Source organism: Chelon labrosus, assembly GCF_963514085.1.
Source record: "Chelon labrosus genome assembly, chromosome: 15".
NCBI lineage: Eukaryota > Metazoa > Chordata > Actinopteri > Mugiliformes > Mugilidae > Chelon > Chelon labrosus.
The window spans coordinates 19,273,616-19,333,001 of record NC_140348.1 but is presented as its reverse complement, the minus strand read 5'-3'; the positions used below and the strand labels follow the sequence as shown (position 1 = coordinate 19,333,001).

Genomic DNA, 59,386 nt, shown 5'->3' with positions numbered 1-59,386 from the left:
TAAATACTACATGATTTGGAAATAGAAATTAAAAGAAAACTCTCTGTTTCCACAGACTAATTCCACTTCCCCCTGATAGCAGACACTCTCAGGATGTCACCCAGGATATATCAGGCCATTCTGATTTGGAATTTCAGAATAAAGGCCCCTTAAATTCTCTAATATTTTTCAACTTTTTACATGATGTTAAATAGAAATTAAAAGAAAACTCTCTGTTTCCACAGACTCATTCCACTTCCTCCTGATAGCAGACACCCTCAGGATGTCACCCAGGATATATCAGGCCATTCTGATTTGGAATTTCAAAATAAAGGCCTCTTAAATTGTTTTATATTTTACATATTTGCCAGACCATTTCAGATTGCAATAAAAACAAAACTATCTGTTTCCACAGACTAATTCCACTTCCCCCTGATAGTAGACACCCTCAGGATGTCACCCAGGAAATATCAGGCCATTCTGATTTGGAATTTCAAAATAAAGGCCTCTTAAATTGTTTTATAATTTACACATTTGCCATACCATTTCAGATTGCAATAAAAACAAAACTATCTGTTTCCACAGACTAATTCCACTTCCTCCTGATAGCAGACACCCTCAGAATGTCACCCAGGAAATATCAGGCCATTCTGATTTGGAATATCAAAATAATGGCCTCTTAAATTGTTTTACATTTTACATATTTGCCAGACCATTTCAGATTGCAATAAAAACAAAACTATCTGTTTCCGCAGACTCATTCTACTTCCTCCTGATAGTAGACACCCCCAGGATGTCACCCAGGAAATATCAGGCCATTCTGATTTGGAATTTCAAAATAAAGGCCTCTTAAATTGTTTTATATTTTACATATTTGCCAGACCATTTCAGATTGCAATAAAAACAAAACTATCTGTTTCCACAGACTAATTCCACTTCCCCCCGATAGTAGACACCCCCAGGATGTCACCCAGGAAATATCAGGCCATTCTGATTTGGAATTTCAAAATAAAGGCCTCTTAAATTGTTTTACATTTTACATATTTGCCAGACCATTTCAGATTGCAATAAAAACAAAACTATCTGTTTCCATAGACTAATTCCACTTCCCCCTGATAGTAGACACCCCCAGGATGTCACCCAGGAAATATCAGGCCATTCTGATTTGGAATTTCAAAATAAAGGCCTCTTAAATTGTTTTATATTTTACATATTTGCCAGACCATTTCAGATTGCAATAAAAACAAAACTGTCTGTTTCCACAGACTAATTCCACATCCCCCTGATAGTAGACACCCTCAGGATGTCACCCAGGAAATATCAGGCCATTCTGATTTGGAATATCAAAATAAAGGCCTCTTAAATTGTGTTATATTTTACATATTTGCTGGATGATTTCAGATTGCAATAAAAACAAAATTATCTGTTTCCATAGACTAATTCCACTTCCCCCTGATAGTAGAGACCCTCAGAATGTCACCCAGGATATATCAGGCCATTCTGATTTGGAATTTCAAAATAAAGGGCTCTTATATTGTTTTATATTTTACATGTTTGCTGGACGATTTCAGATTGAAATAAAAACAAAACTGTCTGTTTCCACAGACTAATTCCATTTCCCCCTGATAGTAGACACCCTCAGGATATCACCCAGGAAATATCAGGCCATTCTGATTTGGAATTTCAAAATAAAGGCCTCTTAAATTGTTTTATATTTTACATATTTGCCAGACCATTTCAGATTGCAATAAAAACAAAACTATCTGTTTCCACAGACTAATTCCACTTCCTCCTGATAGTAGACACCCTCAGGATGTCACCCAGGAAATATCAGGCCATTCTGATTTGGAATATCAAAATAAAGGCCCTTTAAATTCTCTAATATTTTTCAACTTTTTACATAATTTTAAATAGAAATAAAAACAAAACTGCCTGTTTCCACAGACTAATTCCACCTCCCCCTGATAGCAGACACCCTCAGGATGTCACCCAGGAAATATCAGGCCATTCTGATTTGGAATTTCAAAATAAAGGCCTCTTAAATTGTTTTATATTTTACATATTTGCCAGACCGTTTCAGATTGCAATAAAAACAAAACTGTCTGTTTCCACAGACTAATTCCACATCCCCCTGATAGTAGACACCCCCAGGATGTCACCCAGGAAATATCAAGCCATTCTGATTTGGAATTTCAAAATAAAGGCCCTTAAATTCTTTAGTGTTTTGCTACTTTTTACATGATGTTAAATAGAAATTATAAGAAAACTCTCTGTTTCCACAGACTAATTCCACTCCCCTCTGATAGTAGACACCCCCAGGATGTCACCCAGGAAATATCAAGCCATTCTGATTTGGAATTTCAAAATAAAGGCCCCTTAAATTCTCTAATATTTTAGATATTTGCCAAACCATTTCAGATTGAAATAAAAACAAAACTGTCTGTTTCCACAGACTCATTCCACTTCCCCCTGATATTGGACACCCTCAGGATGTCATCCAGGAAATATCAGGTCATTTTGATTTGGAATTTCTCAATAAAGGCCCTTTAAACTTCTTTACATTTTAAATATTTGCCAAACCATTTCAGATTGCAGTAAAAATAAAACTGCCTGTTTCCACAGACTAATTACCTTCAAACACACTTCAAACTGATAGTATCCCACCTCAGGATGTCAAATAGGAAATGTCAGGTCACCCTGGTGTAGGAACATCCTTGTGTACTCCTTTTAATAATTTTGGACATGAAAGCTTCAGGTTTGCAGGAAAACTTTTTATTATTATTATTTTAAAAAGAACAAAAGCTAAATTATTCCTAAAACAGTCTTAAGACAAAAGAAATACCATCCAAACAGAAGGCCAGGATCACAAATTCACAGCAATAATGATCAATTAGTATGCAATTAAACACATACAGCAATCAATGCATACTGTAAAATCTTGTAAGTGTGTTAGCTCTACAGGTGAATGTTGAAGGTTGGATGGATGAAGGAATAGTTAAAAAATGTCACAATCAGGCATAGCAGGACATTTAAGCATGCTGAGCCATGGAGGATCTGCAAGGGCATAAACATAGCAGGATATCAACAGAATTTATGGATTTATAGAATTACGTTTATAGATTTTGGTTGGTAAGTACACGTTACAACATAGTGTCGCCTAGGGGTCTTTAAGGAAGTAGGAGGCAGAATCAGAAGGCTTGGTTGAAGGTCCGGTTGGTGGACATTTTATTTACAGTGCTTCCAGGAAATGTGCAAAAACCACAAAAAATAAAGAAAGAAACGAAACTAAGTATGAACATAAGTAACTGAGGCTCAATCAGCTCATCGGAACTCCCAAATAACTGCACAAGCCCTGGTAGCTGCTGTGCTCACTCCCTTCTCCTTCTGGCCTCCCAAATACCACTCACTATATCCCTGCCTGTCTCTCAGTAGGGTACCTTAGGACCTTACCATCCTCCACTACAGGGGTCAACAATTCAACTCTTCAACATAACAGACACACATAATCATTACCACCTGTACCTCATATTTCTCACTAAGCTTTAATATCCCGCCCCATGCCATATCTCCCATATCTCTATTGTTCAGAGACCTACATATAATATACTTCATTACATCTACCCCCTTCAACATGGTAGCACCCATGCCATCAGTGTACATCCAGTGTATAAAAGACTGGGAATTGTGGGGCGGCCCCCTTTCACACACAATGGGTTCCTGCACAGGTAAGGAGGTAAGTAACTTAGACAAAGGAAATAGTTTTAACTTAATAACTCAGGAAAGCTGCTCAAAGAAACATGAATAAAAGTAACTGAAGTATCAAGACCTCGTGCGTGGTACCGGTGCCCAAAACATCGCACCCTAAAGACCTCAGCAGCTACAGACCAGTCGCTCTAACATCCAACCTGATGAAGACACTGGAGAGACTGATGCTGGGACATCTCCGCTCTGAGGTGGGCCCCTCCAAGGACCCACTACAGTTTGCCTACCGTCCTAATGTTGGAGTGGAGGACGCCGTTATCTTCCTGCTACACTGAGCTCTCTCTCACCTGGAAGAGCCCGGCAGCACTGTGAGAATAAACTTTTTTGATTTCTCCAGTGCGTTCAACACCATCCAGCCGGTGATTCTGAGGGACAAACTGGAGAGGATGGGTGTGGACCACCAGCTGTCTACATGGATCCTGGACTACCTCATAGACCAACCACAGTTTGTGAGAAACAGGAACTGTGTGTCTGACCTGCTCACCAGCAGCACGGGTGCCCCCCAGGGAACTGTTCTGGCCCCCTTTCTTTTCACCCTCTACACAGCAGACTTCAGACACAACACAGACAGCTGTGTACTGCAGAAGTTCTCCGATGACTCTGCGATTGTTGGCCTCATCAGAGATGACGACGATGCAGAGTATAGAGGACTGACGGGGAACTTGGAATGGTGTCAAGGGTTAGGGGTTAACCCTGACCCTACACCAGGGTGACCTGACATTTCCTATTTGACATCCTGAGGTGGGATACTATCAGTTTGAAGTGTGTTTGAAGGTAATTAGTCTGTGGAAACAGGCAGTTTTATTTTTACTGCAATCTGAAATGGTTTGGCAAATATTTAAAATGTAAAGAAGTTTAAAGGGCCTTTATTGAGAAATTCCAAATCAAAATGACCTGATATTTCCTGGATGACATCCTGAGGGTGTCCAATATCAGGGGGAAGTGGAATGAGTCTGTGGAAACAGACAGTTTTGTTTTTATTTCAATCTGAAATGGTTTGGCAAATATCTAAAATATTAGAGAATTTAAGGGGCCTTTATTTTGAAATTCCAAATCAGAATGGCTTGATATTTCCTGGGTGACATCCTGGGGGTGTCTACTATCAGAGGGGAGTGGAATTAGTCTGTGGAAACAGAGAGTTTTCTTATAATTTCTATTTAACATCATGTAAAAAGTAGCAAAACACTAAAGAATTTAAGGGCCTTTATTTTGAAATTCCAAATCAGAATGGCCTGATATTTCCTGGGTGACATCCTGGGGGTGTCTACTATCAGGGGGATGTGGAATTAGTCTGTGGAAACAGACAGTTTTGTTTTTATTGCAATCTGAAACGGTCTGGCAAATATGTAAAATATAAAACAATTTAAGAGGCCTTTATTTTGAAATTCCAAATCAGAATGGCCTGATATTTCCTGGGTGACATCCTGGGGGTGTCTACTATCAGGGGGAAGTGGAATTAGTCTATGGAAACAGATAGTTTTGTTTTTATTGCAATCTGAAATCATCCAGCAAATATGTAAAATATAACACAATTTAAGAGGCCTTTATTTTGAAATTCCAAATCAGAATGGCCTGATATTTCCTGGGTGACATTCTGAGGGTCTCTACTATCAGGGGGAAGTGGAATTAGTCTATGGAAACAGATAATTTTGTTTTTATTGCAATCTGAAATCATCCAGCAAATATGTAAAATATAACACAATTTAAGAGGCCTTTATTTTGATATTCCAAATCAGAATGGCCTGATATTTCCTGGGTGACATCCTGAGGGTGTCTACTATCAGGGGGAAGTGGAATTAGTCTATGGAAACAGGCAGTTTTGTTTTTATTGCAATCTGAAATCATCCAGCAAATATGTAAAATATAACACAATTTAAGAGGCCTTTATTTTGAAATTCCAAATCAGAATGGCCTGATATTTCCTGGGTGACATTCTGAGGGTCTCTGCTATCAGGGGGATGTGGAATTAGTCTGTGGAAACAGGCAGTTTTGTTTTTATTGCAATCTGAAATCATCCAGCAAATATGTAAAATATAACACAATTTAAGAGGCCTTTATTTTGATAATCCACATCAGGATGGCCTGATATTTCCTGGGTGATATCCTGAGGGTGTCTGCTATCAGGGGGAGGTGGAATTAGTCTGTGGAAACAGGCAGTTTTGTTTTTTATTTATATTTAAAATTATGTAAAAAGTTGAAAAATATTAGAGAATTTAAAGGGCCTTTATTTTGATATTCCAAATCAGAATGGCCTGATATTTCCTGGGTGACATCCTGAGGGTGCCTGCTATCAGGAGGAAGTGGAATTAGTCTGTGGAAACAGATAGTTTTGTTTTTATTGCAATCTGAAATGGTATGGCAAATGTGTAAATTATAAAACAATTTAAGAGGCCATTATTTTGAAATTCCAAATCAGAATGGCCTGATATTTCCTGGGTGACATTCTGAGGGTGTCTACTATCAGGGGGAAGTGGAATGAGTCTGTGGAAACAGGCAGTTTTGTTTTTATTTCAATCTGAAATGGTCTGGCAAATATCTAACATATAAAGAAGTTTAATGGGCCTTTATTTTGAAATTCCAAATCAGAATGGCCTGATATTTCCTGGGTGACATCCCGAGGGTGTCTGCTATCAGGGGAAGGTGGATTTATTCTGTGGAAACAGGCAGTTTTGTTTTTATTGCAAACAGAAATGATTTGGCAAATATCTAACATATAAAGAAGTTTAATGGGCCTTTATTTTGAAATTCCAAATCAGAATGGCCTGATATTTCCTGGGTGACATCCTGAGGGTGTCTGCTATCAGGGGGAAGTGGAATTAGTCTGTGGAAACAGAGAGTTTTGTTTTTATTGCAATCTGAAATGGTCTGGCAAATATGTAAAATATAAAACAATTTAAGGGGCCTTTATTCTGAAATTCCAAATCAGAATGGCCTGATACTTCCTGGGTGACATTCTGAGGGTGTCTACTATCAGGAGGAAGTGGAATTAGTCTGTGTAAACAGAGGGTTTTCTTTTAATTTCTATTTCAAAATCATGTAGTATTTAAGGGGCTTTTATTTTGAAATTCCAAACCAGAATGGCGTGATATTTCCTGGGTGACATCCTGAGAGTGTCTGCTATCAGGTTGAAGAGGAATTAGTCTGTGGAAACAGGTAGTTTTCTTTAAATGTTATATTTCATTTAAATATTATAAATTAATTTGACACATACCCATATTTACATTGTTAGTTACCTTTTTATTGTAATTCATTATAACATTGTTGCAAATAATAATTCGTCATAAGTTGTTATTTCTTTATATTTTTAATTAGATTTAAATTAGTTCACCATTTACTGATTGACAGCTTGCAATGATGAATGATCCTTTTATTTTGACGGGCTGTTTTTGCACGCGTTTACCGTACCGCTTCTAATAAGGACAAAGCGCAAAACAACGTGGGGGCTGGCTTGACCGTGTTCGCCGAAGTGGAGGCTGGCTTTACCGCAGTACACAGGGGCAGTGTATTAGTTTTGTTATATAACTTTCATGTAGACAAAACCACATGATCCAATATTTCCTATACTACTGTGCATACAGTATCTTCACATCTCATTATTCTTACAGAGGGGGGATGACTTCAAAGACATGCTGATTTTTGCAAAAGATGAAGCTGTTCTTGAAGAATTCGTGAGAAAGTCTTCTGTTATTGACTGGACCAAGTTGATTTGTATTGGTAATAGCAACAAGCACTTTCATCCTTTTCATTGCGGTTGAATAATGAATGTGGAAGTCAGCAACTTCACTTCCTTCACTAGGACACTATACTTCTGTTTAATTCATTTACTAATCTTCTATACATCAAAGAAAAGACATTGTGAGGATGTTACACAACGCCTGCTATTCTGCTGAATCAGTTTATTACCATTTCCACTTATGACTTTAAAGTGTGAATGTGTCTTGAATTTTATTGTCGTTCATTTGGTTCAAAGTCCTCAAATTGTTATTGCATATCATTTAGTGATACTGAACGAAGACTCTTCCTTCACTAAATGATGTGCAATAACAATTTGAGGTCCTAGTTTTGTGGACAAAGATCAGAACCACAACACCGTAATGTAGAACTGAAGAGAAACAGAATTACCAACTTTTAATGTTAATCAATCTTACACATACATCATTTGCACAAAATGAGGTTAGAACTTTTGATTGCTTTTGTTCAAGGAATCAGCCTTCCCCACATGGAGATACTCAAAGCACTGGCATCAGAAAAAAATGCATCAACTAAAAAACGAGCAGTTTGTCACATGATGACACTGGAAGACATATCTCAGCTTCCTTCTGTAGACAGGTATAGTGATATGTTAATCACAGCATTTGACAAATAATTATTGCATATGTCATTAACGAATATTTCATCTGTTCTGCCTCAGCTCAGGAATCTCACTGAGCTCCCTGGATGAATCGCACGTTGCCTTGGTGAATCAGACGTGGAAGTTTGGAAAGAACGAGGAGGCGGTAAGGATGATCCAGAACATGGTTACAAACTTCCCCTCCTGCTGCGTGCTGGGTGCTGACGGACGGCCAGTGTCCTGGATCCTGACCTATGCGTCTTGTGCCATGGGGATGTTGTACACTCTACCAGAGCACAGAGGGAAAGGCTACTCTAAAGTCCTGATCAGCTGCATGGCGAAGAGACACCATGCTCAGGGCTATCCAGTGTACTGCTTCATAGAAGAGGAGAATGTGGTCTCCTACAGGCTCTTCGAAAACATGGGCTTCACTGAAGATCCCTCATACAGGGAAACGTGGTTTGAAATACATCAATTTTAAACGTTTACCTGCTAATAATTAAAATGAGCTTATTCAACTGAAAATGTAAGTCATGAATGGCTGCATGAAGCCAGTGCTTTTTGGCCACCTTCTGCATTGGAATATGTTATATTATTTTTATTATCCTTGCAGATCCCTCCACACACATGTCACCTTTTTTCTGAAGTAGCACTTGAGGCATGACTGGATCTGAAATGAAAAAATAAATAAACACATTATGTGAACAATGTGCTTAACACACCCACTTGCCAAACATTCCTGCACTAAATCTAAAGCACTACAGTTTCATGAAGGCTATTCAGCAGTTGCTTGTGTTGTGTTGTACTGACGCATGTTTCTATTATTTTGACAATCCCATTTTATTCAGTGCTTTTGGGTAAATAACAGAAACACTTTAGGGTTTAATTTAATACAATTTAGCAGAAGAATAAAAAAATACATCCTCCAAAATGATCATACTTTGCAAGGAATAAAAAGTTGTTCTGACAGCTTTACCTATGTTCTGTGTATTCTTCCAGGCGTAGCAACCAGGTTTTCCAGTACTCCAGCATCAACTCTGAGTTGAGTTGGTGAGCATGGGCAGGTGAGCCGTCCTTGTAGGCTACAACGATGAGGCCATTTTCAACCTGCAATCAGAAAAGATCCGTGGCTGTCACACTGTGGCCGGCTTATCATAAAGACTGGACATTTTAGTCCAATATCAGTCATGGAATAAAATCAGAAACTAACAAACTTATCACATCATTCATTTGAATAGATCACCTGATATTTGTAGTGTTTGTCGCCATTCAAAGCCCCAGCATAGGCTGCCACTTGAATAGGGTTGTCGTAAGTGTTGCTCAGGAATGGCTTGGGTTTTTCTGAAGTCTTCCAGTCAATAACGCACAGCACACCCCTGCAGACAAAATCAGCCTGTCAAGTCTGGCAGTGGGAAAAAAAAAAGTCTCCAAATCAGGATTTTTATTTATTTATTTACCTGTAGCGAGCCACACAATCTACAATGCCCAGGTACTTCAGGGTTTCATGCTGTACTGTGCTTTCAATAGCTCTCACAGCACTGATATCCTCCAGTATGTGAGAAACGCTCTCTATGTATCCCTGAGCCTCAGGTGGATACTCCGGGGTCTCTGAACAACTCTTCTGCGTTACACCTGACATCAGGATGTCCTCCAGAGACGAATGGAAGAGCTTCCCTTGTCTGAACAAATCTGTTTGAATACAACAACCGTGAGTCATTTTTTCAGTTTATCTCCCTATATATAAATGAGAGTATCATATTATAATCGGAAGATAACATGGATATGTTTGTAGGATGTCACAAATCTTACTTTGGCTGTATTCTTTGAAGCCATCCTCTCCAAGCTCCGCGATCATCTTCCTCTTCCATCTCTCCAGGTAGAAAACTTGCTCCGGGGAAAGTGTCTGCTGAAGAATGCGGGTCACACTCGGAATGAAAGGCCTCGATTGTCCTCTGTTTAATAAAATCCGGGCTGGAGGTCCTGACTCTGGCTCTTCTGTTTCTAGAGTCTCTTTACAGTCTAAGAAAGGGTGCACAGTTTTAGGTTCCCTCTTCTCTGGTCTTGCGGGCGTCTGAGCTTTGACAACAGGTCCGTAAATGTAATCGTCTTCCGCCTGGATGGTTTCAGGGGATTGGGCACTGACCCTGGACGACATGACAGACTTCACAAGAGACGAGTAGCGCTCACTGTCCACTGAGCTGTACGGGCTCTTTCTTTTAGAGGACCTTAGGCACTGACAAGCAGAGAAGTGATTCACAGATAGGGAGGCGCTTTCAGGGACCATGGTGCCTCCAACGGATAAAACACGTTTAAGAATAAACATTGTGGCGATTTAAACACAACAGACTGAAACTATAACTTTGTAGCCACTTAACTAAACATAAGTTCTGACTTTTTTGAAGTTTTAACGTGCATTTAAGAAGTTTTTCTTCGTTTCGGCGCCAGTACTTGCCCCAGCATGTTTCCCCTCTGTTAAACTCGTGCAAAAAACACTGTTGTTTCAGAACGGCGCGCCTTTTTGGTTGCACGCATTTACGTAGCTGGGAATTGAAGTTCCAACGTAAAGTCTCGCGAACGCATTTGAGACAGAGAAAACTACATTACCCACAATGTGCAGAGTATCACTGAAATACATCCGTGTGGTTAACTCGGCGGCACCGTTGTAAGTGGGCGGGACTTTGTTGTTTATTTCTTTTATAGTCTTTCAATTCGTTATTCATCATTTGTCCGCAACTTAAGAAAGTGTAACGCTGGTGTTTAAAAATAAGTTATCGTCAAGTCTGGGGGCATTTCAAAGCTCAGGCACGCGAAGGTTACGTGATTGATTTGGTCAGAAACCAATCGCAGCTTTTGTAAACTCAACGCTGTCCAGTCATGTGCTCTTAAGGCGGGATTTAATCTTTCATCATCGGGATGGGGGCGAAAAAGCGATTTGACAGCTCGTCAGGCAGCTAACCAGCCACCAGAGAGACAGCTTCCTGCATATAGTTTTGTTATTTGGGTTGGCCTCCTTTTCTTCGCCATTCCGTCGATTTCGGACAAAACATGACATCCATAGACGAGAGCAACAAAGAAAAGGTAAGTTAAACGGTTAGTGAATTGCACCAAAAGTCAGCCCTGGAATAGCTAACGTTAAAGGTTGCTTTCTGGCTAAGTTACTCAGTTGTTTTCGGTCTGCATAGCGCTAGCCTCTGGCTAAAGCTAGCCAGCTTTTTTTTTTTTTTTAACGGGATAAAGCTACCAAGAAGCGCTGTGTTAAGCAGCTTACAAAAAAAGTTTTGTTTGGTAATGTTATCTCATTCACTGAACATGTTAAGCCACGCAGCGGTTAAAGCTCAGTGTTCACCGTTACACGTAAAAGTCTCAAGAAAGTCTCGTAGCCGGTTTGTGTCCTGTAGGTTTTTGCAGCATTAAGGATCTGTTGTGCAGCATACTGCTTTGCGGCATCGTTGTCAGCTGTGATACTTCAGCATTTAAAACAGATGTTGGTTAAACTTTGTTGTCATTTTGGTGGATAAAGTTTGTGGTCTCTTTCTCGTTGAGTCTGTAAGTTGTTTCCATCTGAGCACAAATATGAATAAATGTAGGAACTTATGAAACGTGTAGGTGTAGCGCGTTGTTTCTCCAACATGGCAACAAACTATGACTATTCTTTAATAGAGCTGCATCAACATGGGCGTGGACCACATCTTTAAGCCCTAGCTGGACTGGAGCATGTGCCGTTAGTTAGGTCCAAAGCTAACAACCTCCAGGCTTTTTTACAACCAAGTCCTGCTGCTTAATTCAAGGATGAAATGTTTGTGTTTGGTTACCTCCGAATTACAGGGCCGTGGTGCAAGTTAGAGTAAAAGCCGCTGGTTCCTGTCTGACATGTTTTCTGTGTTTTTAAATAAATTCCTTGGTGTTGGATCGGATCGAGGCTGATGGCTTTGGGCTATCAACACTGCAGCAGACTGTTGGTGCATTGTCAAGACAGTTTATGCAGAAGATTCATAGAGGCCTGCTTTACTGACTAAGATTTTTTTTGATATTTTGATATTGATATTAAGAGACTTAAGTCGTAGTGTACACACAATTAATGACTCAGCTCCAAGCAGTATAATGATTACATGCTGATGGAGACCAATAGAGCTAAAATAAAGTTACACATAAAGTTTTTTTTTGCGTAACACCAATATTTTTTCCATATATGAATTCTGATCCACTATTATTAGTGCTACTGGATGCTGCATTCAAAATACAGCATTTACAACTGGGGTCTAACTACATGCAGTTCCACTTTTTTACAGTTTAAATCCACAGTACCCCTTAGTAATGTCAGAGAGGAAACAGAACTTCAAAATCAAACTTAAATTAAATATATCAAATGTAATTTATGGTAAAGTAAAAATTATGGCGAAGACCAGAAACCTGTTGAATAGTTCTCACAAGCAACAGATGTCATGTAAAAATGCATTTCTGCATTATAAGTGACTTATTTTTGTGTGTGCATAAGTCTGTGTAAGCTTTTGTTTTGATAGCCTTGACTTTTTTTTCTCCTCCATAGTTGCGATCTGTATCTGTGGACTTAAACAGTGATGCCGCTCTACTCATTGACATTCCTGATGCACTCTGCGAAAGGGACAAAGTCAAGTTTACGGTCCATACAAAGGTAAATGTGGCAACGTCAACACTGATAGATTTTGACGCATAAACCGAACCCTAACTGTGGAAAATGTTCTCTAATGGTCTGTGCTGATTTGATGATTGTGTGATTGTGTTATTTAAAAAGTACTTTCAAATTATGTCTTTCTAGACCACACTTAGCTCTTTCCAGAAGCCAGACTTCTCTGTTCCCAGGCAGCATGAGGATTTCATCTGGTTACACGATGCTCTGGTTGAGACTGAGGACTATGCCGGCTTAATAGTGAGTTGGACTACGTGTTTGTACATAAACAGAGGCTGACATAACACAGTTTATCTTTGGAGCCTGTATACTCAGTGAAACTGAAGACATACTGATTTTGTTTGTCAGGCATACATTCCCCCCAAAATACATCAGTCCTCCTTTTTGACATAGCATGAATCTTTAATTTGTTTCCTTTTTTTTTTTTATCTTTCATAGATTCCACCAGCACCCCCAAAGCCGGACTTTGAGAGCCCAAGAGAGAAAATGCACAAACTGGGTGAAGGTGAAGCCACTATGACCAAGGAGGAGTACACTAAGATGAAGCAAGAGCTGGAAGCGTGAGTGTTGGTTTCAAACAAAACACCATATTATACTGCACTGGTATCATCATCATGTCATAGCAAAATATTGTGTAATAAAACTTCTGTTTTTTTTATTTCTTGCTTTCCAGAGAGTACCTGGCTGTGTTTAAGAAAACTGTCCAAGTGCACGAGGTCTTCCTGCAGAGATTGTCCTCTCACCCGATGTTAAGCAAAGACAGAAACTTCCACATTTTCTTAGAGTATGACCAGGATGTGAGTTCCTCTTAATGCTGACTCCCTTTCCTGAGTTGTCAGTTGGAGAGAGAGGAAGTAGAGTTTACTGGATACGTGTGACACATGGCTTGCATCCTGCTGTGATCAGCATTTATGCCTATCTGTGTAGTCTTTGTCAGTCAGTGGCAGTAGTGTTTGCTAACAGAAGTTGGTTGAGAGTTTAGCATTTTTTAAACTTTAGGTAGAAGTAAAGCATATGCTACTGTCACACATAATCATACATTGCTCAGTCCATGCTTAGTTCTCTCCACATCATATAATAAGTTTTGCATGTTATATATTTAATACATATCCATTCTTTATTCTGTTATTTAAGCTCACTGTGAGGAGGAAGAATGCAAAAGAAATGTTTGGAGGATTCTTTAAGAACATGGTTAAGACTGCTGACGAGGTCCTTATCTCAGGAATAAAGGTGAGGCTTCTGGCTGCTTATGGGTTATAAAATTCACGACACCGTTACAGCCGCAGTGTCGTTGCCACCTCTTCACTTTACCTCTGCGTGTTTTTTTGTTTCCCACACAGGAAGTTGATGACTTTTTCGAGCAGGAGAAGACGTTCCTCCTCGACTACTACAGCAAGATAAAAGACTCCACCGCCAAGGCAGAGAAAATGACCCGTTCGCACAAAAGTAATGGAGTGATTTGACGTCACGATATTAAATTGGTCTTTGAGTGGTACAAAGTGGTTGGATAAACGTTTGGGTTTTGATTGTTAATTTCTTCTCCTACAGATATTGCAGATGATTACATTCACATCTCTGCCACTCTGAACACTCTCAGTGCTGATGATAACACAGCAAATAAAAAGTGAGTGTAATGCTTAATTTAGGGGTTTTTATGCATACTTGCTGTTGAAAATTGTAAGCAGTCTGTTGTGGTGATAACTGAATAAAAATCTTCGATATATAACGGTAGTGTTTTTCACATTTTTTTTTAATTCTCAGGAACCTGGAGAAGTTGTCAGACCTGTTTGAGAAGCTCAGAGTAAGCAGAACCTCTTCTACCCGACAAACTGAAACACATAACATTGTGGAAGCTTTTACATCTTTTTCTGTGTGTGTGTCTGCAGAAAGTGGAGGGAAGAGTTGCATCTGACCAGGAGCTGAAACTGACAGAGCTGCTAAGATACTACATGAGAGACATCCAGGCTGCTAAGGTGAGACATTTTTATCTTCTGCTGTCGCATAAGAGGCACAAATTTACAAATATGTTACAAAGATTCCCATCTATGACGTTCACACACTGCATCTTAAAATCATTATGTGACCAGAAAAATACTGCTGAAAGTACTCAGTGCTGAACTAGATTTGTACTTTAACACTGGTTAGCACCATATCTTCTGTCACAACCCACAACAGCTGTGATTTGACCATCCTCGTCTCTCCAAACATGGAAAATTCTCCCTTCTGTCGTCTGCATACTATCTACTGAGACAATTTCCGTTGTTTGAAATACATACACAGTTGATTGGCCGCCGACTAGCACTTAAGCGGTGTAATTACACAACGATCTCAGCACGCAGTAATATAAATCAAGCTTTAATCTTCATTATCCTTTATGAGTCAAGATTGGCAAATATATATCGGTCAACTGATATTATAATCTAGTAGTGGCCTTTCACGAAAAAAAATACTTGGGGTGATTTAGAAATGATGGCATCACATAGTTTTTCCGGCACTATGGCTCGTATTTGCATGTACTAACAGCATTCATAACAGAAATGCAGCACAAATGCTCACTTCTCTGTTATACGTTCATTTATCACTCTGGTAAAACTATTAAATGTGTCGGTTAGGACCTTCTGTACAGGCGAGCCCGGGCGTTAGCCGACTACGAGAACTCTAACAAGGCCTTGGACAAGGCTCGACTGAAGAGCAAGGACGTTGCCCAGGCAGAGGAACATCAGCAGCACTGCCTGCAGAAATTTGACAAGCTCTCAGAATCTGGGAAGAAAGGTTTGTGCATTCATGCGTCAGCGATATGGACTCATTCTGCCCTTGTTTCCTTGTGATATTTACCGAGCCGTCTCTTTTATTTTTATTTTTTTCATAACTGCACAATGTAATCCTCTCAGAACTCACCAGTTTCAAGGGCAGACGTGTCGTGGCCTTCAGGAAGAACCTCATAGAGATGGCTGAGCTTGAGATAAAACATGCCAAGGTGAGCAGCGCAACAAAGCCGAGTTTGTGTAGCAGTTTTATTATCTGGTGTGGTAATAGCTATGCTAATGAAAAATGTTACCACGTTCTTATAGCGATATACACAGAGCAGTCACAACTTTAAAACCACTGACAGGTGAAGTGAATAACGTTGACCATCTTGTGTTCAAATGTGTACAATTGCAAAGAGTACACCGATCAGGCATAACATAATGACTACCTCCCTTATATTGTGTAGGCCTCCAAGACAGTTGTGACTCATCAGAGAATGGATGTGGGCCTTCTGTGGTGTCTGGAAACAAAATGTTGTTCCAGTGCATCCCACAGATACTTGATCAGTTTAGGTTTTGTTCCTAAACCGTTTGTGTGTGTGTGTGTGTGTGTGTTCCTGTGTCAAGCTGCAAGAGTGTTAGTGCTATGGGGTGGGGGTGCCTGGTCTGGTCTAGGTGGGTGGTACATCTCTAAGTAACATCCACATGAATGCCAGGTCCAAAAGTTTCCCAGCTGATCATTGTGTTGTCATAAGATGATCAACGTTGTTTACTTTTCCGGTCATAATGTTGTGGCTGATCGGTGTATAATTATGTATTACCCATGTTCATGAGGAAATTGAATTGGAAGTTGATGGTGTAATAAGACTTATTAGCAGTATAGAGGTGAACCCACTGCAGGCATGTGATAGTCTCTGAGTCACAATTCAAGTTCTCATGGCTTCACACAAAATAGACTGTGTTATTCAGGAGTAACCATACAAGTTACTTTTGTCTCCACAGAACAACGTGGCTCTATTGCAGGGATGCGTTGACCTGCTTAAGAGCAACTGATGTGTTTTCAAGTGCTCCTGTCCTCCCATCACCAAGTGACCAGTCATAGCAAATGGAAACCTGGCGTCGCTGGGGGCCTTGCAAGGACATGACTCCAAGCCCTATCTCTGCTTCCACCTGGGTCTGATGCCACTTTGAAACCCTCCTGCGAGAGAAATTGTAAGCACAATGTCTTCATGTTTACAGAGTCCCTGTCCTCTGGTCTGTGGTCCACCCTTTTTCCATTATCTCAATGTGAATGGATCCAGAGAATGCCAGCTTTATGGTCTTCCGTATTTTTACTACACCAATAGATGCAATTTTTCTTGATTTATTTTTCTTTACATTACACAGATACGGTAGTATACTTCTTCTTTTTTTGGATCCTACTTATGCCTCTATTCTGTCTTTAACCTTCTTCCTCATGTACACTTTTAAATAGCTTATTCAAAGGCTTAAATTAACCCCAAGCAGTGTTTTTTTTTTTTGTTTGTTTTTTTTTGCTAGTTTTGTTGGGGTTTTTTGTTTGCTAATGAATCAGTTTTACAGAAGCAAAACGAGTGCCTGGAAAAAACACCCTCATGCTCTGCATTCCTGGGTTCTGAGATTAGTGTACAGATGAACCAACCCTGTATTAAGGAGACTCATGACCGACTTAGAAGACGAGACGGATCATCTTCGAGTGTTCAAAAATAGCTGCGCTTCACCTCAGGAATTGGACACTTGGATTGGTCGCTGCATTCTTGTTTGCAAGAAGTGGCCTCGAATCCCACAGTTATCAAAGATGCACATTAGTTTTGTAAACATGGATGTGTCCTCGATGATTTGAGATGATTTGGCGAGAGGAATGGGTCAAATGGTGGAGTGACTGTTGGAGCATGTAGTCATTTTACAAAACGACAATTAACATTAGTAATGACTGAAAGTGTTATTTTGGTTTTATTTGAAGACACTGACGGCTACATCTATTATTTCCACAGCAGCTTTTTCACCTCAGCCAACTCTGTCCGTTCGCTCTCTCATTCTCTGTGTCTTATTATTCTTTTTATTGCCCCCCCTCCCATTTATTATCAATGGAGTCTTATGATATATTACCCAGATCTTCTAGGCAGTTTGTTTAATTCAAACAGACATTTGGAAAGATGCACTAAGAAGATGAAAAATACTTTACACTCATGACCTGGCTCAGCGCAGTGTTGTAGTTTTTTAAGAAAGAAGTGAATGTATTTCTAATGGATCCCGCGATTTCCCTTACACACGATGCTTTTCTTACGGATCAATAGCATTTTATAAATTTGTAATAATGGCATTAAATAAATTCTACTTTCCCAAGTTTGATCTGTGCCATTCTGTATTTGTGTCGCAGCTCGTTACTTCAGTGAAAAGTTATTTAATTAATTAATTAATTAATTAATAGATTTCAGTTGTAAAAGGGGGAAAAAAAAGGATTTTAAAGACCCAGCCACCATACCACTAGGTGGCAGTATCCAGCTACCCTCTGTACTTAAGAGTTTAGGTATGCGGGTCTTGAATTTAAACACAGCTGTACGCATGTTTGTGTTAAATCCATTGACCACTGTGAATCCCGGAATGAGACCGTGTGGTGCATTAGGTAAGCTTGGAGGAAATGCCAGGGGGCTCATGGGAATTGCCAACCCCAAAATATACACTGCATGTCACACTCTGTGAGTAGCAGTGAACAATATGAGAGAATAACCCAATATTTTTTGCGAACCAGGTGGAAGAACCTTCTGCTTTTGTAGAAAATTCTACAAATTGCTCTTTAGAAAGTTACGGTAAACCAGCACACACAACACTCAAAGGTTACGCCTGAGTGAGATGTGGAGAAGCAAAGTTGTAGACGATACTGTACCTGTCCGTGATGGTTTTGTCAATATTGACCACCCCAGTCAAGCAGTCACAGTGACCCGTAGGGTTTGGTCCGCTCACCGATTGGATAAACCCCAGGCTGCAGCCAATGAGATTGCAACAGGTAATCAGGACAAACAAATGAGTTTGCCAGCTGTGGTCAGAGCAAACAGTGTTGGAAAGCGCAGCATTAGAAGAATTACCAAAGAGCAAGGCCTCTGTTTGGACCAGGATTAAGTAGGACTGAGACATAAACCTGTCCTGCCTCTTTTAAGTTGCCACCAACTCATACAAAGCTTATTTCAGTTCACCGCAGCAACTAATCTGAGTGTACCAGTAGGAAACAGCGAGGTGTCAGACCTAGATTTAGTCTTTTCATGTTCTCTTTGTGTGGTTGTGGCGTTGCGATGATAAAGCGTGTCCCCAGTTCTTGCTCTAATCTCGGAAACAAAACTTCTGAGGTAACTGAGTGAAATTTGCCTTTGTAGACTGATGTGAAGGAACAAGTGTGCATGCTTCAAAGACTTATGATTTCTTTATCTCCCCGTAGGCACACTTAGATAGTTTACCGACTCTTTATGTTGAGATAAGGAATAAGATTTCACACATTTTCACACTTTTAGAAAGATTAACAGCGATTTGCTGTTAATAATTAATTCAACACCATCTTTATGACCCAACTATTTTTTTTTATTATCAGTCCTCAGTTGTTGTTTTTAAAAATCCACAATGAAAAGCTAAAAGGAAAAAAATAGAGAGAGAGAGAGACATCACTTCACATGTTTTGGTTTTCTGCCGTGTCAAGTTGAAGTTTGAAGTGTTCCTGAGCCCGTTCATGCTTTGGTGAGCTGAAACATCACCGTACGCCGACTGAGCCCCTGCAAGCACCTGACTCATGTAGCACAGCTCTGCACTGTATACCTGAAAAGTTATGATGAATGCAGACATAAAGCCTTGGAGCAGGACGTGGAGGCATGACGCATGACAGCCTCCTTAAATAGAAACCGTGTCCTCTGAAGGGAACTCGCTATTTAAAAAAAAAAATAAAAAACATAAAAAGTGCACCTTCAGAGCTTGCTGACGTAACTGGATTGTTGCGAAAGACAACAGGAGGCTTCTTCCTGGTGTCCATAAAGTAATATTTGCACACAGACCTTTAAAGCTTGCGTGCAATAAATGTAAACGCCTACACTGGCAAGTCTCTAAATATTGGCATCTTTCCTACCTCAAGACCCACAACCCACATTTTTCTTCTTTAAGTGTGAACATGTAAAGGATGATGTCTTTTCCACCTACAGTAAGGCCTCCTACAGGAAGGCCACGTCATTAATGCAACACCAGAAACCACAAAGGACCAAGTGGCATGTTTTGGCCAACCCTTCACTAGGTTAGAGCACCCTGCTCTCTGCCCCGAGTCGTTTGTGCAAACAACACTAACACGTCATCTCAATTTATAAATAATCTGAACGCACTACAAAGAAATATGAATTACACTTCACAAGCAGCTCGTGCTACGTTGCGTGAGCAGAAGTTCAGTTATTGTCTGTTACGCTTATGAGAGCTTTAGTGAGGACATCTGGCCGAGGCTTATCTTTCGGTAGCTGTGTGAGAAAAGGGAGTGAAAATGCCACACGTCAGTTAGAGCAGAAATGCAAATCAAACAACACTGGCTGTAGGTTGTGATACTCTTGTGACCAGATAAATACTTGGTTTGCAACTGTAGGTGTTTGCATCCCATGGGGCAACCATATTTTTATACTTTTATTAATAAGTCATGAATTAAATTAGCACACTTAATTAAAATATTTCTTCTGTCGTTGGACAGAAAAGAAAAAGTGCCCTTGCTTGTGTTTACTGTAAAGGAGATTTGTCCCCTTTCATATTTGCAGAAAAGTCACTTAAGTATATTTGGAAGATGTTAATGTACAAAAGAGTTCTTTACAATATTGTTTGCAGAAAGCTGACAAGAACAATCTCAGGGATGACTTCGGATGACTTGAGAAAGAAGTGCCTCCACTTAAACTGTTTTATTAAGCAGCTTGAGGAGAGCTTGTGGAAAGGATGCTTATAAAAACAGCTTTGTCTTCAAATGACTAACCCCGGGGCGTGGGCAGACAAAATGTTCCTTTACTGGTGCAGTGGAGCAACATTGTACTGGCAACCATGATCCCACAGTAATTAATTACTAACTAACCTTTCGTGGCACATGATATTGTGTTAATGCATCATATTAATACAATATCATTTTGGGCGTTGAAACAAAAGAAGGTGTGGTGAATGAGATTTCCAAAGGTGACTGTCAGAATCTGAACGTCACTGTGTGCTAACAATCTTATCCGGCGCCTAACAGGTGTGGCGGCAGACGATAACTTCAGGGAGATGCCCGTGGCATTGCTTGAAATAATAATAAAAAAAAAAACAGACCTTTTTTTTGTAGTGATGCAGATAAAAGATGCTTTTTAGAGCTTGGCTCGTGCAACCAAGTATCGTCCAACCCCAAAACATACAACATTAGAGAGAGATAATGCCATTTCCAAAGTGGCCGCATACAGTCACTTACTAGTCCATTAGGTGCACTACTGAAAACTAATGCACTCCAATATAACAATCCTTCACTAAATCTTAGCTTCATGAAGGCTATGAGACTCAACGTTTGTTTAAAATAACTGATAAAGTCGTTGATGTGTTTGGTGTACCGAGGATTGTACCGAGGATTGCATTGTGTTGTGCAGTCGCATGTTTCTATTATTTTGACAATAAATAAATAACCAGAAGATAAAATAATGCGGTTTCAACATGAATATTACCACAGTCATGAAGGGGGATTTGGTGCAGGACTGTGTTATTAGAATGTATGTGTTTCCTCTGTTGCACATAATGGTTTGCAAAATGAGAAGTAGGATTAAAAATAAGGGGAAATGTGGATAAAAGCACCAAAGAAGAGGCAGTGCAAAACAATCTGATATAATCTAATTATATAATACAGGTAGACCGCGTGGAATAATCTGATTTTGAGGCGGATGAAGAGAAAACTAATGAGGATGGTAAGTTTTGTGCTAACAAAAGTACTCCCTGTATGAGCAACAACGAAATAAAAAGTATTCTCTTTGAAACGTGTAACGTCCCTCGTGAGCACATTTAAACCGATTTAGATCAATATTTTACTTTAATAAAAGTACTTAGCAAGTCTCCGCTTCAAACAAATCCCTTTTGTTTGACTGAAAACCGTCCAGCTGTACGAACCTTTCCGTGCACGAAGAAGACTACAACTCCCGGCGACTCCACTTCCGGCTCGTGCGCCTTTCCAGCCAATCAGGAGGCTCCTGGATTTATGGCAGCTATCTGGGGCACGGGGCCAGCACGTCTAGCCAGCTCGAAGTGCCACGACTTCACAGCAGACCACGGATTCTCCAGCGGAGTGAGGGGGAGAGCACTGGAAAAAAAGCAACTTAGCCAGATAGCTGGATATATAGGAAGCTTCGCAGAAGAGTCACTTCATCTGTAACTCAAAGCTTTTTTTTGCTCTCAATCCATCCTTTTTTTTTTTCTTCCTCCAAGCGAGCAGACGTAGCTTTATCAGCAGCGGGGTAAGTGTGGGATTCTTGGATTTCTGTTTTTTTTTTTTTTTTTTTATTCATTAAGCCAACGGTAGCTAGCTTGGGAAGCTATCCACCGCTAACCCCTGAGGCAACTACTCGCACAGAAAGACACAAGTTAAAGTTAGCAAAAATTTATTTTGACATATTTCCTCGTGAGTCCTGTGATTTGTAGTTTCATTTCAGGCTTTGTAGGGCAGTTTTATAGCGCAGACCGTCACTGAGTGAGCAGGACGTTAGCCAAGTTCATTGATTCATAGTATTAGCAGCAATGCTAACTGGGAAGTTATGATAAAAAAAAACATATAATTTGGAATATTAATAGTATCGAACCACATTATCATATTTTTTGATGAATAACGTCGGACGGTATCTTTAATTTCTCATGAACCTTAAAGCTTCTTTTCACTTGTGGTCGCGGTGTGGTTTTACCGTTATCTTCCTATGAAATAAACTGTATTGAAAGTTATGAGAAACAATGCGTTTATGAAAGAGCCTTGTGTAAAAGGGGTTTAGTTTCAACTAATAAAAATATATTTATTTTCTCTAAAGGTAAAAGCTTTACTTTTTTTTTTTTTTTTTAAACCGTCATGGCCTTATAAAGTTCAGATCTTTGTTTTAGCTGAAGACTACTTTAATGTCCGCCCCAGTGTAGGAATTCCGATGTCCACTAACGGAAAGCATAGATTATAAACTTCGAGGTTATGTCGTTTATAATGGTCACACTCCAGTAAGTTTCCTCCTATAAAGTCGGATCTCTTCTGGAGCTTGAGATGCGCTTTCATCCTCTGAAAGTCTCCCTGAGTTAGGTTTTTTTTTTTCTTTTTTTCTTGAGGTCCTCCTCCTCTTCAGTCTGAGTGGAGATGCACTGACGTGTGACATCTCAGATTAGGAGGCAGGGCAATCTCTTCCCCTGTGCCTCTCTAGCTTTTTAGACCCTGCAATGAACGAGGACTCTGGACTCTTGTTTTGATTACGCTGAAATAGCTCAGCAGTTTCCTCCTGCCATGTCACAGTGTTGTCTTTGAACTACATTTGTTTTTCATTTATGTATTTTCCAATATGCCTCCTGTCTGAAGTATAAAGAAAAATATAACCCAGAGCTGCAAGAATAAATCAAAGACGGTGCTTGAGTGTCCCCTAAGCTGCCGTCTACTTTCATCCAACTTTCCTAGCCTGCAGGCTCAACATACTGGTTTGTGACATAGCTGGAATAGCTTTAAAGAGATAGCTGAAATACCCTTTAAGGGTTGTTTTTTTCAGGGCAGGAAATTAACACTAACCACCAGCCAGCTTCTGTGTACTTTATCCATTTTTGCCCCTAACCGCTTTTGCCTCTATGGTTTGTGTTGCTTTCACTGTCTTAAATGCTAAAGAACTTACCAGAGTAAGAGATATATATATATTTTTTTGTTTCTAAAATATTTTTGTGCATTTGCTTTTCATTTGTAACTGTAAGTTTTGTCGATAGCTAAATATAGATCTTTGTAAAGCAGCTCTGTAATCTAGTGTATCTTGTGTCACGCTTTAGAAGCAGTGCATTAATCCAAAACCAGGAATTTAATGTGAACAGAAACTAACACTTCTTTTGCTCAGTTAGTCTCGGTGCTTGTCAGAAAGCTGAACTTCAAAATCAGGTACTTTGAGAGATTTAATCGTGAGGGTTTATTTTGAGTTATGCAACCACATTTTTCTACCCAAGGGCGAGACTTATGTATAAACTGTATCACAACTGGGTCTGGAGCAGCAGCTGTTTGCTTCTCAGATTGTTGGTCTGCATCATGTGGCCAACCTCAGGATTTTAAGGAGAACAGTGACACCTTGAGGCAACTGAAGGTAAAAGCTGAGATTGTTCTACCTACAGTATGAGCACGTCTGAGTCACTACTCAGTCACATCAGCTGCTGTTGTAATCCAGCTGTGGTCAGTTTTGTTTTGCCCAGCACAGAGAAAAACTGTTAGCATTACAGTTTTGGTCTATTCTGAATAACATCATGTACTTCAGCGTGGTTAGGGGTTTAGAAAAATAAATATTTGAGTCGTTATCTGTGTTGACAAGCACTCCCTTTCTATCTGTAGGTTTACTGAGATTCAACAATGGATATCTACGACCCACAGACCCTTGGAATTATGGTGTTTGGTGGATTCATGGTAATCTCTGCTGTCGGGATTGCCCTTGTCTCCACCTTCTCCATGAAGGAGACCTCTTATGAGGAGGCCCTAGCTAAACAACGCAGGGAGTTGGGTAAGATACAATCTGGCCGCTCTGACAAAAAGAAGAAGGACAAAGTGTCTGAGAAGAAGAGCCGTGGAAAGAAGAAAGAAGAGAAGCCCAACGGAAAGATCCCAGAGCAGGAGAAAACTGAAGAGGCTACTGACGCTGAAGCTGACACAGTTATTGAGCCTGCCGCTGCCCCAGTTGTAGCCGCTGCTCCTGCTCCAGTTCCCGAGCCTGCTCCTGTAGCTCCAGTGGCAGCAGCTCAGCCCAAGACCGCTGCTGAACCGAGCCCCGTTGCCGAGCCCTCACCTGCACCCTCACCTAAAGACAAGAAGAAGAAGAAGGTGGCAAAGGTCGAGCCAGCCTCTTCCCGGCCGGCTCCACTTGTGTCTGCTCCTGCACCCGTCAAGTCCTCTGCTGCTCCTCCAGTAACCCAGGCTCCTGTGCCTGCCCCAACCAAAGCAACCGCCCCATCCCCTACACCTGCCCCAGTCAAGTCTGCCCCTGCGTCCGCTAAGTCTGCCCCTGCATCCGCTAAGTCTGCCCCTGTATCCGCTAAGTCTGCGCCTGCGTCCACGAAGTCTGCCCCTGCGTCCACGAAGTCTGCTCCTGCCCCAGTGTCGGCTAAGTCCGCTCCCGCTGCCACCAAATCTGCCCCTGCTGCTGCTCCTGCATCAGCAAAGTCTGCCCCTGGCGCGTCCAAGTCTGCCCCCGCACCAGCCAAGTCTGCTGCCGCACCAGCCAAGTCTGCACCAGCCCAATCCAAGACTACTCCAGTCTTGGAGGCTGTCACTAAAGATGTCCCAGTCATGGCTGTGCCTCCAGTGGGATCTCAGCAGGCCCCTACTAAAGGACAGGAGCCCAAGAAGAAGGCCTCCAAGAAAAAGGCTGAGTCTGGTAAGCAGGAATGAAACATATACTTACAATTATTATGTACGTTTTAATTTTATTTTTACATTTTTATAGTTTGGAAATGGTTAGTAAAGGCAATGTTCTCCAAAATTTTGAAACCTGCAAATAATCTGGGCATGGGAAGAGAGTAACGCTGTTCGGTTTTAAGAATCCCATCCCCTGTTCTTGGCCACGCCTCTGAAGGGTATCACATACCCTGCAGTTTCAAGTGTGACCACTATGCCAAAACCAGAACACAGCTCTACACTGTAGTTGCTTATCTATCTGCATGTCAGTATTTTTACTGTTGGTTTTTCTAAACTAAAAAAAAAAAAAGATGAAGGGGCCAATTCTTTATTTTTATTAATCCCATTGACAGACACATTTCCTTGGACTGCCAATAAGCATGACATGCAGTTGGTCTGATAAACCACCCTCATCTAAAACTCCTCATATCAAAGATCAGAAGCCATTGTTTAAAATTAAATGGTTGTCTAGGCAGGAACTGCATTAGCCATAACACTGATGTCTGAACTCAGACTTTGAAGGTGGGAATGAAAGCATGTCTGCACAGTTGCGGTACATATACACACACACACACACACAATCACAATCTAAGGCAGGAATAACTTGTCAGTACTGATGAACTTCTAGCTGTGTACCCGTGGAAAGTAGTGCCAATGGCAGCGGTGGGTAATGTCTGGCACTCTGCTCCGGAGGGCATAGAGCACGCCAGCTTGTCCAAACACTGTTGCCCTGTTTTGTTAGCTGACAAAGCCTCTCAGTGCCACTGACAATGAGTAGAAAGGGAGAGGGGGGGGGGGGGGGGCTTTCTCCGTGGCCTGAGGCTTGTCTCCGCCTGGTGCCGCAATGCCCCTTAATTTTGCCATCTGAAACTGCCCGGGGCCCCAGACCCTAAGGGCGAGTCACAACCTTGTCCTTTTCCTGAGGCTGTGTGAGGATTCAGTCATCTCTGTGATGCCCTAAAACTTTCACAACCGCCCGGTTTTGTTTTAAACATGAAATAAATTCGAAACTGTTTTTCTCACTCTGCTGTGTTATTTTATGTTTTGCCTCTTCAGTGGCAGTTGTGGATTCCGCTGATGCTCCGCTGTACCTGCCATATAAGTCTCTGGTGTCCACCATCAGAAGCATGGTGTTCAGCGAGGGAGAGGCTCACAGGCTCATCGAGATTCTGTCTGAGAAAGTTGGCATCATCCAGGACACCTGGCATATGGTATGAGACACTGCAGTCAGTGATGGGGAAAAAGGACATGGGAACATGTAGTTCTCTGTATTCTAAGACTTGAGGAAAGATTCATTCTTTTTTTTTTTTTTTCGGTCTTTGTGTTTATAGGCCACTCAGAAAGGAGACCCAGTTGCAATGCTGAAGAAACAGCTGGAGGAGAGAGAGAAACAGCTGGCGGCAGAACAAGAGGACGCTTCAATTGTGAAGAACCGTCTGAGGGAACTCACCAAGGTTAGATATGCCTCAAAAACTGTGCCAAATATCTGCCACAACACATTCTCCTCTATAGCCGTGGTTGCAGCACTGAGAGGCTCTAACATGCTTTACATGGATGAGAATCTTTGCCGATTTGTTTTCCTTACTATTCGTGAGGCAGAATGTGTGAACAGAGAAAGGAAGCTTTGTTGTTAGCGAAATGAAATGCGTTAATTCTCTGTTAAATGTGTACATTTAACATTCGAGTTGCAGTTTCCATCGTTTGTCCTGAAGGTGGCGCTAGTTGCAAGCAAACCGAAACACAAGAAACGTGAAAGTCAAAAAATTGTAGCATACTTTTGCTTTATAAAATAACTCTTAGGTTGTGCAGTATAGCTTTAGATATCTTGAAAACTAACATGTTGGTGCTCTAAAGTGCAACCTGTCATCAAATTTATTACTTTTCATATGTTCTTGTGCTGAACCAAGTTTAGGAATGAAAGCTGTGACACCCCGGGGGCATTAGATTTAAAGTCTAAAACATCTTCAGATAAAGGACGGCGATACTTCACTCCGAAGTGGCTGTTTGGCAGAAACATTACAATCTGAATTTAATCTCTGACTGTTTGTTTGTTTTTTGTTAGGAGCTGTCTGCTGAGAAGTCCAAGGTGGCCGGCGTGGAGACAAGACTGAGTTCCCAGCTGAGTAAGAGGGAACAAGAAATGATTGCTCTGCAAGCTCGCATGCAGGCCAGCTACCAGGACCACGTGGCCCAGACCCAGAGGCTCAATGCAAAGGTAGCTTCTACAAGTAATCTAAAATTAAAATTAGCCTTGTCCCTAACATTCACTTAGAAGTGAAGATTATCTCTGAAGGCTCTATAAATGCAGTGTTCTTGAGCATCATGTAACGATCAGTCAGAGGTGCAATTGCAAAGTTTATTCATAAGAAAACTTTAAAATTATTCCAGATACTGAGCCTGCAGGACCAGCTGGAAAAAGGCCCCAATGCCCAACTTGCTCGTCTACAGCAGGAGAACTCTATTCTGCGCGATGCTCTCAACCAAGCTACTAGTCAAGCCGAGAGCAAGTGAGTACATCTATATTAATTGAAGTTTACAATCAGTGTGATGTGGAGCATCAGCATATGTTTGTAAGGCCTATATAGTGACTCTTTGTCCCTCCGTCTTACTTTCTCTCTTTCGTTCTGCCCTCAGACAAAATGCAGAGCTGGCCAAGCTGCGTCAGGAATGTGCAAAGTTAACCAAGGAGCTGGGAGAGAAGACAGAAAGTCTGCATGCTGATGAGCACATCAGGAAGGGCCTGGAGGCCAAGGTCTCCGCTACTGAGAAGCAGCTCTCACTACTACAGGTCAGCCTGCCATTTTGGGACATCTCCATTATGTTTTATTTATTTATTTATTTATTTTGTAAACGACATTTGACATGATCAAGTTTCCAAGTGGAGCTAAACTCATTCTAGCCAGACAAAAAACAGTTTCTCGTTCCAGCAGCTGGTTAGTTGCACCGAATGCAAGCCTAGACCTTTCCCACCTTTACCCAGACCCCTCTAATGGTATGGGTAGTTTTAATTGCCTTGTAATCACAGAGCCCAGGGCCACGCTGGAATGCAGCCACACAATAATAGGGCTGCAGGGAAAAAGCTTCTCAGCACCAGCTGGAATGTGTGCGTGTCCAAGCATCTCTCCTCTGCAGCCCGAAGTAATTGGCAGTAAAAATACAGGAACTGTCTGACGCTATTTACGACACGTGACATACAGACAGGAAGCAGTTCTCTCTTCGCTTTGCAGTGTTATGTTGCTGCTCCCATGTGCTATCACACCACACAGATTCCCACTAATGGAATGCTGTCGGTGTGAACTAATTTGGGCTATGTGGAGCAAGTGAGTCATCAGGTCAAGTGCTCAGTCGGTTTAATCATTTATTTACATGCTTCCCGGCAGTAAGATGTTATGCAATGGCTCGGGCCATAAATCAGACTACTGTTGACCAGCTGAGAGAGAGTTTTCTCTCATCGTCATCAACATTTTGCTTATTTTATTAAATATATCATTGAGGCATAGACGAGCAAATCAACTCAAAATCGCCTCAAGTTCAAAGCACTTCCTACAAGACCTTAAAAAGATTTGCTCAACGTGATGATAAAATCTCCATTTTATTTACTCGTCACACCACCTCAAGCCGAAAGGATATCCTGCTTGTCCCATAGGTGGATTATCTTTGAATATTCTGTCATTTTTCTGTGTAATTGTGCAGAAATCTGAGGAAAAGAAGCGCAACACAGCCCAAACGCGCAACCTTTGCCTTCCAAGTTTGATAACTTAACAAGTCTTTGCTGCCCCCTGCTGTTCTCACATATTTTGATTCATTTCTTTCTCAGGCCAGCCATGCAGAGAGCGAGCAGGCGCTACAGAGGAGACTGGAGGAGGTGTGTGAGGAGCTAAGAACAACACAGAGCAGAAACGGGAGCCTGCAGGCCACTTTGGATCAGGCCCAACAGGACAGCAGCACAGTCTCAGGTCAGAATGGGTGAACAAGGTCTTAATGGTTAACAGATGTTTAAGAACTGTTCTTTATTTAGCGTTTTGATACTAAAACATTTAAATGGAAATTGCATCTGAGACAGTTATGGCATATTTCTTGCAGACTTCCAAGTGCATATTGGGAAACTGGAGGCTGAGATCAAGGAGCGCTCTGCTCAGGTGGATGCACTCACTAAGCAGTTGGAGGAGACACAGACAGAGAAAAGCCAGCTTGTACAACAGGTGGCATCCATCAACTCACTGTTGGAGGCTAGTCAGAACAAAAAGGAAGATGACGGCCAACAGGTAAAAAGTTTGTCTTCTGTTTTTCTGAAATTGAAAGCTGGCCACGTATATAGCCACGTATATTCACCCCTGAGGATGTTTGCTCTTTGTGATTCACCAGGCGAATGCTGCTGAACTGGAACATCTAAAGCTCAGGTAAGAGTTTGATCATCCTTTCTCCAGGAACTGTTTGTAGACCCAGATCCATTTCATTTACTATTGTAAATACTGCGCCACCCTTTTACAGCCTTCAGGAGAAAGACAGCCAGCTGAACACACTTCAGGAGGAACTGAAGCAGCTGCAGACAAAGCAGGAAGCTGCTGTAAGTCTTCGCAAGCATATGTTAATAAATCTGTCACCAAAATAGTATCACTTTTCAGTTATCCAGGAAGTCATAAGAAAAGATTTGCCTTACAATGATGACAACTCATTTGCTCTTCCAACAGGAGAACACTATTGCTGAGCTTGAACAAAGAAATAAAAGGTATGATGCCTTTTACTATCCATCTACTCTCACAGTTTTGCTTCATGCATTCTGATTATTTATACCCATTTGTTTCTAATTAATCCTTAAGTGAGGATGTCGGCGTTATTGCTTCACTTCAAGACGAACTCAAAAACCTCAAAGAAGAGATGGTGCAACTTAAGAGCACACCAGTAAGCATCCATCTTTATGTGTCAATGTGCATGACTGTACTCGCAGAGCAGCCCTGCAGAACAAAAAACATTGTCTTGGTGACTTATTTGCGTACACTCTCTGTTTCAGCAGCTAGATGGCTCCACAGAACTCGCACAACTACAGACCAGGTAATAGACTGAACATGTGTCCATGAAGCTAACGTATAGTTTGCTGGCTGATCAGGTTTGTCATTCAGATCTCTGTTTTGTCTGTTGTGGTTGTTGCTAGTCTGACTGAGAAGGATGCTCTTGTCACATCACTACAAGAGGAGCTCAGAGAAGCAAAAGAAAAGACAGCCACTGATGCAGTAAGAGTCTTTTTATTCACTAGTTGCTTATCAGTTGAGACCACTTTCCTGTTAATTAATGATTATGTCACCTGTTGCTTTAACAGAAGTCTTTGGCAGCTTTCCAAACTGAAACCAAAGAAACTCTCCAGTCACTCTTCCCACAGATACCTGTAGAGACAGAGCAGGTAAGAAAAAAAAAAAAGGGGATTTCACAAAAGGAGTTGCTCAATAATTACTTATTCTGACTGCAATTAAAAAAAAAAAAGAAATAATAATAATGTGCACGTGAATCATTCCTGTCTGCTTTTCTCTCATTTAGTCCGACTGGTTACAAATATTTACGCAGAATGCTGAGGGGGCTCTCAGCCAGCAGAGCCAGCAGAGCCAGCAGTCTGAGTCGAGCACAGTGTTGCCAGTAAGACACAGTTTTATACTATTACACCACACTGGTTTGAATTATCTTGTCAGAAGAAGTCCTGAGTGGGTTTGATTTGTTTCAGGAGCTGCTTGAGAAGCTGAAGGAAGCAGAGGAGACCCATGGCACCCTGCAGGCTGAATGTGAACAGTACAGGACTGTTCTAGCTGAAACGGTAAGTGATGGAAATCATATTAGGGTTGTAGATTATGGGGTTAGTTTACACATTTATATCTGCTTCCATTTCCTTTTAGGAAGGAATGCTGAAACATCTGCAAAAGAGCGTGGAGGAGGAAGAGCTGGTATGGAAAGCCAAGATGGCTAACTCAGAGGAACAGTTGAAGGAGGTAAGTTATACTTAAAATCTAAGGAACCACCTTAAATTGTTGTGACCAGGTTCACTTATAGTATTTATAAAACTCGATCTCATGTCATGTTCCCAGGCTTTACAGAAAGTCAGCGAGCTGGAGGCAGAAAACCAAAGTGTAGGACAGGTGCGGATATTTCTCTCTCTCTCAGATACAATCACCTCTTGAAGAAAGCTCACAGCTTAAAATGTTTTTGTTTCCTCCCTTCTTCTTCTTTTTGTTCCCTGCAGATGAAGGAGCAGATGATGCTTCTGGAAGCCCAGCTGGAGAAGCAGTCAGACAACCATTTGGCCTCAGAGGAGCTGGAGCAGGTACACAAGCAGCTTAAATCTACAGCAGCCTTAATACAATTTAGTTTGTTGTGTTACGTTTTGACATCAAGTGATACTTTTAACTCACTTTACTATTTTTGTACACCATGAATGATTTTGCTAAATTACAATCAGTGGTGTTTGTTGTGCTTTTTGGTAATACTCTTGGCCTTTGGGAAAGGAGATTGAAAAAACATCCTAGGGCACATTTCTAGCTTTTTGTATTGACTGAGTTAGCAAACTTTGCATCCCACAATGAATATAACACTGGCTTTATGTGTTTTTCATAAAATCCTCAAAGGATATTATATGTATTTTAAGGTGTCTACTGCTTTTGTTACACTTTCTTGTCTAACATCTGGTCCTTCTTATGCTGTGCTGTGTGTTCAGGTGAAACTGCAGCTGTCTGAGCGTCAGAGCCAGCTGGATGTGGCCCAGAAGGAGGCCAGGGCGCTCAAGGAGGAGCTAGAACAGGTGACTTTACTGACACAACCTGCTTTACCCATCTTCCAAACAACTGAGGTGTGCGGGAGGGATTTTATTGTATGACATGACGTATGACAAGGAATTTGTGAAAATCCCTTCAGTAACACGTGCTGAACCAGCTAGGTAAGGTGGCAGTGACGTGTAAAACACGAAAGGGATTCATGGATGCTGGTTCCATAATCAGTGACTGGTGACGGCTTCCTGTTTCAGGTCAGAGAGCAGCTGGGCGAGATCACGGTGCGGGCTCAGCGAGAACAGAATGGCCCAGCTGAGGCTCAACCCAGTCAGGTCAGGGTGCAGAGGTCACAGGGCACCCTTCACTTCCTGTCGGAGAGCACTGGACAGTCGGTTACTGGGACACATACCTCCTTTTATTATTTGTTTTTTTTTAATTGGTTCTCAATTGAAAATGCAGAAGACACATTTAGTTTTATTGTGATCTGAGCATAATGGCACATCTGGTTACATCCACGTCCTAAAATGAAAGGATGTAGCCACAGAACACGGATACTGAGATGACTCTGATAAATGAGTGTCGTATTTCCAGTCTGTCCAGTCCTCCTCCGACAGAGCGGCTGTTTATGCTAATCACTGTTTGCATTAACTGCGTGGACCTAACTCTAACCGCTGCTCTTTCTCAACTTAGTCAGCATGCTCACCTCTCCTTTGTTTTCAGAGATTTGTTTGTCTGATTCCTAACAGCAAGGATATTTTGTGCTTGACTTTACCCTTTCACCTGAAATCAAGCGAGAGGAAACTAACTGCACAGGTCGAGCAGCTTCCGTGTGTGTGTGTGTGGGTGTGTGCTCAGCACCACTGCTTTGACAGAACCCCGTTTGCATACACTCGTACGTGATAGCCATTAGTCTGTGTGAGTGTGTGAGTGTATTTATAGAGTTTGTGTGTTTTTTTTCCTCTGTTGTCAGGTCCAGAAAGAGTTTATTCAAACAACAGAGAATCTGCACGGGGAGGTGGCTCAAAGGCAGCAGCTCTCGGAAGAGATCGAGCAGGTAGCAGCCATTATCTATGCACTCTTTGTATTCTTTTCACATCATGGGGTTATTAAGTGGATAACATGAGCGTGTGTGTTTGGTTTGTCACCTTCCAGGCCCAGAACACTATTGCAGAACTTCAGGCTCAGTTGGATCTTTTAAAGGATTCTGCAGAGACTCCACAATCTGATAATGAAGATGTAGCTCAGCTCAAGGTGTGTTTCAATAACATTGTTTATTGTTATTGTAGGTAACCCAGTGCGATTTAGTCAGGAAAGTACTAATCATCTTGAAAGCTTATTTTTTCCACAAACTGTGTAATTTAACTAAAAGTAGGTTAGAGTTAGCTCAGGTTGATTCAATATAATTTATTTCAAAGTGTCCTTTTCCTCCTGTCCTTGGGGAAATCTGACACCATGGGGGGAAAACACTTTAAAGATGAAAAAATGTGAAAAAAACAGCTGTCTTCCTGCCTCTTCCCCATCTGTCCTAAGATCCTCCCACCTGACAAGTACAGGCATATGCACAAGCTTCAGGCTCCATCTTCCCCATTCAGACTTCATTACATGCCACCAGCACGAGAATAACTGTCCATCTGCCTTAAATGAAAATGTGAAAATCAAATTTTCTCACTTAAGGCAAAGATGGACAGTTATTCTTATATATATATATATATATATATGCATACACACACATTTCCCTCGGGCTAAATAAAGTATTTATCTGTTCAATAACGACAAGGAGTTACTCAATTATTTCACAACTGTCAGTATATAGTTTGTGTTAAATTTCTCTCTGAAGATTCAGTTTCCACCCAGCCTTGCTTTGGTACTTTAAGGTAATATTTCCTATTGTTGTTGGAACAGGAGCGTCTGGAGAAGGAGAAGAAGCTGTCCAAAGACCTGGGCCAGGCGGCCACCAAGCTCCAGCAGCTTCTTAAAGCCACTCAGGAGCAGCTGACCAAAGAGAGAGACACAGTGAGAACACTACAGGAGCACCTGGAGGGCAAGGTGAGACAGCTGACGCATACCTAAGCTCAGATGGTTTTAATGAGCTTCTTTGTTTTGACTCTAATCTTTTTTATTTTTATTTTTTAAATTTTATTAAAGGGAGAGTATGTGGAACTGAAGGAAGGGACGTCCGTCTGAGAAGGAGTTCACTACGGACACTACACAAAAAACTGCCAAATATGCCTTACGATTACTATACTTATGCATTCCCAAATTATTTTTTTTCTTGTAGTTGATTGCATTTGTTGCAACTGTAGGACTTGAGTATTATGAACATTTCAAACTATGATTAGAGGAGGGAGTTCTGCTGCGAACCTTACTGAAACCCACATTCCATCAACAAATTCTGGCTGTGTCAGAAGTTATTTATCCCCCCTGCCTTATATTCCAAACATTTCCTCATAGTTCAGTGTTAAAAGGGAAACCGATTGTACGTCAAACGTACATCAGCCTGTGCAATTACTTTGTATTGTTGTCTTTTCTATGTGGTTGAATGATGGGAACATTTTTATGGTTAATGAAAGCGGTTGCTTTAGGGCCTGCTTTCCTCTGTAGCCAGCTGCCAACAACACACAACGAATATGAATTTGTATGAATGAATAAACTACAGTGTGTAGCACTACGTGGTCCTGTTCACTTTCTTTGTCGCTGCGAAGAGCTGCATCCAGGAAGCAAAGTAAATTTGGCTGTCGGATTGTGACACGGTTTCGTATCTGGTGCAAATCACACCCCTCTGCGTCATGACTTAACACAGTTAGCTCAGGACTATTACACAGTCGACTGTTGGACACATGAACCATCCTGCAAGGGTGAAAAGCTGTTTGAAAAAAAACAAAAAACAGGCACATTTCTGCTGTGTGGAGAACAGCCTTGCCTTCGAACAGGAAGTATTGCAACACCGTGACATCCTCATAGTGTGGGGCTCTCGTACAACAAAATGGAGGGAAATTAATTCACACTGCATTTTCTTACGAGCTTCACTTGTATCAGTAGTTACAGTAGAGCAGAAAGACACCAGGAAATGTATCGCAAGACGGAGTTAGATTATGAGACGTCTCAAAAGCAATGCATGGTTTTGTCTCTGGACTGATTTCTATCAGCCATACAAAGAAAACATAGGCCAGTGTCTATGATATAAACATTCTTTAAACTGAAGTACTGTAACTTGCAAAATGAAACAATCTTGCTGTTGTGGACACACTTAGATTTTGATGGCTTTATTGTTTTATGGCGTTAGGTTTGACACAAACATTTCTGAGAGGCGGAAGCGGTGCACACAAATGGCGCGACCTTCCTCAAATCAGAGTGGGAGGAGGAGTCGCTTCAAAATATCAGTGTGGTTCCTTATTTGGTCAGATTCTTAAGAGCATAAATTACCAGCTCTGACGCTGCTCACTTGGGCTGATTTTGGAAACTATAGGCTGGTCATGTGACACATACACACAACTTTCTAAATGGCTTCCTGCTTTTAGAGTCATTTTAAACCAGCAGTAGACTATGTGTTGTAATATGAAGTCCCTGTTTAAGCAATGGAAAAAAACAAGTTGGCAAAGTAAAGGTTACAAATAACTGAAGAATAAGTGCACAAAAGTTTAATTAATAAGATAAGAGATAGACATGCCTCCTTTGGAAGGAGGGAGTTATAAGCAGCACAAAACAGTAAATAGTTCAAAATCAAAACCTTGTTGGTGAAAGTTAGGTTAATATCAACTACAGCTAGCTATGGTACTTAGCATGAAGACTAGAAGCGGGTAAATTTCTTTTTTCCCCTCCATCTAAAGGTAACAAACTCCTCCAACCTACACCTTTAGACTCCCTAATAACTTTTTCGTTTTATATCTTAGTTTGAAACCCCCAAGTTATTCAGTCTCCATTGGTTGCCTGGCAACCAATGATCGCTCCCTTTCGACAATTAACGGGATTTGTAGTGGGATCTCGCGAGAATCCAACGGCAAAGTAGGACGACGTGTCGTTTCCTAGCCTGTATGCTAAGCTAACTGCCGACTTTAACGTCATATTCACCGCGCAGACGCCTGTTTAAAACGACTTATTAGCTTTAAGAGTTGTTGTTGTTAGGTGTTGTGGGTCAGCCTGTAATGGGTTTAGCCATTAAAAGGCGGATGTTTTGCTTATGTCACTGTGAGTCCATAAACAACGTGTTGCCATAGTCACCAGTAGCCTATGAATGCAGGCTAACTTGTTAAAACCCCCTCATAATCCTAGTGTAATTAACTATATTTCTACATGTTTGTGGTAAACAGCAACACCTGCAATTCAAAAAGTAAAGTTTTTAAGTCAAAACTAATCTCCTGGTAAATCTGGATGATGGGAGGGACTTCTCTGTATGCTGTGATCAACTACCAAATCAAAATGTCAGCCTCAAAACTGTCCAAGGATTCCTTAATGTCAGCTAAAACACAACCAGAATGTTTCCAATTGCACTGCCAAACTAACAAAGTAAACCAACACCGTCTCACTACACGGGAAAAAAATCACAAGAAAAAGACAAAAACGGCACAAAACTGGTTGCATTGGATTTATTTGACAATACAGTGCATTAACTGCCGCAGTTTAAGTGTAACTTTTGTGGTTTATTTTTCTTCTTTGGTAAAAAAAAGAACCTAATATACTTTTAGGCATTGATAAAGGTGTCCAGGAAAAACATGCTCACATACTCACAAGAACCAGCTATTTTGATTTTAGTTTACCAGCTAATAAACCCAAGTAGGGCATTGATTTGGTTATTTTACAGCATGCCAGTTATGTACATAAACAGATATTACTGATTTGAGAAATTTAAATGTCAAATGAAAGATGGTAGTATGATTAATATTTATATCCAAAAACTGAGAAATTACATCTGAACCAGGCTGATTTCACGGCCAAACAGGTATGACTACAGAGTTTAGCAGGGCACAGACATTAGAGGTTTGTGTTATATAAATCTAATTCCATCCAGAGCCCAACCCTTCCCCTTAAGCTTTGCTGAACCAATCCAAAAAAACAAAAAAACATAGTCTATTTGGAAACTTTGTCATCATCCGTTTCGAATCCGTTGAAATTTAGCTTAACTAAACAGGGAAAAGCCGGTTTGTTTGTTGCTCAATTCAACTTGTAGGTGTCACGTCAATGCCCTCGATTTTGATTACGCCTTTTCCCATTCTTGCTGCAAAATTATCTCTGTTGCCGTAATCTGATAGGTCGTTCATCTGCAGCTCGTGTTTGATGCCTGTTGAAGACACGAGGGGAAACCTTTGAGCACAAATTCTAAACTGTCTAGAAAAGCCTACCCCAAATGAAAGCAGGGACATAAAGATGGGATTCTATCAATGTGTTTTAAAGAGTGGCAAACAATTAACACGTTTATGAAAGGGTTAAATATAAAAAATGTCAAGAATCTGCCATTTTGTGATTCAGAAAAAGGAACCTACCTGACATGACCTTCTTAAGAGAGTCTTTCGAGCTAGCGTACTGCATTTTTTCTTTGATGGTTGCACATTCATGAGCCCTTGAAGAAAGAGAAATTACCGTCATCAAAATTGCTTAATATAACACACCTTTTTCCACACATATGCACACAGAAGATCTTTGGCTCTTAAACAATTTTACTGACAGTGTACTGATAATCTGTCTAAAAGTTGAAGATGCACAAGTGATGGACAAGGACCTACCACATCACAAAGACCAGTTCTTCCTTTCTGCTTGCTTCCTTGGTTTCAAAGTGGCAGTCGTACAGCAAGTAGCAGCACGTTTTAGGAGTCAGCTTGCTCACAAAGAACTTGTAGACATCTGGCACGCCTTCCAGGTCCTTTTCCCGGTGAATCTCCTCCACGTTGATGTAGCCTTCGCCGATTTTAAATATCACCACTCTTATCCGCTCCTTTTGGTCAGCATCGCTCTTCACGACTTTCATTTCGTTGATGATGTCCTTCACCCGGTCGCTCACTTTTACTCCAGATGCCTGTAGAGACATGTCACAAATCCATGTTTAGTACAAAAAATAAAAAAAACAACAAACCAGTTGTCTATGACAAAATCTGATACTAGTATTTCATCATAATTCGATTTTTAAGTTCAGCACAAAGTATAATCCATTTCCCTCAAAATGAGAAAATATTAGATCGCAATATGAGCACTTTTAAAAGATTTGGGCCTTGGCTCGTATTTCAGCAGCCATTCTGCACTTGTACTTTGGTTCTGGATGAAAAGCAGAACTAAATGAAGAAACAGGAAGCTGTTCAAAACTAAACTCTGAAGAGAAGGACCGTTCAGGCAGTCAAATGTTTAAATATTCAACCTGCTTTTTAGAAGTAACACACCATGGGTGTTGCTTCCCGATAAATTCTCAAGGCCTCAGTTCTGTCACATTCCAGTCATTGTGGAACAAGTTAGCACAAGAAAGACCGCCCTGAGGGATTCTTTCTCTGCAAGTTTGAAGCACGAACAGAGCTGCCTCCATTTTGGAGGCAAAACCACACCTTGTACAAAGCCATTCATCTAACTTTACTTTCAATACAGCAAAGCCTTTTATCAAAGAAACATCAAGTGAAAGTCTTACATGCACACAAGGCAAACAAAATTCACAAAGTTTACGCATCATCTTTTATGATTATTGTTAAAATAAGGAAGTTGCACTTCTGAAAATATAGAGATTTTATTTTTTTTTTTAGACGGGTCCTGTGCAGCAAACAAATCACACAGGAGTTGTTAAGTGAGAGAGCACAAGCAAATCCAGCAGAAATTCTTTGTGAAAGCTACTCACCATTTTGCTTCTGATGTGTGAGGGAGACAAGCAGGGAAAAAATGGCAGCTGCAGTCGCAATGCTGAAGGGTCATAAGGAAGAAGAGCAGGTTGACTCATGGAGGAGGAGCAGTGGCAAATAAGTACACCTCCAAAATCAGACCCGCCCCCATCTCCTCTTCCCAGGTGTGACACATTCATCTGCAACCTCAGCATTTGCATTTAATCGTATTACACATGAAATCACAATGGATATATGTGCTTTATTGTCACACGCAGGATAAACATTTCTTGTTTTCCTGTTTTCATCTGCTTTAGTTTTGCTAGTCTGCCCTAAAATGGTTGTGCTCTTCCTTTCCAGGTGAAATTCCAGGTGTCATCGGTGGGAGCGGCACAATACCCTTATATGGAGAACAAAACCTGTCCACATTTTTTACTCATCTGCTGCTGAGGTGCAAGTTTACTTGCCTTATAAGGTAAAGGGTAAAACGAGTGCACAGATATGTTGGAATAAAAGGTAAGGGTGGTGTGTTCAGCTCGACTACGTTTAGACGCGGTAACGCATTTTGATAAGGGGGACCAATTTGGATGACGTGTTTTTAGTTCTCGTTTTGTCACCTGTTTTCTTCCACTTCTGAATGACTGATTGATGAGTCGGCACCATTTCTACGGCCCTTCAAAATTAAAGTGCAGAGTCAGCGTAAAGCCTGCAAGACAAAATAATTATATGTATGTGAAAATCAGGTTTATGGCTGCTGGAAAACTGCACTGGTTCAACGAAAAAAGAGAAGAAACCAAGCAACAAAAGGAGAATGTGTTTAAAAAGGGCCCCAGGAATAGTAAAACTAGGACTTCTCTGTGAAGTCCAGGAGTGTAGCTGGGTATTAGGGGCCCTGTTGACAGGAAGGGAAGTTTGGCCCCATACCATTCCCACTCTCATCCTCTTCCAAAGGGGGGAAAGTAACAAAGTACAAATACTTCTGCTGCCTAAATATTACTAGTTACTTTGCGTGTTCAGATTAGAAATGCAAAATATAATCAACACATAAATTAGGATGAACAGGATCATTACATAAGACTCAACCCAACAGCCACTTTTTCCGACTGTAACATCAACACATTGATCATTTAATTTCTTAATCCTTCCTTTCTTGCTCGGTGGAGTTATTCCCTTTGGAAAAGCCCCTCGGACACTCCACAGTCCTGATCCAAATCGGCCAGTATAGGACATACACCGATCAGCCACAACATTAAAACCACTGACAGGAGCAGTAAATGACATTGACCATCTTGTGACAATTCAGTGTTCTGCTGAGAAACTTTTGAACTTTTGGATTCATGTGGCTGTCACTTTCATGTTACCCATAGCTATGACACTCCTTGATAGCATTTTCTTTTTATTCATGTTTTCATTCATATTTTATTCATGATATTCAGGAATGCCAATATGTATATTTAACCTTCTTACCACCTCAACCCTCAGTTTATACAAGTTGGTTATTTCAGCTTCTGGTTAGTCACTGAAAACCTGATGCAATATGTAAATATTTTTTGTACCATAACGTATTTACTTTTTATATAGTTTCTCTTGTCTGCCTTATTCTAATTTTTGTATCTTGTACTGTTGTTCCCTGCCACTGTAACACCCTAATTTCCCCACAGCTTATCTCATCAGCCATCCCCAGCAGGATGCAGCCTGACACAGGCACACACACAAAAATGGTTTATGAACAACTCAAAAAACACAAAAAACAGCTCAAGGTGTTGACATGGCCTCTCAAATTCACTAGATCCAAAACTGATCAAGTATCTGTGGGATGAGCCACAGAGGTCCCTCCTCTCAACCCACAGGACCCAAAGGCCCCCCACCAACAACATTCTGTTGCCAGAGACCACAGGACACCCTCAGAAGACCCATGTCCACTCTTTGTTTTGGCAGCAAAAAGGCAACCAACAGCAAAAAGGTATTTGTAATGTTATGCCTGATCAGTGTATTTTCACACAAATAAGCACATTTGCTTTCTGGTTTCCATGTGTTTTTTCTGTGTCACTCCTTTAGAATGACGTCGAAGACAAGTGTGAGAAGAAACATGTGAGTGTTCACCCCATATATAGTAATACAGTGATTCTTACACTTCCTGGTTTATAGCACCCTGAAGTATTAATAGATATCTAACAGAAGAAACACATTCTTTATCATTTTTCTTTTTATTTTAGGGCTCTTTTTTTCCCCCAACGTATCTTTTCAAACTCTTCCACCTCAGAAACTATTTTTAAATACAGACATTCTTCTTCAGCGTCAGAGTGGTTGCTTCCTTAAGGTGGATTCGTGGTTTGCAGACACTCAGAGTACCCGCCCCACATCCGGACTAGCTTCTGTTCCAGAAAAGCAAGAACACTCTGTAGTTTACCTGCACCAGAACTACTACATTAGAATCATTTGAATCTGTGACATCTCTATGTCACATAGTTGTCAGTTTGATCAGCAGAAATATGACGAAAGGTCAGTTGGAAACCTTTCTGAGAGTTGCTTTCTAGGCTCGTCATCTTTACTGTGACTCCTAACTGTCACTTAAGACATGACTACCAGAGCTAATGGCTGCCGGCAGCCGCAGCAGCTTTCGGTTGTAAAAAGGGGAAATACAACTGTGAACCACACAGGGCAGGAAATGGCTGCTGCATAGCTTTCTGTGAAATTAAAACTTCATGCTGCTGCAAGCATTTTGGGAGTTTGGCCACAACCCAGTCAGCGACGTCAGAGCAGCCGAAAACCCAAATTTATGAGAACTGTGACATCTGCTGGCAGTGAGTGTCATCACTGTCTGACACCAAAGACCAGGGCCAGCGAGTTATGTCTACCCAAAGAAAGAAAGACATTTTCAAATAAAACTTTTTAAGGATGGGATTTGAATTCGAGTGGCTGTTGCTTAGACATGTACCACCCACCTAGACCAGACCAGGCACCCCCTGGTGCACAAGGTGTTGACCTGGCCTCCAGATTCATTTGGATTAAATGAAGGATTGTCATTTTGTCATTTTACAACATGTATGAGCCATTGCAATATAAATCACACTTACATTTTGCTGAAGTTGCATTCAGCTTCATTTTTGAATCCCACTTTTTTACTTTTAAATGTTATTACTCCAAGTCAAAGTGTGATCCTCATTACCTAAAGAAGGTGTTTAGCAGAGTTGGGAACCGTGTTTTCACCCCGCATACGTTAACGCCTCGCGCAGATTCTGTTTGGCGTGTAAATAGCAACTTTACACCCGTGCGGACAAAAAGCATTGTGGCTGTGACCTGGGTTCAGGTTTCCAGTCAGATGTGCTGCACTTCTGTTTACTGGGTGGGGTCAGAGCTTCGCTCGGATGGCTGCATCTGGTTAATCCTGCTGTTCGTCAGAATTCCATCATAATAAACATTGCTTCATCTGTTGATGATATAATTTAATAGTGGTGACAAACAAAGTAAACTGAGGAAACGCTACTTAGAGAATTTTGTCTTAGATTTGTCATAGGTTTAACCTGCTGTATTCTCTATTCTTGTGTCTTTACACTAATTATGAAGCAACCACATGAAGTGTGTTAGCTTCGTTTGGCATCAAATCTGGAATCAGACAATTTCTTTTACACATACAAAAGGCAGGACAGACGAGAAATATTCATATTCTTGCAGCTCATTTTAAATTTGGGCATATTTCCCAACATTTTAGGTTAATAAGAACAGAGGCAGAGAAATGGCTTTTTTTATTTAATATTGAATAAACACGTACTTATTTGTGGGAGATTATAATTTTACAGTAAGTTCTGATTAAGTTGTGTACCACCACACACACACACATTGTGAGAAATAACAAAGAAAACAACACTAATGTTCAGAAATGACTCCCCAGCACACGTCTGGATTCTTCGGCAGTCATAGCTTGTCTACAGCATCGCCAGATTCAACCACTGTGGATGAAAACCGAGAGAGTTTACTGCATGATGCACCCATGCATTTATTTATTTTTTTGTTTCATTATAACGGACGGTCTCTTACCTCCATGAAGTTCAGCTCTATTTCACCAGAGCCGTCCTTGTCCAGGGTCTTGAAGGTGTCTGTAGTGGATTAAAGTAAACATCAGAATTTTGACTGTCTGTGTAATGTCTGTGTGACAGTAGGACGGAAATGTGTTCACAAGGCCAAAAACTCACTGAATTGCGACTCTAAGCGAACCAGGCAGCACACAAAGTTGTCAAAGTCAACGGTGAGGCTTGGCTCACTGTAACGGGCCACGATTATCTGATGCAGGGCGTTGTTGAGCGAGAAACCTGCCGAAAGAAGCGCGCACAATGGAGGAAAACACAGAGGCAAAGAAAACCAAAGTCCTGATTGCTTCATCGTCTAAAACCCTCTTAATGAAATCCACTTCTTACCGGCAGCGTCAACAGCCATGCGCATCTCAGAGGCACTCATACAGCCGCTTTGGTCAGTGTCTCTCTCTTTGTACAGATCCTAATGTAAAAAAAACAAAGAGTGGTCACATGCAATCACAAGTCTTCTAAAATAAAAGAAAATATGTTGCAGTACAGACGAAGAACCCACCAGGAATTTCTCAATCTTTGTCCACAAGATCTTAAATTCCACCAGGCCGAGCTTTCCGCTTCCATCTTTCTTTAAAAAGAACGTCAAGGAGATTTGTAACCTGACGAGTAATGTGTAGCATCAACTAAGACTGGAATATGCAATATTAAAGCAAAGATTAAACATGTTTTTATAGCAAAGAAAGTGTGTACGGAAAGAGAACAGCACTTTTGTAGACTGTAGAACAACACTGGATATACATTTACTCAGCTGAAAGAACTTTAAAGTGAGGGTTTAAAACAGATATGAGAGCCATTTATACTTGTGCGCTCGTCAGTCTGGCTCAAACAGTGGTGCCATTTCCTGCTTCACTTTCAACAATGGCGACTGTGACTGTAAGACGAGTCATGCAAACCTTTGTACCGCCAAACCTCCTCAGTTAACCTTTCCTCGATGTGTTTCATCTGTATTGATCCAAAACAAACCGGAGAAGCAGCCAGACATACTAAAGCACAAACAGGCTACTACCAAGCTCTTGCTGGATTCCTCTGTAGGTGCACGTCAGCTACGGTGCTAGGGTCTGGGTAGGGGTCTGCGTTGTCATGGTAGCCTCTGAGTCAATGTAGAAGTCTAAACCGCCCATGATGAACATACAAGCATAAATGTCCCCCAGTACCCTAAATGAGACTTAATGCTTTCTTGCTCGGCTGTACCCACATATTCTACAATAAAATACAGACGTGAGAGTGGCCTGACCTCATCCAGCTTTAAACAAGAATGCAAATATTTATTTCGTATTTCCCAAAATGTAACACTTTTCCTTGTATTGTCTAAAAGCAGATATCCAGGTGTTCAGAGGTTAATTGCTTTGTGAAGTCTCCAGACACAACCTGGCTTTAAACAGGAAGGATACGTCCAGGAGATTGACCATGTTGCGGCAAGTTGTCAGACTAAACCCATTGGTCTTGATGTCGTTTCCTGAAAATGTATAAAACGGGTTAATTCGCTGTGACGAGCGCGCATCAATGCATGCACTGCACATGCTTGCAAGAGAAGACAGAAATAACTTCTTACTCTTAGTCACCACTCTGTTGAGGATTCTCTGCAGCTCGAACGCAGAGATCTCGACATCCTAAGAGGCGCAAAGCACAGACACTGTGTTGGTCACAAGGACAATAAGAAGAGAGAAGATAATGCATCGGACCTTTAGCTTACTTACATGTCCGGCAAGCTGTCCGAACAGCCTCTTGAATCTGTCACTGATGTCGTCTTCATCAATATTAATCTGAAGAAGGCAAAAAAGAAAAAAAAACTATTTGCTTAAATGTTAAAAGCATCTTATATCTTTTCTTTATATATCAACAGATGTGATTTTTACCTGCTCAACATGGCAGTCTACAGGATCATCAATCTCTCTGCAAGCAGTGAGAAGTCATGGTCATTTTGGATATTATAATGCAAAATTAAAGATGCTAACAATTGCAATGCTCAAGGCGACACAAAGGCAGGCTTTTAGGCAGCGGAGGCGAATAGAAATGAAGACGTGAGTGATTGTAGAAGGCAGAGGAAGGTGGGGGCAGAGTGGCTGCCAGGAGTGCCACACCCAAAGACGCAAAACAAAAAGAGAGAGACAATGCAGCGCAGGAGACACAACGCAAAGGAAAGCACCGCAAACACAAGGGATGAACAGGAGGCACGGCCGTGACACTGTCATTATGAAATTGTGCATAGTTCGGAGCAGGAACATACTGGAAATCTGCCTCTTTCTCCGAGAACACCCGCACATAGAAGTCTCCATTCTTGTTGGGCTCAAAGGTGGACGGGATGATGAGGTACTCTCCGGGAGGGAGACAGAAGCGGTTGCACACTTCTCGTAGGTTGATGAAGGTCTCGGATCGTGCTGCAGAACAGTTGTACAGGAAGAAGTTTTTCTTCAGGTGCACTTGCCTTTGGCCAGAGTACTGCAAAACAAAAAACCCATGCAGAACGGTCACACAGGGACGCCCTGCACCTACCATCTTCGTTATAATGTGCAAATATCTATAAGGTGCATTTCCAGAACAGAATACTCATTTCTGAGGATGGTGCAGGGTCTCTGTCTTACATACCTCTTCAGGCAGCTGGAAAAAGACAAAAACAGATTAAACATAAGAACAAGATGAAAACATTACATATTCAACCTCTGCTCTTCTTTACAAATGCATCTTGAAGGCAGCTCCTTACCTCATAGATGGCAAACCCGATGGTCTCCATGTCCTCCCCCATTTTCCTCCTGCGGCGCTTGTTCTTCTGCATCAAGCCGACAATGACGGTGCAGCCCTCCTCACCATCATCAGGGTCGTCATCCACCTCATTCAGCTTTATAACAGACTGAGGGTTCATCCAGAAGGTGTCTAAGAGGAGAAGCAGGAGTTATCAAGCAGCCATTCAATACAGTAGTGTTACAGTACGTAGGGTTGATTCTTACAACACAAATGCTGCGTTCAAGTCGAGTCGTACCTGGATAGTTTCTGCAGCCTCCAGCAGACACGCCGTGTCTCCACGTGTCTTCAAACTCCGACTCTGCCCATTTCTTATACTCGTCTCCTGATAGAGCATCTGGGGTGAGGTTGCAGATCTCGAGGCGGGAATACTGGCGCAGGAAGTCAGAGAACGACATCCTGCGGAAAAAGCAGCCATGGAAATTTCTGTTGCAGGAGTCAGAACTAAGAATGCACGTAACATTTTTGTTTGCTGGACAACCTTTGAGCTTCACACTCCTTGACGTAATGTTGTTGCTGAATTTGCTCTGTATTGCTTTAAAGAAGGCTACAGATTGGTTGTTTCCCGTTAATGCACCAGGGTTCTTCAAAAAATAATGCAGTTTAGCATAAAGCATTAATAACTGGGCTCAATAAATACATATAACACTTGTAGGAGTTCTATCAGTGGATAAAGCAAATTCCGTGAAATTTACCAGAACTCCCCGTCCTCAGAGCGATTCGTCAGCCTGTCCCGGTCATCATCGCTCACATATCTCCATTCGTGTGAACTAGAAAACAGAAACACGGCACATTAGGAATATTCATTTGTATAATGTTCTGCACAGATATACAGGCTCGCAGTCAGGAGTGGTTATTAGTCCAACTGCCACAGCTGTTATACATGCTCCACCTACACCACAACCACAAAAAAAGGCATCCCGTGTCAGTGAAACAGCCTTTTAAACAACAGGATTTACCAGCCTGTCCACAGGGTGTGTATTTTACATGCATGTTGGAAAAAAACAAGTTCCAATTAGTCTGGGTCGCCACAACAACACAACAGGGATAACGACAAGGAAATGAGAAAAGCCAAAATAAAAATGCCTTTGCTCTATCAGTTAACAGTCATATGTCACTGAAGGGTTAATAAAAAGGAACTTGCTCTCTATAGCGTGTGAGGCTCTGTGAGTCTGTGCTGACAGCTCCTTTTAGCTAAATGCTAACGTCACTATGCTAGCATGCTCATAAACTCAGTGCTAACTTCTGAGCAAACTTTACCTTGCATAAACTGAACTATTTGTTATTTGCCATTTGAGGGTAACAACCTAAAGCTACTAGATCTTGAGGTTGGACATAAACGTTTACATTTTATGGCAATACACAGAATTGACCTCCAGGCATTTCACTCAAAGCCACATGAGGTGATCTGCAACTGATGGCAGAGCAAAATTGAGAAGATCCCAAAATCCCAAAATGACCTGAGCATACTGGCTTCCCTTACAACTCACTTGTCACTCCAGGCTCCAGTCCACTCCACCTGACCCCAAGGGTTTCTAATCCTGATCAGCTGCACCGTTTCTCCTCTACACTCCACCTGACACAGATGTAGAAAGATATCAGATACTTTCAATAATTAACATTTGCATCATCTAACGGCAATGTGCAGAATATATTTGCCGTCGTAACCGCTGCAGCTTCACTTGATGGTACAGAAAACACATCCTCACCTGATCTGCTCCTGTCACAGAGTACGCATGGCCTTTGACCAGCTTGCGATGCGTGATGGCCTCTGAGTCGGCTGCGCTGGTGATCTAAGATGGAAAAGAGAATCCACTGAGTTGAAGCAACCATATACCACAAAGATAACTGCCATGCTGTGGTGAAACAAACTAACATCAATGGAGCATCCCAGGAGAGAACCTCTGCTCAAGGCCTTCCTGATGATTTTGAAGAGATTTCGATCTGGACTGCTCAGGTCATGCCTCTCAGCAATGCCTCCAGTGAAGTCCTCAAATCCCTCTGTGGTGGAGCCCCCAGAAAGCGCCTCGTAGCATCCATTTAGCCTAAAGGGGTAAGACGTAATGAAGCACAAAGCTCCAAAAAAAAGACACGGAAACAGACTGAAAGATATTTGTTCTTCCGTACTTAGCATAGGCCTTCTCCAGCAAGGCACTCCAAAACTCTGAGCCCTCCTCTGAGTGAACAAACAGCAGCTCTCCATCCCTCGTGGGCAAACGATCATCGACCACCACATCCACCCACTCACCAAACTGCCAGAACTGGGAACACACAGCAGGTCACATCAGACCGGCTTGTGCCGCTGAGGCAGCAAATAAAATATGAAGAGATTCTAAATGAGGCGGTGCGTCGTACCTCAAAGTGAAAGATGCCGGCGTAGTTTTCCTCAAAGCTCTGATTGTGTGGCACAACACGAGACAAAACCTGTTTGTTGAGAGTCAGGGAGGCGATGGCTGCCAGGAGCCAACAGTCACCTGAACGCAAGTTAATGAAGAATAAAAAGAGCTCATGTGACACTGAGACTTAGTTTCATTCTCCAAAACACAGCAGCTTGGAGGGTTCTTTGCACAAAAACCTCAGTTGTGCAAAGGCACGGCCGTTTTGTCCCATCTCTCATTGTGCAGTGGCTACAAAACCAACTCATCCACACCCACATGCATTTTGCCTGGGTGTAGACAGAGGGGACTGAAGGAGGTATTGTGTCTTGTGCACTGTGACAGCTGGTGTCGGTGCACAGGAATTTATTAGTCGGGTTACAGGTTTAGGTGACATATCAGTGGTGAATAGATAGAAAAAATTTAAGCAAAAGACATCGACAAACATCGACAAAGAAGTCCACATGAGAAGAGCTGTTATCAGAGTGCTACTGTGTTATCGTCAGAGATGTGGAAGTTTAAGATAGGCATGCAAAGTCACCCAAACTGTTAAATATGTAAAATATATATCATTCCTAAGTGGGTTATTGTGCCAGCAAAGTGCATTTTGAATGTGACTGATTGCAAAGTGAGAAACTTTTTGAAAATTTAAAAAATTAATTTATTGCAGACATTGCTGCATGGATGGATGATTTTGAATACTGGTGTGTGTGTGTGTGTGTGTGTGTGTGTGTGTTTGCATGTTTGTGTGTGTGTCTCACCAAGTGCTCCCTGACAGATATCAGTCCTGGTTGCATTTTCAACTATGAATTTTGGATTGGAGCACAATTCCTGAGGGAAAAAAAGATTACATTAACAAAGAATAAATAAAATTTATAAAATAAAAATATCCAATATATCCAATATGCTACGTTAGATTTATAATTTTATGTAGTTTTCATCTGTTTTTTAAATAAGTAACACACTCGGTTGACAAGACCTGGATGAAGTCTCAAGAATTTGGTATGTGGATAAGCAGGAACAAGTTTACATCACCAAACGGCTGCAACTATTAATCATAAAGTGTGTAGCCTGTGACTTCTCACATAAAGCTGTACAACAAAATTAATGCAATTAATACTTATGCAAACCTTAACTTAAAATAAGACATGAATGCATATAGAAAGCTTTCTCGTCTTTGCTTTCCAGATTATAAAATATCTCAACAATTGCGGGAAGCACTTTTTTTAGGATGAATAATAACTGCAACTGTTCTCTGTACTTTCTACTAGTGTTTCTGCTTCACTCACCCTGGGCCTCTTCCAGGTGATGCCCCGAACTTTGTAGGAGTTTGGTCCAAGTTCGTTGTAGCCCAGGGATGAGGGCAGAGCTTCGAAGCACTCATCCTCAAACAGCCGACCTCTCTCCAGGCAGCTTCTCCTCAGCTCCTCGAAGTCCTGGTTCAGGTAATTCACCGCATGGTCATTGGTTCCAATGCCGTGCGATTTCTCTCTCATGTGCTGGAGCTTAGCTGCAATTCCCGACATTTTTGGAAGAGTTTGAGATGTTGTGCCTGTCCAAGGCTTGCCTCTCAGTCTGTGTGTGCGGTTTGACAGGCTCTGTCATACATGCAGTTCGACTGTGTGCACACCCTTTATTGTTAAAGCAGACTGCCTGTACTGGCTCACCTGTTTAGGCCAGCCCTCTCTGTCTCATTTGTTTAATGTGGCCCACATACAGACACACAGGTGGAAAATCACCGGATTAAAGTCTCAAAAGTATATATATATATATATATATATACTTTATTTGACTCACTTTAGCACTACAGATATTATGATTCCTTACTAATTATTATAAATGGGAATCCAAACTAAAATAGCTAAAACAGAGAGCGAAAGCTATCTATTTCAGTTATTTAAACATCATTTTAGAAACAGATGAGTTCAAGAGCCATAGTTTCTTAGTTTCTTTCTTTCGTTCTTTATTTTATTTTTTCATTTGACAGAAGTTGCAAAAGCCAAAGAGCAAAAAAACACACACTTCTTGAGTACATTTTCCCCTGCTACAAATAACCAGAAATGATAAGTACACACAAGTGACTTAAAATATGCCCAGACATTGTTTTGTTAAGACATTTTAAGAGCTTGGAGATTATTATGTAAAGTGTTATGTGAATTGTCTTGGAAAGGGGTTCTTTCTCGTGTTGTCTTCAGAGCTAGTAGATCGCCAGGCACAGCCACTGTAAGAGGAAACAAAATTACACAATTAGCTTTCCAAATCAGGGCTGCCGACAGATCTGTGGCTTTAGCTCTTTTCCCCACACACCTGTTGCAAATCCAGCTCAATCTTCCCTGAGTCGCTTCTTTCCAGGGCCTTAAACATTTCTGGCAGGGAGAAGGACAAAAAAAAATAAGGCTCCTGGCAATGTAAACTCTGCTTCAGTTTAGACATACTGAGTGATAATAGTGTTGCATCTGAGCTGACACTTACTGAAGAGCAATTCCATTTTAATGAGGCAGCCTACGAAACTGTCAAAGTCTATGGCGTACTGTGCATCGGCGTAACGGCTGACAACGGCCTGCAGCACCGCGCTGTTGACGTGGAAGCCTGGGGGATGAAAACAGCCATCATTTCCTGTCAGAGTGCGTGGTTCAGTTTCATCCGTGCAGGTGGTTTCAGATGTTAGCGGGGTGATTAGTGGAAGACTTATGTTGCACTGCCTCGCCCATGTATGTTTTGTTCATGTGGTAACATATAAACGTATGAAGTGTATGTGCAGGGCGGGAGTCCTCCAACTGGCTTATCTAGTCTGTCAGTAACCCATGCACACAGGCACAGACACACAATGATGTCAGGGTGGGCCTCCTTCCTGTAGCGCCCATTGTTTAGATGCAATTTAAACCTAATGCAATGCCGTGTTCAAAGTGCATGCCTTTTTTTTTTTCCTAATATGTGACTCAAAACTGGTCGTAACATGCTCAGTTTAGGGTTCACTAATCCAAATGTGTAGTTTAGATTCTTTTAAATCGCAATTGAGAAATCCTGTTAAATTTAGTGAAGTAAAATACAGCAAATACGTAATTATAGCTTTACAGCTAAACTGTGGTTAGTTTTAAATCATCTATATTACCATCCGCACTACTTTAATGTAGAGCTTTGGTCTATTTTTGAGACCTCTAAACATGGTTGTGACATGTTACCTGCTTTAGTGGCGGCACCTCTCATCTCATGGGAGCTCATGGTGCCAGAGCCGTCTGTGTCGTGAGTCTTGAAGATCTCCTGCACAGACGCGTGTTAGCAGATACATCTGGGAGCTAAAGCACAAGCCAACGTTCTTTTGAAACCACATCAAATCACATCTTACCAGGTATTTCTGGATTTTGTTCCAAAGCTTGTGGAATTCCATCAGTCCCAGCTTGGCGCTTTCGTCTTTCTGGAGAACATTAAGGCTCATAAAATAGCTCACCGTGCAAAACAGATGCATCTTAACTCCAAGGATGTAGTGCGCTGTAAATTCTGGCATATTTGGAGCAGCACAGAATCTGTGCCTTAGACTTTTTTATGTTTGCAGAGGATACGTCCAGCAGACTGACAATAAGGCGACCTGTCTCAAGGCTGAATCCATTTGTCTTGATGTCAGTCCCTATAAGAAAATAACAACACGGCGTAGTGCAATATGTATGTCAATACAAAGAGGCTGTGTAGAAATCAATCCATTTTCGTTCCACTTACGGCGAGAGACGACGTTGTTCAAGATTTTCACCAGTTCAAAGACGGACACCTCCATGTCCTGTTTGAAACGTGCTTGTTATTATTTGAATTTTAATTATAAATCCGCCTCAGGACCGTTTAAATGTTTGATTTGCTGTCATTTCTCACGTTACTCAACCTACATCGCCGGAAATCTGCTTGAAGAGATGTTTGAAATGAGCATCCACGTCACTTTCAGATATCTCCTCCTGTGAAAGAAAGACGCAGATGAATGGAAAAAATATTCTTTGAAATATGGTCGAATTCAGTTTATGGTATGACGCGGTTTGTTTAGCCACAACACAAAAGTGGAAAGAAAAAGAATATCTTTAAAAAGTTGTTTTAAAGCACTTTCTTACCTCCTCTAGTTCAGCATTAATGTCCTCCTCCAATGGACTAAAATAAACAGAAATGCATAACTTGTTGCGGTGTATAAAAATAGCATGTACACTAAATCTTGTCAAGTATAAATTAAGTCTTTTCCTCTAGAAAAAAACTAGCTGGATTTTTAGCTTTATCCACTAGATGGCTGCATTAACTAAAATGTCTCAGCCACAGGTACCTGGTTTCAGCCGTCTTCTCTGAGAACACCCTGAGAATGAAACGTCCATTCTTGTGAGATTGGAAGGTCGAAGGAATGATGGCATATTCGCCCGGGGGGAGCTTGAAGCGGTCACACACTTCACGCGTGTTGATGAAGGTGCTGCTCATGGCCACAGGTCTCTGTCGCAGCAGGACGTCAGGACCCAGGTGGACATTGCTGCGGCCCTTGTACTGCAGATTGACGAGGGAAGGGTTTTATTGCTGGAAAATCAAACAGCTGCAGAGATTTACAGTGCAGTCAAGCAACGCATGCTGTGACATGTGGTTTGCATTTCACATTTAAGTAAAGGAAAAGATACGAACCTCATCCGGGACCTGAAAAAAACGGAAAATATTTTAGCAAATCAGTCGGTTGTTTTCAAAAAAATAAAATGAAATAAAATATGAAATTATTCAAAGATACTTTATAAATGGCAAAGCCAATGGCCTCAAGGGTGCGGTCAAGCCTCCTCTGCTGACGTCCATCCTTTTGCATCAGCCCCACCAGAAAGGTGCATCCGTCCTCTCCATCTAGGGGATCATCATCCACATCCTCCAGACACACCATAAACTGAGGATTGGATGAGAACGTGGCTGGAACAGACACACAAAAATATGTCTTCTTTATTATGAAGCGGCTTAATGGGGCCTCTTGTTCTGATGCGCAGGATTTTTTTTTTTTTTTTCATCAACCTGGGTTATTAAGGCAGCCGCCAGCGGTGGAGCCGACCCTCCACATCCCTTCAAACTGGTAATGGTTCCAGTGGCCCACGTCGTCGCTCATGAGCGTGTCTGGGGTCAAGTTGCAGATCTCCAGCTTGGAGAACTGTCTGATGAAGTCTGAATACGACATCCTAGGGAGAGGAAAGCATTTCTCACTACAACTCAACAGCTTTGGTTATTAAAGAGCTTATATGCTAAATAAAAGGTGAAAGACTGTTACCAAAACTCTCCATCTTCACCCACATGGTTCAGTTTTGACTTATCGTCTCGACTCACGTAGTTCCACTCGCTGGATCTATTTTTGATAAGACATGTTTTGTTGGATAATCTTGACATTAATCGGTGGTGATTGATGGTTCGTGGATACGTAATATGAAAACGTACCCATCACTCCAAGCCCCTGTCCACTCCACCTGACCCCATGGGTTCCTGACACGGACCAGCTCAACCAGTTTGCCTTGGAAATGAACCTAGAAGGAGAAAGTAAGGCTTTGCGATTGAAAGTAATTTGTACGCAGGATCGTGAAAAACACAAGATATTTCACATACCTCTTCTGCACCAGTCAGTGAGTATGCGTGTCCTTTTACAAGTTTCAGAGCTGTAACTGCCTCTGTCTCATAGGCGCTGGTGATCTGAAAGCACCCCAAGTTAAATTTTCCAATCAGTGGATGTCTTGTTGGGAGTTTGTTTGCAACGATTGTCATGTAAATCCCTACGAAAATAAGACTTACGTCAATAGAGCAACCCAGCAGTGAACCCAGCCTCAGAGCCCTCTTAATGATTTGAAAGAGATTAGGTGGTGCCTTCTTTAGGTCGTAAATTTCTGCAATTCCTCCGGTGAAATCCTCAAAGCCCTCGATAGTGTTCCCTCCTGACAGGGCCTCATAGCAGCCGTTGACTCTGCAGGACACAGAGGGATGTGAATAGACTGGCTGTGTCAGCACTGTGCATTTAATGCGCATTGAGGTTTGGATGGTGCAAGATATATAAGAGGAATAATCCTTACTTAGCGTAGGCCTTTTCCAGCAGAGCACTCCAAAACTCGGAGCCTTCTGCTGATTGAACAAACAGCAACTTTCCATCTCTGGTGGGCAGGCGGTCATCAACCACCACGTCCACCCACTCGCCGAACTGCCAGAACTGAACAGAAGACACTTCTGTCAGTAAAGTCAACATCAAATCCTCTGCAGTCATTCAGCTGTCCTGCGTTGTGACTCAAACGTGTGATACCTTGGGTTGTATGTTTTAGCTGCGGCTTTCACAGTTTGTCTTTAAATCAACATGACCTTATCTTTTCTTACCATCCACATGGACTGGTGAAAGTTTGTTTGCAAGCACAAGAGCTTTGCTGAATTATTAATCAGTAAAATGGCATTCAACGTTTATTGTTGAGTGAATCGAGTGTAATTAACAAGCATCTATCAACAGAACAAGGCTTGATATACTGAAATTATTGATCGAGAGCAAAAGTTGTCATTTTGACTGATGATGGTATCAGATAAGCGATGTTAGCGGTTTCCCAATTCAATACCTTGGAGTGTCTTACCCGTGTGCAGGTTTTCATTCACTTAGCTTTTGTATTAAAGGGGAATTACCATTTTTTACAACCTGGACCTTATTTCTGGCATAAAATACTACTGTTTACTCACCCATATAACTTTGGTGTGATTTGGAGTAATTTGGACGATATTTGGGAATAGCACTAGTGTATCATAACAACATATTGGTGAAATGAACGAATTTCGTGGCAGATAATGCTTTATATAGAGGCTGCGTTTCGGTGCCCTAGTCACTCCCACTGTATGGATATAAGCGGATCTAAATATCGTCCGAACGACTCCAAATGACACCAAAGTTATATGGGTGAGTAAACAAGTATTTTATGCCAGAAATAAGGTCCAGGTTGTTAAAAAAAAACACTAGTTCTCCTTTAAACAGGTCATTTTCAGGTATCAGTGATCCAACCAGAAAGGCCTTTAATCTGACCTGAAAGTGAAATATTCCAGCATAATCTCGGGTGAAACTCTGACCAGGAGGCACCACGCGGGCCAGGATCCGCTGGTCCAGAGTCAGAGAGGCTATGGCAGCCAGGAGCCAGCAGTCACCTGCACAGCAAGGGCAGATACAGTACATGACCACATCTTCTGAGATTAGGTACCATTGGGGTGTTCATGGGCGTGGTAGTGGGGGGAAAAGGGGACTTGATTACCCAGGGCCCGAGTAGGGAGAGGGCCCATGAAAATCCAGATTTTTTTATTTATTTATTTTTCGGGAATGAATTGGGCCCTCCAATTAATTGGTGTCATAATGTATTTCAAATATATTGATAACATCAACTGAGAGAATGAACTTCGTGTCACAGCCCTCTCAACATATTGGACATTCTGGGGGCCCCCTCTTGCAGACACAAAATGGTTTAGTCCGCCCATAGACAGCGGCCAGCGACAAGTATGTCAGTAAACCCAGACTGGATGACCTGGAGGCTAGCTGTCATCATGCCGCCCAAAAAACACAAAAGGAAGAAAAATAAATAAGGCAGAATGAGGGGAAGCAACTGTTAACTGCTTTCTTTCCGAAAGGTGAACCGAGTTTACTTGTTGTGTAACTGCATCCAATTAACGTTAACGTTGTCGTGGTCCAGAGTCAGTGGGCATTCACTGGGATGTAAATTACATCCTTACATCTCGTGTAAGGCTTTAGCAAGGCTTTATGTCTTTTTCTACAAGCTGAAGAACAATTTTATTGAAAAATTAGATAGTTTATTTGAAAAATGTGTCATGGATAAAAACGTTAGTACACAAACCAGATGTAGCCTAATGTTTATAGGTGTTTGAGCACAAGTAGGCCAAATGCATCAGTTCAGGTCATGAATGAAAGAACCAGTCATCAATATAATCTGATCTGATTTTAGCTTAAAACCCTATTTATGCTTGTTTAGTTATAAATAAATGCCCCCAATTTCTTTTTTCCTCGCGCGCTTCGTGCACTGGTATGCATAGGGGCCCACTGACATTAAGAGCGTACAGGGCCCAGAATTTGGTGCTACACCCCTGGGGGTGTTTACCTGTAAAGAGCATTTGCCAACAAACCTCTTCCTTGTTTAAGATTAAAAGTAGAAAGGATTGAGGGTTTCTCTACTGGGATGTTTTTGACTGTATGCATTACAAAGCCAACGCTCCTCTTTGAATTATTCATCCTTTTTCCTTACACTTACCCAGAGCACCTTGACAAATATCCGTCCTTGTGGCTCCATCATCAATGAACTTTGGGTTGGAACACAGCTCCTACAGATTATCGCAAAAGTTGGACACTTTTGAGTAAATTTTGATAAATTTCCCTACATGAAATACTCTAATTGTTGTACAAACTGTATTTGTCTTCCTACCGTTGGCCTCTTCCAAACGACATCCCTGGTCTTTGATGAGTAAGGCCCTAACTCGTTGTAGCCCAGGGATTTGCACTCAGCCGGAAAGCAGTTGTCCTCAAACAGGCGTCCACTCTCCAGACACTGCTGCCGCAAAGTCTTATAATCCTGCTGGGAGAACTTCACTGGATTCACGTTGGTCCCAATTCCTTTTTCCCTCTCCTGCTGACGGGCCAGTCGACCTGCCGTGGAAGTCATCCTTACCTCTCAGTTGGTGCAGTATTTTCGACTACTTGGACGGTGGGGATTGGATGTCCCTCTTTTTGAGCTGAGCTGTGCTGAATTGTGAGCTGGTCTTCCACCAGGATACACAGGATCCAGTCCTTCCTTTGTCTCCTTTATATCTGCCACAGGTGATGTGATGTTGAACCACAGAGAGGGAGGGGCATCCAGTGAACAGGTAAAATGAACCTGAGCAGGCAGCTGCAACCCTAGGCAAATCCATATTGAAATGGCCGTGACCACAACTGAAACACAAACAGAGACACACCTAAAGGTAATTTGAAGCCCCACTACCATTGCCTCATTTCAAGGTTAAGTGTCTGTGTTGTGGGAAATGCTTCACATTTATTGTCTTCTGCTATTTGCTTGGCTTATATTTTGTAATAATAAACAATAGAAGTGGCAAATGATAAATAAAAAATAGAGGTATTTTCCTACAACAGAGGTGTACAAGAAGAGATTATATGTGTGATATATGTGATATATGTAATGAAGCAGCTGTTGAACAGATTAGGATTAAGAATGGGATATCAGTGACAATCTGACCTAGGATGCAGCCAGCAGGTTTGACTTTATATCCTGATTCTGTGCTCACATCCTCTATCCTGAGTACTGTAAAGCTGAGTCTTAATCAAACAGGTCTTGAAGACACTTAATTCAACAGTTACACGAAAGGAAAAGTCTTTGATATCATGTTTATTTTGTGATCACATGATTCAGCATAAGTATATATAAGCACTGTGTTATTTAAGGATTACACACACCATCCAATTACACCCAACATGAAAAGAGACACTAAAACATTTAAAAAAAAACTCTCACCTATATAGAACATTTGCATAATTTTCATATCGGTGATAAGAGATCTACAGATATGGAATATGTTGGAAGCACAAAGACAGTAATGTCCGAGCTGAATTCCGTGTTTGATGACCATCTTGTGACAGCTTAATGTTCTACTGGTAATCTTTTAGACCTGGCATTCATGTGGATGTTACTTAGACATATACCACCCACCTAGACCAGACCAGGCACCCCCACCCCATAGCAATGACACTCCTTGATGGCAGCAGGATGCAGCCTGACACAGGCACAAAAACAGCTTATAGGAACAACTAAAAAAAAAACATGAAGATCAGCACAAGGTGTTGACCTGGCCTCCAAATTCCCCAGATCCCAAACTGATCAAGTATCTGTGAGATGCACTAGACCAAGTCTGATCCACAGAGGCCCCTCCCCTCAACCCAAAGTTTCCCACTAACAACATCCTGTCACCAGACATCACAGGACACCCTCAGAAGGCCCATGTCTATTCTCTGATGAGTCACAACTGTTTTGGAAACACAAGGGATATTTACACAATATTAATGTTATGGATGATCGATTTATTTGTCCACAGTCACTGGATATAGGTGCCTTCTTAGATAAGAGCATTAAGTTTGACCACACAGCAGCAGCAACACCTTACTGTCTTACCTACTGATGGATGCTGGAAGAAGGGTGTGTCTTAAGCAAGGTAATGTTGTGTGTATACAGTCTTTTTTTTGTGAACATAACAATCCATCAAAAACCGCAGCCTCACGCTATAGACAAGTAGAAAACATATTTCCATAGGATGCCTCTACCCTGGACTCACTGCAGTAATTCAACTGGTTCTAACTTATGAGAACTAAACATTTTACAAAATGAGAGTCAAATATGACAAATAACTACACGTGTAATGTCATAAAACAAAGCTAAAACAAAGGAAACTTGACTTGTTTAAATTTTAGACTTTTCACCACTTATTCAAGTGGCTTCTTCAGTTCTAAATTAGTTCAGGCTTTTATTAGGAATACCCGCAGGCGGTGTCCTCCAAGGGTCTGTTAACATCCAGATACTCTCATGCAATTAGAGGGTGGTTAGATAACCACTAATTGTTAAAAAGTGGGCCACCACCCAGAATGATCTGAACATCTTCCTGCAACTGGTATACGGTCGTTAACAGACGTGGGCGCCGCCCACTGATGTTCCAGATATAAACCTAAACTCCACACCAGTCGAACAGGAGAAGCCACTTGGATGAGTTGTGAAAGGGGAAATCCCTTGGCTTTGTTTATGGATATACTGTGACTGGATGACTGAGAATCTTTACAGACACACACATAACGTGATGATATAGACTAATAACATCATTTTAATTAAATAACACAAATGAATTAAGTGCATTCAACAGTCTATCTGCTCATATAGCTTCTTCATTATGGATATAAAGTAATCTCAGCATTGGTAGAAAAAATTATTGACTTTTGCGGCATTACTACTGATCAATTATGCATGTACTGTTATCTAGACAAAACAGCTAATAGCAAAAGTACATTTCCCCCTGATTCAATTAGTGTCACGGTGTTTGGAAGACATGTGTCTTGCTGAAAATGGGTCCAAAATTTATTTCCAGGTCAAAGAATACGTCAGGATCTGTGTTCACGTCACCTATTGGCATGAATACCAGTCCTCTAAAGACGGGTCAGTGGTGAAACTCACGTGACACAGGTACAGGACCCTTAAATGCACCAACTCGCCTCTGATTGCGTTCTACATATTCATTTAATCCACGGTTATAGATATAAAAATATTGATCTGAGTAGCTTAAAAGCCCCTGAACACTGAATGTCTAGAGTTCTTTTCCACATTAGGTGTGGTCTGATGACTGACAGCGACAAAACAACCCACCATGAGTTGCAAAATCGTGTCTGTGGTGCGCACTGATACCATAACATATTTACAGCCTGTTCTCCACCCACCTCAAATGAGCACGGAGAGGCATGATTTTAATGTGGAATAACCAAAAGTGATCTAAATTTGGCTGGAA

At 41.4% G+C, this 59,386-nt stretch overlaps 6 protein-coding genes and 1 pseudogene across 9 annotated transcripts; 3 read left to right on the top strand and 4 right to left on the bottom strand.

Moving 5' to 3' along the window:
* The first annotated feature begins 7,537 nt into the window (after nucleotides 1-7,537).
* On the top strand, nucleotides 7,538-8,553 carry LOC311500403 (glycine N-acyltransferase-like; annotated as a pseudogene). Its single transcript has one exon. The product of its transcript is annotated as a glycine N-acyltransferase-like (transcript).
* A 51-nt stretch (nucleotides 8,554-8,604) lies between these two features.
* On the bottom strand, nucleotides 8,605-10,618 carry LOC311500400 (mitochondrial genome maintenance exonuclease 1-like). The gene is made up of 5 exons (XM_084561785.1): nucleotides 9,881-10,618; nucleotides 9,529-9,760; nucleotides 9,315-9,447; nucleotides 9,048-9,178; nucleotides 8,605-8,741 (listed from the first exon to the last, which is right to left on the bottom strand). Exons 1-5 carry the CDS (start codon nucleotides 10,392-10,394, stop codon nucleotides 8,702-8,704), a joined length of 1,050 nt encoding a protein of 349 aa, XP_084417911.1. The 5' UTR covers nucleotides 10,395-10,618; the 3' UTR covers nucleotides 8,605-8,701.
* A 196-nt stretch (nucleotides 10,619-10,814) lies between these two features.
* Nucleotides 10,815-17,852, top strand: LOC311500254 (sorting nexin-5-like). Its single transcript, XM_084561522.1, has 13 exons — nucleotides 10,815-11,149; nucleotides 12,618-12,722; nucleotides 12,867-12,977; nucleotides 13,176-13,297; nucleotides 13,411-13,534; nucleotides 13,872-13,967; nucleotides 14,078-14,183; nucleotides 14,286-14,361; nucleotides 14,499-14,538; nucleotides 14,624-14,710; nucleotides 15,350-15,509; nucleotides 15,629-15,714; nucleotides 16,487-17,852. The coding sequence occupies exons 1-13, from the start codon at nucleotides 11,117-11,119 to the stop codon at nucleotides 16,535-16,537; spliced, it is 1,197 nt and encodes a 398-aa protein (XP_084417648.1). The 5' UTR covers nucleotides 10,815-11,116; the 3' UTR covers nucleotides 16,538-17,852.
* A 3,163-nt stretch (nucleotides 17,853-21,015) lies between these two features.
* Nucleotides 21,016-34,529, top strand: LOC311500279 (ribosome-binding protein 1-like). Of its 3 annotated transcripts, none has more exons than XM_084561574.1 (27): nucleotides 21,342-21,972; nucleotides 24,060-25,095; nucleotides 26,172-26,326; nucleotides 26,447-26,569; nucleotides 27,178-27,330; nucleotides 27,504-27,622; nucleotides 27,750-27,903; nucleotides 28,933-29,071; nucleotides 29,199-29,380; nucleotides 29,481-29,515; nucleotides 29,607-29,682; nucleotides 29,807-29,844; nucleotides 29,936-30,017; nucleotides 30,130-30,167; nucleotides 30,268-30,346; nucleotides 30,433-30,513; nucleotides 30,648-30,743; nucleotides 30,829-30,918; nucleotides 30,998-31,090; nucleotides 31,187-31,237; nucleotides 31,342-31,422; nucleotides 31,813-31,896; nucleotides 32,119-32,196; nucleotides 32,835-32,918; nucleotides 33,017-33,115; nucleotides 33,767-33,910; nucleotides 34,010-34,529. In XM_084561574.1, exons 2-27 carry the CDS (start codon nucleotides 24,078-24,080, stop codon nucleotides 34,046-34,048), a joined length of 3,411 nt encoding a protein of 1,136 aa, XP_084417700.1. In that variant the 5' UTR covers nucleotides 21,342-21,972; nucleotides 24,060-24,077; the 3' UTR covers nucleotides 34,049-34,529. The 3 variants fall into 3 exon arrangements, with proteins under 3 accessions (XP_084417701.1, XP_084417700.1, XP_084417699.1); XM_084561573.1 differs by having other exon boundaries at nucleotides 21,343-21,972; nucleotides 30,127-30,167; XM_084561575.1 differs by lacking the exon at nucleotides 32,119-32,196 and having other exon boundaries at nucleotides 21,016-21,972; nucleotides 30,127-30,167.
* Nucleotides 34,530-36,431: 1,902 nt separating this feature from the next.
* Nucleotides 36,432-38,757, bottom strand: LOC311500280 (cofilin-1-like). The gene is made up of 4 exons (XM_084561576.1): nucleotides 38,673-38,757; nucleotides 37,582-37,871; nucleotides 37,342-37,418; nucleotides 36,432-37,139 (listed from the first exon to the last, which is right to left on the bottom strand). Exons 1-4 carry the CDS (start codon nucleotides 38,673-38,675, stop codon nucleotides 37,018-37,020), a joined length of 492 nt encoding a protein of 163 aa, XP_084417702.1. The 5' UTR covers nucleotides 38,676-38,757; the 3' UTR covers nucleotides 36,432-37,017.
* A 2,971-nt stretch (nucleotides 38,758-41,728) lies between these two features.
* LOC311500575 (calpain-2 catalytic subunit-like) lies at nucleotides 41,729-49,425 on the bottom strand. The gene is made up of 21 exons (XM_084562066.1): nucleotides 49,141-49,425; nucleotides 48,613-48,682; nucleotides 47,832-47,950; nucleotides 47,604-47,737; nucleotides 47,353-47,521; nucleotides 47,186-47,269; nucleotides 46,967-47,052; nucleotides 46,172-46,246; nucleotides 45,715-45,875; nucleotides 45,439-45,608; nucleotides 45,324-45,335; nucleotides 44,965-45,176; nucleotides 44,594-44,630; nucleotides 44,435-44,500; nucleotides 44,290-44,347; nucleotides 44,129-44,193; nucleotides 43,237-43,305; nucleotides 43,068-43,146; nucleotides 42,846-42,962; nucleotides 42,691-42,749; nucleotides 41,729-42,602 (listed from the first exon to the last, which is right to left on the bottom strand). Exons 1-21 carry the CDS (start codon nucleotides 49,375-49,377, stop codon nucleotides 42,579-42,581), a joined length of 2,103 nt encoding a protein of 700 aa, XP_084418192.1. The 5' UTR covers nucleotides 49,378-49,425; the 3' UTR covers nucleotides 41,729-42,578.
* A 393-nt stretch (nucleotides 49,426-49,818) lies between these two features.
* LOC311500574 (calpain-2 catalytic subunit-like) lies at nucleotides 49,819-57,187 on the bottom strand. Its single transcript, XM_084562065.1, has 21 exons — nucleotides 56,275-57,187; nucleotides 56,104-56,173; nucleotides 54,876-54,994; nucleotides 53,896-54,029; nucleotides 53,621-53,789; nucleotides 53,438-53,521; nucleotides 53,273-53,358; nucleotides 53,109-53,183; nucleotides 52,859-53,019; nucleotides 52,590-52,759; nucleotides 52,490-52,501; nucleotides 52,146-52,357; nucleotides 51,943-51,979; nucleotides 51,727-51,792; nucleotides 51,566-51,623; nucleotides 51,412-51,476; nucleotides 51,198-51,266; nucleotides 51,034-51,112; nucleotides 50,324-50,440; nucleotides 50,159-50,217; nucleotides 49,819-50,072 (listed from the first exon to the last, which is right to left on the bottom strand). Exons 1-21 carry the CDS (start codon nucleotides 56,509-56,511, stop codon nucleotides 50,049-50,051), a joined length of 2,103 nt encoding a protein of 700 aa, XP_084418191.1. The 5' UTR covers nucleotides 56,512-57,187; the 3' UTR covers nucleotides 49,819-50,048.
* Between the last annotated feature and the right edge of the window lie 2,199 nt (nucleotides 57,188-59,386).

Coding starts and splice junctions, on each gene's coding strand:
- LOC311500280 (XM_084561576.1), bottom strand. Junction 37,419..37,581: donor GAACTGGTCTTTGTGATGTG/GTAGGTCCTTGT, acceptor TCTTTCTTCAAG/GGCTCATGAATGTGCAACCA. Junction 37,140..37,341: donor TCTTAAGAAGGTCATGTCAG/GTAGGTTCCTTT, acceptor TGTCTTCAACAG/GCATCAAACACGAGCTGCAG.
- LOC311500575 (XM_084562066.1), bottom strand. CDS start 49,377: ATGTCGGGAATTGCAGCTAAGCTCCAGCACATGAGAGAGAAATCGCAC. Junction 46,247..46,966: donor ACTGGAGCCTGGAGTGACAA/GTGAGTTGTAAG, acceptor TCTGTTTTCTAG/TTCACACGAATGGAGATATG. Junction 44,631..44,964: donor GAGAAAGAGGCAGATTTCCA/GTATGTTCCTGC, acceptor CACTGCTTGCAG/AGAGATTGATGATCCTGTAG.
- LOC311500400 (XM_084561785.1), bottom strand. CDS start 10,394: ATGTTTATTCTTAAACGTGTTTTATCCGTTGGAGGCACCATGGTCCCT. Junction 9,448..9,528: donor GATTGTGTGGCTCGCTACAG/GTAAATAAATAA, acceptor TTTTGTCTGCAG/GGGTGTGCTGTGCGTTATTG. Junction 9,179..9,314: donor ACAAACACTACAAATATCAG/GTGATCTATTCA, acceptor TTCTGATTGCAG/GTTGAAAATGGCCTCATCGT.
- LOC311500279 (XM_084561573.1), top strand. CDS start 24,078: ATGGATATCTACGACCCACAGACCCTTGGAATTATGGTGTTTGGTGGA. Junction 26,327..26,446: donor TCCAGGACACCTGGCATATG/GTATGAGACACT, acceptor TTGTGTTTATAG/GCCACTCAGAAAGGAGACCC. Junction 30,744..30,828: donor AGTCGAGCACAGTGTTGCCA/GTAAGACACAGT, acceptor GATTTGTTTCAG/GAGCTGCTTGAGAAGCTGAA.
- LOC311500254 (XM_084561522.1), top strand. CDS start 11,117: ATGACATCCATAGACGAGAGCAACAAAGAAAAG. Junction 13,968..14,077: donor TCCTTATCTCAGGAATAAAG/GTGAGGCTTCTG, acceptor TTTCCCACACAG/GAAGTTGATGACTTTTTCGA. Junction 14,539..14,623: donor ACCTGTTTGAGAAGCTCAGA/GTAAGCAGAACC, acceptor GTGTGTCTGCAG/AAAGTGGAGGGAAGAGTTGC.
- LOC311500574 (XM_084562065.1), bottom strand. CDS start 56,511: ATGACTTCCACGGCAGGTCGACTGGCCCGTCAGCAGGAGAGGGAAAAA. Junction 53,184..53,272: donor ACAGGGGCTTGGAGTGATGG/GTACGTTTTCAT, acceptor TATCAAAAATAG/ATCCAGCGAGTGGAACTACG. Junction 51,267..51,411: donor TTATTGTCAGTCTGCTGGAC/GTATCCTCTGCA, acceptor AATGTTCTCCAG/AAAGACGAAAGCGCCAAGCT.